The sequence below is a fragment of the Macaca mulatta genome, chromosome 13 (genome assembly GCF_049350105.2).
Source record: "Macaca mulatta isolate MMU2019108-1 chromosome 13, T2T-MMU8v2.0, whole genome shotgun sequence".
Classification (NCBI taxonomy): Eukaryota; Metazoa; Chordata; class Mammalia; order Primates; family Cercopithecidae; genus Macaca; species Macaca mulatta.
This window is the reverse complement of record NC_133418.1, coordinates 16,513,474-16,585,562: the sequence shown is the minus strand read 5'-3', so window position 1 is coordinate 16,585,562 and position 72,089 is coordinate 16,513,474. Positions and strand designations below refer to the sequence as shown.

The window sequence follows — 72,089 nt, the reverse complement described above, 5'->3', positions numbered from 1 at the left end:
TTGTGACAAATCTGTAATTTACTTGAAATTCATGGTAAATTTGTTTTATTTATGAAGGTTCAAGTGAAAATTTTATAATCAGTTATGTACAGGTGATTAACACATTACTGAAAAATATCTGGGCTATATTATGCCACATCTCATGCGATATTTCTTCATAGGAAAGTTTAATGGATTAAGAGTGGGTATGTCTCTGTGAGTGAATTTGAAAGGCAGATACCAGTTTAGTGTTGAGAATGAACTGGCTGGAACCTAAAACACTGAGTGTTCTGCATACCCAGATCCTACCTATGTCATCTCAGCCTTCCTCCTCTGGACATTAAAAGGGATTCTCTGTCTAAACTAAAATGTCTGATGTTTTAGAACAAAGTGACTTTTGAAGATGTAGCTATTGACTTCACCCAGGAAGAGTGGGCCATGACGGACACATCCAAGAGAAAGCTGTACAGAGATGTAATGCTGGAAAACGTGTGTCAACTGGTGTCCCTCGGTGAGTCCCTCAACATTCACATACGTATGTAGACACACATTGACTCATTCATTCAATAAGTGTTGGAACAGCTTCCCCATATCTCACTCTAATCTCTGATTCTCTCGCAGATCTTATCTGAAAAAAAATTTGAGCTCTCTAAATCTGTCTGAAAGAAATATCTTTATTTTATTTTATTTTATTTAGTTTGTCACTCAATTAGAATGTAATCTTGACAAGGATGTCATGGTTTCCTTGGTACTCAGTCTCTAATACTCAGAACAGACCTGAGAACATAATGAATATTTTCAATGTATTAAATTAAATATTTTCTAAATAACTCTTCTGCTTCAGTCGCTATGCTTAGGCTGAGACCAATTAGTGAAAACAATAGCAATATCTTTTTTGTGTAGAACACCAATTATTTCTGTAAATCGAATTGTTTTTCTGTTCTGTATGAGAATAATAATAAACATATTGTGCAGAGATTTAATTAATCTCTTTCTGAAAAGACTGTGTATTACGCATCGTGTCTTGGAACTTAGGCATGGACTCAGCATTCATAGGTCCTGACTGTTTTGAATTTCCTTTTCCTGATGGACCTTTTGTTTGAATTTATTTTCTAGTCTCACGTTGGGTCAGAAAAATCCTGGGGAGTTTTCTGTGTTCTAGGTCTTGTGGCCTGAGCTGACCTTCACTGTTTTTATTCTTCCTTGATAGCCTGCCTTACAGTTGGTGATAATGCACATTTATTGACAGTGAACTCAAAACACATGTACTGTTTCCACTAACAGGGTACCAGATAAGCAAATCCTATATAACTTTGCAGCTGGAGCAAGGAAAAAAGCTCTGGCGGGAAGGAAGAGAATTTCTCCAAGGCTAGAATCTGGTTAAGCAACAGGGTCCTGTGCTCTAATAGGAGGAGGTGCTTCGTCAGTGAATAATATCAGTCAAATATTAATTAGCGGTTTTATTAAATGAGTGGTAATTTCTAAAATGTAGGTTAAGTTACTGGAGCAGAATTCCTTAGATGTTATTATCATTTTGTTCATATGTCAGATGCTACTCTTGTGTCCTCTTGCCTTTTCTTTTACTTTCGGGAAAAGGATAATTCATGTACTTGTTGGGGTTAAACTGTCACATGCTGACTCTTTTCCCGATACCCCTGTGAAGACTATCCCTCTATTTACCTGCCTGATATCTCATTTCCATTTTAACTCTTTTCACGTTTTAATTTTAAAACTCTTTTCTAATTGCTGACGCTGTACAATCTGTTTCTTCTATTGAAGTATTTTCTTCAATTGAAGTATTTTCTTCATTTGACACATTTGCCACATCTAAGTGTCAATTTTTGAAAAAAGTAAACGGGCCTTGGGGTTTTTCAAACAATTTTATTACCATAATACCAAGGTAACAATTTATTTTTCAATTATTTGAGACAAGGAAAGTGCCCTTAAGAAAAAACACACGAAATTCATGCATCCTATCAGAAAAGATGCATCCACTGGTATGACAATGGTGAGTTTTATAGCTGTGTACACCAGCCATCTAAGTTAAAGACCTGGTAATGGGTTAAGTTAGTAATGACACACAGTCACCTGAGTGTAATTAGGCTGGCATTAAGTGCTTTCTAAGCAAAAAAAATTTGATAGTTTGAATTCAGTGAATAAAGTGACCTGTGTTCTAAACCATAACATGAGATCTTTAAAATAGAACAAGTGCGTGTACATTGCTCATGCTCAGACTTTGAAAGATATTGATATCATCACAATTAATAGAATAACTCTGTAGTTGGGATCTTATAAAAGAGAAAATATCTGTGTCTGCAGGAGACAATGTGTACGCAAGTGTCAATCGAGAAAAATGACGAGACAAGTCTCAATCATTGTAGGAGATTTATTTGCCAGAGTTAAGGACATGCACCTGGGGGACAGGTGTATGCCTTTCTCCAAAGATGATTTTCTCTAAATTTAAAGGGGGAAAGGGTGGGATATTGAGAAGTACACAATTTTCATGTAAAAGGTGGGTAGAAAAAAATAGTAATTCGTACATTTTTCTGGCTCAGTGAATCTGGATTGTTTTTACATGAGATGACATAAACAAATGAGGCAGAGGAATAATGCAGGAGAGCTGCATTTTATATAAGACAACATAGGCAAAATGGGGCAGGGAAACAATCGGATATGTATTTGTGTCTGGTGAACTGGGGATGACTGCGCCTGTAAAGACAAGCTATCAGTTTGCATTGCCATGGTGTAACTTTAACAGCTCATGAGGAATTTCCTTGTGGGCAAAATACTGGCGAGGCAAGTAGCTTTTCATCTTGTAGCCATATTATTTAGGAACCAGAAGGGGGAGGCAAGTTTGTGTGACCCTGTTCTCAGCTTGATTTTTCCCTTTGGTTAAATGAGTTTGGGGTGCCAACATTTAATTTCCTTTCACACAAGCAACATTGGAAAGATTTCAACTGGACTCTACTACTGAATGGTTGGTCTAGGATTCAAAGGTGGTGAAATGAACGTATAGATGTATGTCGGTAAATCAATAAGAGCTTTTAATCTTTGTCCCTAAAGGAGAACTCTCTCACTCTGGAGGATCCCTTTGAATGTAATGATTTGAGAGAAGATTGCACTCACAGTTCCACAATGACTCAGCGTTTGTTAACTCAGAGTGGAAAGAAACCCTACATCAGCAAACAGTGTGGAAAATCCCTTAGTAATCAGTTATTCCCTAAACCACATAAACAAATTCATACTAAAGGTAAATCATATCAATGTAATATATGTGAAAAGGCCTATACTAATTGCTTTCACCTTAGATGGCACAAGATGACTCACACTGGAGAGAGGCCATATGCATGTCATCTATGTGGAAAATCCTTCACTCTGTGTTCTCACCTTAGAAGACATGAGAAAACTCACACGGGAGAGAGACCGTATAAGTGTCATCAGTGTGGGAAGGTTTTATTCAATCCTTTAACCTTCGAAGACGTGAGAGAACTCACCTTGAATAAAAGCGTTATGAATGTGATAAAAGTGGGAAAGTCTTTAGTCAAAGCTCTGGCTTTAGAGGACACACAAGAATTCACACTGAAGAGAAACCACATACTTGTCTTCTATGTGGGAAAGACTTTAGTCTATCTTCTGACCTTAGATGATATGAGAGAACATGCACTGGAGAAAAGCTATATGAATGCCATTTATGTGGGAAAGCCTTCAGCCAGTGTACTAATCTTAAATAACATCAGAAAAGTCACCCTGGAGAGAAAATGATAAACGTCTTCAGAACATATTCTGACTTTAGATGACATGGTGTTAGGAATGACGAATGTAAGGAATATGGAAGAGACTTCAGCTGTAGTTGTAACATCTAAAAATGACAAAGGACTCACATTTTGAAGAATTACTATAATCAACATGGACGTTACTTCAGTTACCTTTATTCTTCAGTCCTCATCAATAAATTCATATGGAAGAGAAATTGTACGACATGTATGTACCAAAGACTTGTTAGTGATCTGATCATAAATGACACGAGAGAGCTGAAACTGTCAACATAATAAACTAAAAGTCTTCAGCAACAGTTTTAATAACTTAAAACATGTGGGACTTTCAGGTAGAGAATCTCTAGCTCTGCATTCAGTGTGAAAATGTTTTTATGTGCAATTTGTTGTCAACTAACATAAGAAAACTTTACTTGGATGAACCCTTTATTTGCATTTTCTGTGAATAAACATTCAGCCAAGCACTAGGCTTGATGTTCACAAGAAAACACAGTGATAAAATGCTGCTAAAATGGAAAATAAGAGAGGAAATCCTTTATAAGCTAAATAAGAAGGGAAAGTCTTTCCAAGGGCAATGAATTCTCTTGGAATACCAAACACTTCTTACTGGAGAAGTTATGTCTTGAAAAATCATGAGAAATCCTTTCTTCACAGAGTAACGCTTGTGGCACATGTGAGATTTCACACTGGACAAAACACGGTTAGCATCTTGAAAGGAGAAGATTCTTAAGTGGTAATTCATTTCTTAGTTGACATTAAGTTTCTCACATTGAGAAGCTATCAAACTTGAAAATCACTGTGGAGAAACCTGATAGATTTCTCATCAGAAAAGTGAGTCAAGAAGGTGGACCTCTAGAAAAAACTCTTAACACATAGTTTAGCAAAATAATTCAGAAATTTGAGAAAATGTCTATTCACAAAAATGCAGCACATAAATGTATAATAGCAAAGTGACCTGGGCATAAATTGAATGCAGAATTGTATAAGAAATCTCATTAAACATTTCCAAAAGATCAATACTTACAAATATTGAAAGAATACAATCGGATGTTGAAAAAATTTAGTGTGTTGGTGAAGTCCTTCTTTCATTTATGCAGCCCCAACAAATCGATTTGCATCTGCACTCCTCGGCTTATGGGTCGAGATTCTACCCCAACTTCTGAGTCTCCCCAGTCTTCAACGGCTCTTTCCTCACAGCTCACCTCCCTTTACTTCCATGTTCACTAAAACCACTTGTTTCCATCCAACCCTGGAACTGACACATCAGGGATCTTCAGCCCCACTTGCCAGATTTCTCAGTGTGTCATTGCATAGATTTAGCAAGGAAACGGAGGCTGGATCAAAGACACCTAGTATACGCATTTGGGTGTCCCCAGCCCTTGCCTCTGTCTCTGAGTAGTTACCTGGGATCAGAAAATAAGGCAGCCCTGCTCTTCTATCCCTCAGAAATCTCTTGAAATTTTGTCCCTGAAGCCTCTCTAAGTGGAGGTAGCAGTTCATCTCATGACACCCCAGAGTTTACTCAGGTAAGTCCTGAGTTATTACACAGAGACAGACACAGCTGTGTTCCTTTTACTTCTGTCCAGAAGATAAAACACCAGCATGATAAAACAGCCGAACCTGTCAGCCACCATGCAAGCCTTTCCTATATTTGATTCAATGTACTTTTCCAGAAGCAAAATGAAAGTTCTCACAGATGGGGCCTCCTCTGCCTTGTCCTCAGAATTGGAAGATGTATTGTCCATCAAGGAGCCTCAGTACTGAACCTAAAACTCAAGAGAAAACGTTTCCTGAATAATAAGTGGGATGACGACTTGAAATTTTGCAAAACAGGCACAATCTTAATACGATAGGCCTTACTAAGGCTAAATGGCCTTATCCATGGTTGAAATTGACACATCATTATATTAAAAAATCTCCACAAGTGATTGATTTTACTCAGCAGCCAGGGTTTATGTCAAGAGTGAGGATAATGAGCAAGAAATTCAAGCCCTTGGCAAACTGGTTGGAGAGGCAAGGATTGTGTCCAGGTAGAGCTCATAACATTATTTATTGTTTAATCTATTTAATTAAATATGTAATTTACCCTCAAACTGTGGCTGACATTATATGTAGTCCTGAGCCACATTAAGATGTACTATTTGTGCTGTGAAATTCTACGAGATTTGACAAATGCATGGTGGCAGATCTCCAGCATTAAAGCATAACACAGGATGCTTCTCTTATTCAAGCTCTTCTTCCCTTCACATAGAGGGAATCAATCGACTTTTGTATACTAACTTTCGAATTTGTTTCTTTATTCCCATCTTCTTTAATTAAAGCACAAGATATCGTACTCAATTTCCATTTGATCTTCCAAAAGAAAGGTACTGAATAATCCATACCTGAATTTCAGTGATTCAGATTCAGGTCCACCGCTAAGCAGTAAAGGCCAAACGTCCTGTGCTGCCACCTCATGGCCGGCAAAGGGCAATGAAATCCATCGTTCCGGCCATGCAGGGCGCATGCGCGGTCTGCTTCCCGCAGCGAGCCGGATCTCCAGGGAGGACCTGAGTTTTCTTTACCCAGGGTGAGGGAGGCGCCGCCGCCCTGGCTTTGGGGCTGGGGCCTCCGGGGAGGTTCCGGGTGGGGGCGTTGAAGAGGCAGCTCTTTTTGCAAGGCCCAAGATGGCGGGCCCTGCACAGGCCGCGCTGTTCCGCGCCCTCAGGGCGTCAGTATCCCATTGGGGCCGGATGCCCCCGCTGGGCCCGGAGCATCCTTGGCGCTGCCCTCGCAGAGCCGCACTGAGGCTGAGGTGGCGCGGGGGCCTGGGTTCCGCGAGGAGTGGCGGCAGCGAGGGCTGGAGGACCCGGGCTCCGGGGCTCCGGGGCGTCTGGCCTGGATGGGACTGAGCCCATCCAGGGACTGGGACTCCCGGGTTCTGGTGCGGGTGGATCCTGGGCAGGCTCAGGACCAAGTCCCTCTCCTTCCACCAAGGAGCGCCCAGAGGCCGGCGGGAGCTCCAGGTTCACCTCCTCCTCCTTCAGGTGTTTACTTTTCCTTTATTTCTGTAAGGCCAGAAATTGGCGCCATCCTTCACATCGGTGAATCGGGACCCTAACACCCGTTACCTCAGTTTTATTGTTATTGCCATTAACAGTGTTGGTGGCGTTATCACTAAGATCATCATTGTTGTTATTGTCATTCATGATTATTAGCAGGTGGGTTCATCATTTTGTCTCACTATGCATTTTTTTTTTTTTTTTTTTTGTGATTGGTTTTATATGATGTTGAATTGAACTTCTCTAATCTTGACTAGTGTTGTCAGATTCCTGAAGAGCATTCCGGAGGACAACCCCTGCCTTTAGTGCAGCCACAGAATTTCGTGGGCACAGGAGAGCACCTAGAATATTCCCCTTTCATTGCACAGCAGCTTTGGGAAATGGTGGCTGCCTGGCTCTGAGATGAGGTGGAAAAGACCGGACACTGGGGCAAGTGATAGCACCTCCACTGGTGTTTTTATGAAGCCAGTGCACTGTCTCCCACGTAGACTTAGAATAAAATCTGATGGCTCTAAAAGGCCATGTTTGCCCTTCCTGGACTTCCTGGGAGCCTTTAAACCTTGTGTGGTTCCTAGAGTGGCTAGGTTGCCATATCTGTGCCTCGTATGGCAGCATCAGTCTTTTCTGGGCCAACAAGGGCACTTAGAATGTTTCCAGAAGCTCAGGCATGCTGTCTCTGTTCCTCCCTTCTGTTCAATGGCAATTCACTGGGTCCCTGGCTGACATAGAACATCCTGCAGAGGGATGGGCTTGGGTGACTTCCTGGCCAGCCTTTCCAGGCAGTTATCTTTGAAAAACTTGAAGAGACTCACAGAGGCCATTCACTGGTATTTCATGACTGCAAGTGGGGTTTCTGGTTCCTTGAGTTTACTTAGAATATTTGAATGGCTGTGAATGGCCAAGAAACCCTCTCTGGTCTTGGAAGCTGCCAAAAGCTATTACTGGGCCTTGGAAGAGTCTTTAAAATTTTTCCAGGTACAGCTGAGAATAGGAAACTTTTCCAGGTCTAGCCCAACCAGCTCAGGTCGAGTCCTGAAAAACTGGTGGGTATTGGGGGAGCTCATCTTATGAAAGAGCAATTGGTGGCAAAGCTGGGTCTCCAGGACAGCTGTGTGTGTATATGTCCGCAGAGCATGCCTTGTAGTCATCTTTAGTAACTGAACACCATTTGTGAATGGATAAACTATATTCCTTGCTGTACAATAGTGAAAAATTCATATTAACAATGGTAATAATAAAAATATTGATGAATATTAACAGGAATGACGATCATCATGATACTAGTACCAATGGTTATAATACTGATAATAATACTAACCCTATGGACTTGGGACATACGAGTTTTCCCTAAGTGGATAATAGGCATAAATATTTGGTGGTGTAGGGTTATTTCAAGTCCCAGAAAGCAAGGATGAACATCTAGAACGAGAAGAAAAACAATCTGGAGGTTGGCAAGTGCACACCTGGGGACTCCTGTGTTAACTTCTGGTGTTTCAGCCTAAGAGGGAATGTTAATATAACCCTGGTCCTGTAACACCATGCTGACCAACACCTACCAGTTTTCAGGAGATAAGATAGCTGGCTGATGGAACAGGGATCCAGAGAAGTTACGTGTCCAGACCAGTACATGTTGCCCAGTGGCAGAGTTCATGACAAGCAATAAACCCCAGGATAATGTCATTCCCAGCCAGCTGACTGTCATCTGCTCTTTCATGGCCCCTCTCTACTGGTACCTCTAGGCACTGGCATGTCCTCCGGAGGCTGTAGGAGGGCATCATACTCAGTACTCACCCACCTGCAGGAGGCAAGAAAGATGGAAAGAGCTAAATACCATGGTTTCTGGATTCTTTTTGGTGGGCATGGCATATTTCGCATTTGCTTTACTAATGGTGGAACCCAGTCAATGGTTTGCAATACAGCTCTGGATGACTCTGGACACCTGTAGAGATTTTGACAATTTCCAGAAGGTCACAAGTTCTTGGAGGATTTTTTCATGAGTTCTTTGACTGAAAAGGTGGTTCAAAAAACTACTGTTCTGACTTAGAAAATGTTGCAGAGGCTGGGCGCGGTGGCTCATGCCTGTAATACCAGCACTTTGGGAGGCCGAGGCAGGCAGTTCTCGAGGTCAGGAGTTTGAGACCAGCCTGAAACCCCATCTCTACTAAAAATACAAAAATGAGGGGGGCGTGGTGGCATGCACCTGTAACCCAGCTACTCAGGAGGCTGAGGCGGGAGAATCGCTTGAACCTGGGAGTCGGAAGTTGCAGTGAGCCAAGATTGTGCCACTGGACTCCAGCCTGGGCGACAGTGCGAGACTCTATCACAAGAAAAAAAAAAAGAAGAAGAAGAAGAAAAAGAAAATGTTGCAGAGACTCTGGTGAACAGGTAGTCCCTCTCCTGCCACTCCAGGTAAAACTTTCTTGGCCACAAACCTGATTTAGCAGTATCCCTTCATCTTAGGTGGGTAACAGAAAGCCATTCATGACCTATCCAAGCATGGAGGGGGAATTTGACTTAGAAAACTTTTAGGTGGACTAGTTGGTGAAAGAAAGTGCATTCTAGGGCTCACAGGCCTACACATAGAGTTGCTAGCACATAAAGCATATGTATGAATTCTTTCTGAGCCCATGGCAAGACCAGGGTGCACTTCATCCATCTACTATGCTGGTATGAATAGGTACTTGCCCGAAAAAGAAAAGAATAACTCAGGAAGCCCATTCTTCTACAGGACACCAGGTGGTACAGTAGGAGTCTTGGGGTTGCTGTGGTATGTATGTTTTAAGGTTGTCTTTTAATCATCTTCAGCAAATTCAACAGTCTTCAGAACATAAAAAAAAATTATTCAACATTGCATAATAACTACCACAAATCTATCCATGATAAAGAACTGTACCCACATAATAATAACATTAATAGCAATCACAGTGGTGTGATATAAATGTCATTTTAAAGAAGAGAATAATAAAAGAGCAGATATTTAAGAGCATATTCCTGTAAGCCTGTGACATTGTTCCCATATGAGCCCTCGTGTTATTGATTACAGGGAGAGGCTTGGGGCTGCATCTTGAAATATCTTCTGTGATGGCAAAGAAGAGTGGCAGTAGGGAGAATAATTCTGAGCCACACGAGGGCTTGGGCAAAAGTGGAGATGCCTGTGCCACGTGGAAATACATTACAAATGGACTATGGAAAAGGGTCTGGCCAGAGTCCTGCCTGACACAGGTCATACAAAAGCTTTCAGTAGTTTGCCCCAAGAAATGGCTGGTCCAGGCTGTAGATGAGAAGCACTGGGCAGACAGATCCACACCTGCTTCCTGAGTCTCAGAAGTCTGGTGTGCATCGAACATTAAGCCCCCAAGCCTACTGAGACTTCACCTCCTGGCTGGTCTTCTACCATCTGATTCTTGAGCCCCATCACGTAAGTGCCATCTCCATCCTGGAATTGCTGACAATGTCTGATGGAGGGTTTCACCCTGGGTACTCAGTACCAGCAATGGATGAAATACCGGAAGGGAGGCTCCAGGGCTTCCATAGAAGACACATTCTAAAGTTGCTCGGGTGATCAAATGGTCATCTCATAGATTTTCAGCAGAACTGCAGCATTTTGTGAATACCTGAGTGAATGCAGAAAGTATCCAGACGCATGGGCATTCTAGGAAGCTCCCTGTGTAAATCAAATACAAGGAATATCTACTTCTGGGCTCAAAAGCTAACTTAGATTGCAGGGGCCTTTAAAAACAGTATGCTGAGAATAGATAGGGCTCAAGGACAGTATCTCCAATTGAACTTTTAATGAACTCCCGTAGGCGCCAAGAAGGCGGGCAGATAAGGAAGAGCATAGAAACAAGGAACTGAGTAGAAGGTTACATCTGGGAAAAGAAAGTTTGTTTTACATTGCATTCTTTCTGCTGACGTGGGGTTTATGGAGTATAAATAAAGTGAGGCGGAGGCTCTGAGCGCGGCCGCCATGTTCTCTGTGTGTCTTTGTCTTTTGTGTGTTCTTTCATTCTCCACCACCCCCGACACGGACCCCAACATTAGATAATAAAAAAAGTGAGATGCTGGCAGAAGGCAAATAACTCCACTTCAGTTCTTGAGAGAAAAATGGTTCTGTAACCTCTGAGTTTATTTAGAAAATGTTTGGAGCCTCAGGAAGACCAAGTATATCATTCCTGATGTTTCCAGGGCAGATTGGACTGCTTGGGCCTCTGGGACTATTCTAAGTCCTCTCAGATTTCCATGGGAAACCGTATCTCTACTCCTAGAGCTCACACCACCCCTGAGCAAGCTCATTGTTTTCTAAATATTCCAAGGAAGTCCATCCAGGGTATGCCTGTATTGGTGAGTTTCACCTTGGACTGGCAGGAGAACTCTGAGAATGATACATCCTGACTTCACTTGATAAAGGTAGGGGAGCCAAGAAGTCCAGATCTGGAGAGCACCTGAAACACCAGATGGCAGAAGGACAGTAAGGAGGTGAAGTCAGCTATGGAGGTGGAGCTTCATGTTTAATGCATGTAGGATTCTGAGTTCCAGGACTGATGGGCTGGTGGGGATGAGATACATGTCTTCTTTGCAGGGAGCCAGGCCAAACCAGCCATCTGGTTGCACTACTGAAAGCTTTTGTGTGCCCAGTGGTAGGTAAGACACAAGCCAAACTCTCTTCACCTCTGGCTGGTAGTCCTTGACTAGAGAGGTTTGCACACAAGTGGTCCTATTAGCCCATGCTCTCCTGTGGCTTGCTTTCCTTTCACCTGTTTCTCATGTTTGCCGTCATGGAACACATTTCATAGTGAAATTCTTTGACTCTGACTCCAAATTACACAAGGAGGACCCAATTTGTCAACTTTTCATATATTTAGGAGAATCTCCACATTGATTTTTGTATCCTTATGTTCATATTGTCACCAGTATTAAAATTCTTACTATTTAGGTCATTGCGTTCACTATCATAATTATTAAATATTTTTCATTTATCATTTATTTTTATTGGTTAATTTTTTGTGGCAGCTGTTATATAACAATCACTAGAGTTTCTCTATTCATGAAAGATGTCCACGTTAATGGAGGTAACTAGGAGTGTTACTTTACAGGTATGTAAACACAGATAATCTTGGCTGAACTGTGGCTATATTGTCTGGTGTCCCTTTGAAGGTGAAGCCTCTTGTCTTATTCTAAGTGACCTCTGGAGACAGAAACTGTCTCATAATTGCAGGGACGACTTGAGAAGGCATCCTGAGCCTATGCAGAAATGCAGAAGCACTTCCATGATCTAAGCAACCTATGTGAAGGCCTGAAAGCCAAAGCAAAGCTGTCCAACAAAAAGTTTTCCTAGTAACACTGGAGGTCCATCAGTCACTCCTCCTGGTCTGGAAATGCCAGAAATGTCCTCCGTGGTTCTTGTGAGGGTCCAGATCTTTTCAAAATCACCTCAGAAGCCATAGAACCACTCCATCCTACCTGAAATTGCAGAATGACTCTTCTTTTGACCAGAGTCTCAAAAATATATTCATTGATAGTTTTGGTTCCTGGGAGCCGCCATTGCTTGCAAAAGATGTGCCAGAGACTAGACATTTTCTGTTTCCTCACTTGTCCGGAAAAGACTGAAGTTTTTCTGGAACACAGAAATGGGAATCTGACCCTCTGAGCAGCCTCAGAATTTTCTAAGTCTTCCAAGCAGAGTGGAAGTTCTGGTGAGGACCATTTGTACCCCCGATGGTCTGGAATCACATAGGATGATGCGTTCAAACAACTCTAGGTGGAGATATATTTTCGGAGATATTCCAAGGAGGAGGGACACAACTGGACCAGATGTTAAAAGGGCAGCTGAGCATTAAGTGTCTATGTAGTGTTTGCAGCTTAATGTCCCATGCAGAAGGGGACTCTGGGCTCTTGTGTTAGAATTCAATGTAATTCTGGGGTCCTGCTTTTCTTCCAGGAAATCCCACTTCCATCTGGATGTCTGGATGAACTACTGAAAGCCACTGAGTGTCCTGCAGTAGGTGAACTGTGGCCAGAGCCCAAGGATGAAGGGGGCTCCTTCTGTCTGTGACTGTGAAGAGGAAGCCTGAGGTATAGCAGACTCAGGCCCCAGAAGGATGGAAAAAATGAGGTGGGGAGTGAGGGGACCTCAGAGGAAGACTGAGGTCTGCAGAATCCCAGGGTCAAGGAGACAGTGCGGTGTCCTGGTGGTGTCCTTGATGTTCCAAGAGGGGTGATAATCCATCTCCTGAGTAAAAGCTTCATATGGGGTGAGGAGGGGAGAAGTAAACAGAGAGGAAGCAGGGAAGGCCAAGACAGCGACCAGCCTCAGAGCGATTTTAACCAGAAATGGACACAGACCCTGGACCCCATCGCGGGGTTGCAGGCCAAGGACCGTCTCTAGGCGATGCATAGCTCCCTTGTGGGGTTAGTGGGAGTAGGCATTGTGACGTCTGCAGGGGTGTGGAAGGCTGGGCGACGGGAGCAGCTTACAGGGCTGGACCAGAAATACTGAACTTCTTTTCCATCAGTGAAATCCACTTCCGAGTCAGAAAAAACTGCAAGTTCTGGAGGGGCAGGGCCTAGGAGGAGGTCAGGGCCTGAGCCTTCCTGCTTTGACCCCCCCTACCCCCCGTGTTTCTGGGTCTGTCCTCACTTCCACCCAGCGGATCTTGAGTATCCTCCTTTGAGTCCCCACGAGTGTGTTGTGTGCAGTGGGGCCAGGCTGCTTCATCCACTGCACGTTAAATGTTTCCAATACTTTCTGGCCAAAGTTTAGAGTTGTCAGACCACTGACTTTGAATGTTGACCTGGTTCCTTTTGAACAGAGTAAAATCTATTGAAGTTTAAGGTCACCTCTTTTCATGGATGGTGAAGAGGCAGGCTGTTCAGGCGCAACTGCCCTCAGGTCTGGAGGGCGGCGGAGGTCACTGTGGGTGGTGGGTGAAGCCGGAACCTCTGTGGCTCTAGACTTTCAAATGTTTCATTTTTTCTTTTGTAGTTTGTGTTTGTTGCTTGCTTTTTTTTACAATGGGAACTGGAATGTAAGATGCCAAACTAGCCTGTGGGGGACATGGATTTTCACAACAGTAACCACAGAGTGTAGTTTCCATTTCTATTCCCTGTTCATGTGGGAGGCAGAAAAGGAAATCAGGTGCTCAGTTCTAGGGACATCACAGGACTAGGACATGTACAGTGAGGGTGGAAGGCAGAGGCATTGCTTTAGGAGAATAAAATTACTGCATGCACACACATATGTATGTATATGGATGTATGTACACTAATATGCATATTTGTAGATTCTGTTCTTCCTCTCTCTATATAATTTTCTTTATTTCACACTTGATATGATTTTTTTTATTATACTTTGTGTTCTAGGGTACATGTGCACAATGTATAGGTTTGTTACATATATATACATGTGCCATGTTGGTGTGCTGCACCCATTAACTCATCATTTACATTAGGTATATCTCCTAATGCTATCCCTCCCCCCTCCCCCCACCCTACATCAGGCCCCAGTGTGTGACGTTCCCCTTACTGTGTCCAAGTGATCTCATTGTTCAGTTACCACCTATGAGTGAGGACATGCGGTGTTTGGTTTTCTGTTCTTGCGATAGTTTGCTGAGAATGATGGTTTCCGGCTACATCCATGTCCCTACAAAGGATGCAAACTCATCCTTTTTTATGGCTGCATGGTATTCCATGGTGTATATGTGGCACATTTTCTTAATCCAGTCTGTCATTATAGACATTTGGGTTGGTTCCAAGTCTCTGCTATTGTGAATAGTGCTGCAGTAAACATACATGAGCATGTGTCTTTATAGCAGCATGATTTATAATCCTTTGGGGATATACCCAGTAATAGGATGGCTGGGTCAAATGGTATTTCAAGTTCTACATCCTTGAGGAATCGCCACACTGTCTTTCACAGTGGTTGAACTAGTTTACAGTCCCACCAACAGTGTAAAAGCGTTCCTATTTCTCCACATCCTCTCCAGCACCTGTTGTTTCCTGACTTTTTAATAATTGCCATTCTAACTGGTGTGAGATGGCATCTTATTGTGGTTTTGATTTGCATTTCTCTGATGGCTAGTGATGATGAGTATTTTTTCATGTGTCTGTTGGCTGCATAAATGTCTTCTTTTGAGAAGTGTCTGTTCTTATCCTTTGCCCACTTTTGGATGGGGTTGTTTGTTTTTTTCTTGTAAATTTGTTTGAGTTCTTTGTCGGTTCTGGATATTAGCCCTTTGTCAGATGAGTAGATTGCCACAATTTTCTCCCATTCTGTAGGTTGTCTGTTCACTCTGATGGTAGTTTCTTTTGCTGTGCAGAAGCTCTTTAGTTTAATTAGATCCCATTTGTCTATTTTGGCTTTTGTTGCCATTGCTTTTGGTGTTGTAGATATGAAGTCCTTGCCCATGCCTATGTCCTGAATGGTATTGCCTAGGTTTTCTTCTAGGGGTTTTATGGTTTTAGGTCTAATATTTAAGTCTCTAATCCCTCTTGAATTAATTTTTGTGTAAGGAGTAAGGAAGGGATCCAGTTTCAGCTTTTTATTTATGGCTAGCCAGTTTTCCCAGCAGCATTTATTAAATAGGGAATCCTTTCCCCATTTCTTATTTTTGTCAGGTTTGTCAAAGATCAGATGGTTGTAGAAGTGTGGTATTATTTCTGAGGGCTCTATTCTGTTCCATTGGTCTATAGCTCTGTTTTCATAGCAGTATCATGCTGTTTTGGTTACTGTAGCCTTGCTGTATAGTTTGAAGTCAGGTAGCGTGATGCCTCCAGCTTTGTTCTTTTGACTAGGATTGTCTTGACAATGCGGGCTCTTTTTTGGTTCCATATGAACTTTAAAGTAGTTTTTTTCCAATTCTGTAAAGGAAGTCATTGGTAGCTTAATGGGGATGGCATTGAATCTATAAATTACCTTGGACAGTATGACCATTTTCACGATATTGATTCTTCCTGTTCATGAGCATGGAATGTTCTTCCATTTGTTTGTGTCCTCCTTTATTTCATTGAGCAGTGGTTTGTAGTTCTCCTGAAGAGGTCCTTCACATCTGTTGTAAGTTGGATTCCTAGGTATTTTATTCTCTTTGAAGCAATTGTGAATGGGAGTTCATTCATGATTTGGCTCTCTGTTTGTCTGTTATTGGTGTATAAGAATGCTTGTGATTGTTGCACATTAATTTTGTATCCTGAGACTTTGCTAAAGTTGCTTATCAGTTTGAGGAGATTTTGGGCTGAGACGATGGGGTTTTCTAAATAGACAAGCATGTTATCTGCAAACAGGGACAATTTGACTTCTTCTTTTCCTAATGAAATACTCTTTATTTATTTCTCTTGCCTGATTGCCCTAGCCAGAACTTCCAACACTATGTTGAATAGGAGTGGTGTGAGAGGGCATCCCTGTCTTGTGCCAGTTTTTAAGGGGAATGCTTCCAGTTTTTGCCCATTTGGTATGATACTGGCTGTGGGTTTGTCATGAATAGCTCTTATTATTTTGAGATACGTTCCATCAATACTGAATTTATTGAGAGTTTTTAGCATGAAGGGTTGTTGAATTTTGTCAAAGGCCTTTTCTGCATCTATTGAGATAATCATGTGGTTTTTGTCTTTGGTTCTGTTTATATGTTGGATTACGTTTATTGATTTGAGTATGTTGAACCAGCCTTGCATCCCAGGGATGAAGCCCACTTGATCATGGTGGATAAGCTTTTTGATGTGCTTCTGGATTCGGTTAGCCAGTATTTTATTGAGGATTTTTCTGTCAATGTTCATCAGGGATATTGGTCTAAAATTCTCTTGTTTTGGTGTGTCTCTGCCAGGCTTTGGTATCAGGATGATACTGGCCTCATAAAATGAGTTAGAGAGGATTCCCTGTTTTTCTATTGATTGGAATCGTTTCAGAAGGAATAGTACCAGCTCCTCTTTGTACCTCTGGTAGAATTCAGCTGTGAATCTGTCTGGTCCTGGACTTTTTTTGGTTAGTAGGCTATTAATTATTACCTCAATTTCAGAGCCTGCTATTGGTCTCTTCAGGGATTCAACTTCTTCCTGGTTTAGTCTTGGGAGAGTGTATGTGTCCAGGAATGTATCCATTTCTTCTAAGTTTTCTATTTATTTGCGTAGAGGTTTTTATAGTATTCTCTGATGGTAGTTTGTATTTCTGTGGGGTCGGTGGTGATATCCCTTTATCATTTTTTATTGCATCTATTTGATTCTTCTCTCTTTTCTTCTTTATTGCTCTTGCTAGTGGTCTATCAATTTTGTTGATCTTTTCAAAAAACTAGCTTCTGGATTCAATGATTTTTTGAAGGGTTTTTTGTGTCTCTGTCTCCTTCAGTTCTGCTCTGATCTTAGTTATTTCTTGCCTTCTGCTAGCTTTTGAATGTGTTTGCTCTTGCTTCTCTAGTTCTTTTAATTGTGATGTTAGGGTGTCAATTTTAGATCTTTCCTGCTTTCTCTTGTGAGAATTTAGTGCTATAAATTTCCCTCTACACACTGCTTTAAATGTGTCCCAGAGATTCTGGTATGTTGTATCTTTGTTCTCATTGGTTTCAAAGAACATCTTTATTTCTGCCTTCATTTCGTTATGTACCCAGTAGTCATTCAAGAGCCAGTTGTTCAGTTTCCATGTAGTTGAGTGGTTTTGATTGAGTTTCTTAATCCTGAGTTCTTGTTTGATTGCACTGTGGTGTGAGAGACAGTTTGTTATAATTTCTGTTCTTTTACACTTACTGAGGGGTGCTTTACTTCAAACTATGTGGTCAATTTTGGAATAAGTACAATGTGGTGCTGAGAAGAATGTGTATTCTGTTGATTTGGGGTGGAGAGTTCTGTAGAAGTCTATTAGGTCCACTTGGTGCAGAGTTGAGTTCAATTCCTGGATATCCTTATTGACTTTCTGTCTCGTTGATCTGTCCAATGTTGACAGTGGGGGGTTAAATTCTCCCACTATTATTGTGTGGGAGTCTAACTCTCTTTGTAAGTCTCTAAGGCCTTGTTTTATGAATCTGGGTGCTCCTGTATTGGGTGCATATATATTTAGGGTAGTTAACTCTTCTTGTTGAATTGATCCCTTTATCATTATGTAATGACCTTGTTTGTCTCTTTTGATCTTTGTGGTTTAATGTCTGTGTTATCAGAGACTAGGATTGTAACCCCTGACATTTTTTTTGTTTTCCATTTGCTTGGTAGATCTTGTTCCATCCCTTTATTTTGAGCCTATGTGTGTCTCTGCACGTGAGATGAGTCTCCTGAATACAGCAAACTGATGGGTCTTGACTCTTTATTCAATTTGCCAGTCTGTGTCTTTTAATTGGAGCATTTAACCCATTTACATTTAAGGTTAATATTGTTATGTGTGAACTTGATCCTGTTGTTATGATGTTAGCTGGTTATTTTGCTCGTTAGTTGATGCAGTTTCTTCCTAGCATCGATGGTCTTTACATGTTGGCATGTTTTTGCAATGGTTAGTACTGTTTGTTCCTTTCCATGTTTAGTACTTCCTTCAGGAACTCTTGTAGGGCAGGCCTGGTGGTGACAGAATCTCTCAGCATTTGCTTGTCTATAGAAGATTTTATTTCTCCTTCACTTATGAAACTTAGTTGACTGGATATGAAATTCTGGTTTGAAAATTCTTTAAGAATGTTGACTATCGGCCCCCACTCTCTTCTGGCTTGTAGAGTTTCTGCCAAGATATCTGCTGTTAGTCTGATGGGCTTCCCTTTGTGGGTAATGTAACCTTTCTCTCTGACTGCCCGTAACATTTTTTCCTTCTTTTCAACTTTGGTGAATCTGACAATTATGTGTTTTGAAGTTGCTCTTCTTGAGGAGTATCTTTGTGGCGTCCTCTGTATTTCCCGAATTTGAATGTTGGCCTGCCTTGCTGGGTTAGGGAAGTTCTCCTGGATGATATCCTGCAGAGTATTTTCCAACTTGGTTCCATTCTCCCCATCACTTTCAGGTACACCAATCAGATGTAGATTTGGTCTTTTCACATAATCCCATATTTCTTGGAGGCTTTGTTCATTTCTTTTTACTCTTTCTTCTCTAAATTTCTCTTCTTGCTTCATTTGATTCATTTGATCTTCAATCTCTGATACTCTTTCTTCCAATTGATCAGGTCGGTTACTGAAGCTTGTGCATTTGTCATGTAGTTCTTGCGTCATGGTTTTCATCTCTATCAGGTCGTTTATGGACTTCTCTGCATTGGTTATTCTAGTTATCCATTCGTCAAATCTTTTTTCAAGGTTTTTAGTTTCTTTGTGCTGGGTTTGTAGTTCCTCCTTTAGCTCTGAGAAGTTTGATCAACTGAAGCCTTCCTCTCTCAACTTGTCAAAGTCATTCTCCATCCATCTTTGTTCTGTTGCTGGTGAGGAGCTGCGTTCCTTTGGAGGGGGAGAGGTGCTCTGATTTTTTGAATTTTGAGCTTTTCTGCACTGCTTTTTCCCCCTGTTTGTGGTTTTATCTACCTTTGGTCTTTGATGATGGTGATGTATGGGTGAGGTTTTGGTGTGGATGTCCTTTCTGCTTGTTAGTTTTCCTTCTAACAGTCGGGACCCTCAGCTTCAGGTCTGTTGGAGTTTGCTTGAGGTTCACTCCAGGTAGGCTCCTCCCAGTTAGGCTCTCCAGTTAGGCTACTCGGGGGTCAGGGACCCACTTGAGCAGGCAGTCTGTTAGTTCTCAGATCCCAACCTCCATGCTGGGAGAATCACTACTCTCTTCGAAGCTGTCACACAGGGACATTTACATCTGCAGAGGTTTCTGCTGCTTTTTGTTTAGCTATGCCCTGTCCCCAGAGGTGGAGTCTACAGAGGCAGGCAGGCCTCCTTGAGCTGCAGTGGGCTCCACCCAGTTCGAGCTTCCTGGCTGCTTTGTTTACCTACTTAAGCCTCAGCAATGGTGGGCACCCCTCCCCCAGCCTCACTGCCGCCTTGCAGTTAGATCTCAGACTGCTGTGCTAGCAATGAGAGAGGCTCTGTGGGCTTAGGACCCTCCGAGCCAGGTGTGGGATATAATCTCCTGGTATGCTGTTTGCTAAGACCCTTGGTAAAGCACAGTATTGGATGGGAGTGACCCAATTTTCCAGTGTTCTGTGTCACAGTTTCCCTTCGCTAAGAAAAGGAATTCCCTTCCCCCTTGCACTTCCTAGGTGAGGCGATGACTTGCCCTGCTTCGGCTCTCACTCGTTGGGCTGCGCCCACTGTCCTGCACCAACTGTCCAACATGCCCCAGTGAGATGAACCTGGTACCTCAATTGGAAATGCAGAAATCACCCATCTTCGGTGTTGCTCACGCTGGCAGCTGGAGGTTGGAGCTGTTCCTATTTGGCCATTGTGGCACCAACCTCACTTGATATGATTTCTAAATTTAAATGCCTTTGAGACAAACATGAATTGTGAAGGGATTTAAAAATGTCAGTGAAAAATGGAATTAAAAATAAAAATATAAGTATCAACTTTATTTCTCAATATAATCTCTACTGAGGTCAAGACACTGCATTAAGGGATGATCCCAACCATTCAGTCCATTGCTAAAGAACTGAGGGTCATGGGAATTTAACCATGTCAATGCAATCTTCTACTATTAACTGAAGAAAAATGGGTGCCCTTTACAGTTATTTTAAGATTAGGAAAAATAAGGTCAGAAGAAACCAAATCAGGACTGTAATGTTGATGCCTAATAATTTCCCATGAAAACTCTTTCAAAATTACCGGTGTTTGACGAGAGGAAGGAACAGAAGTGTTGTTGTGGTGCAGAGGGACTCTCTAGTGAAGCTTTACAGGGCACTTTTCTGCAAAAGTATTTGCTAATTTTCTCTAAGAACTCTCCTACTAAGCAAATATTATGGTGCTTTGATCCTACAGAATGTCAACAAGCAAAATGCCTTGAGCATCCCCAAAACCTCTATGGCTTTTGCTTTTGAGAAGTTTGCTTTTGCTTTGACTGGACCACTTCTACTTCTTGGTAGCCATTGTTTTAATTGTGCTTTGCCTTCAGGATCCTATTGATAAAGTCAGTTTCACTCCCTGTTATAATTCTTCAAAATAATGCTTCAGGATCTTGATTCTGCTTGTTCAAAATAGTCACTAATAGCTCTACTTTTGTCCATAGCTGATCTAGGCACAAGGGTATTTGGGACTCATCAAATGTAAAGTTTCTCAACTTTCACGTTATAGTCAGTATTGTGTAAGCTGAACCAATTGAGATGTCTGTGGTGTTGGCTATAATATCTCTCGTTAATTGTCAGTCCTCCTCAATTAGGGCATAGAAACAATTTTTTTTCTCTCAAAAATTGGAATGGATGCCCCTCCTCTGTGGGCTTCATCTTCAACATTGTCTTATCTCTTCTTAGAATCAGGTATCCCTTTGTAAACGACTGATCCTTCAGGTCATTTTTCCCATAGACTTTTCTTAAAGAATAATTTATTTCACCGTTTTTTGTACCCCAGCTTCACCATAAATTTGATGTTTGTTCTTGTTTCAGGTTTGGCAGAATTCAAGTTTGGCAGAATTCATGTGGTTCTTTTCAGACTGATGTTTTAAATCCTATTCACATATGTTAAAACACGGCCGGGCATGGTGGCTCACGCCTGTAATCCCTGCACTTTGGGAGGTTGGGCAACATGGCAAAACCCTGCCTCGACAGAAAATACAAAAATTAGCCTCTACAAAAAATACAAAAATTAACCAGACAAGGTCCCAGCTACTTGGAAGGCTGAGGCAGGAGAATCGCTTCAGCCTGGAAGCAGAGGTTACTTTGAGCCAAGATTGCTCCACTGCACTGCAACCTCGGTGAGAGGAGTGAAACCCTGTCTCAAAAATAAGAAAAAGTTAAAATAAACTAGTATATGTGTGTTTTGATGCAAAAGCTAAAAGTTCACGCATAGTTTTTTCATAATTGTTATTTTGCATGAACTTATTGAAGCCCCCTATTATTTGCCATAATTTTCTCATCTTATTAATTTCTATATACATACAGAATTTCCAATTTGTGTAAACCTTTCTTCCCAGTTACTGAACAATTATTTTAAATTGGAAAAATATGAGCTATTTTAATCTCTATTTTTGTTTTCTACTTCTGAATATTTTAGAGAAAAAATGGATAATGAGACTTGTAAGATGGAGATGTTTGCAAGTTTCTATTACCAATGACAAATTAATTTTTAAATAATTTCAGGAAAATTTAGGTGAATGTCTGTACTTTCATATGAACATTCATAGTAAAACAGATTTTTTAATTTCTACCCTTGATAAACTTTAGTATAAAATATGTGAGTAAATGTGTACTTTTCCGTTCCTCATGAACATTCTCAAGTTTATGCTATCTGGATTTTCTCAGGATGAATTACAAGCTGTATATGCTGCTGAAGTTTCTCAAAGATTATGTCCCAAAGAGAGTGCCCTACTGTTTTTCCAATATTAATTTCTAAGTTTTACCAAGTTACAAGTTTTTTTTTCATAAAATATAAAACATAACTTTCCTGTGGTAAGGGGTACAAAGGAAGCTTGGATTTGTTCTGAGAAAGGGAGAGGGTACTTCTGCCCATTGCCATGCACATCTGATTTTAGAGCTGAATGCCTTTCTGAGCTTGGCTCACTCCTCTCAAACTTGCTGGTAAATAGACACAAATTAAAGAGAAATAATTGTACACCATTTGGGATCAACGAATCCAGATATCTGAACCATTGTTTATTATTTGCCCCTCCCACCCTCTCACCCTCCCAGATCTCTAGTGTCTATCATTCCACTTCTATGTCCAAGTGTACAATTATTTAACTCACACTTACAAATGAGAACTTCATGTGTTCATTTGTACAGATTCTCTTCCACCTAGCTACCTCTGAGACTGCAAGAACAATCACGCCTCCCCCTCCTCCTTCTCAGCCTACTCAAACAGAAGACCAGGAGCATTATCTATCTATCTATCTATCTATCTATCTATCTATCTATCTATCTATGCACACACACACACGTACACATATATATACACACACAAATATATATACACACATATGTGTACATATACACACACACTCATAAAGAATTTGCATTTTAAAGAATGGCAGAACCATAGTTGTTCAAAAATCAACTATATAATTCTATATATGATAAATGTCTACTAGAAAATTCACGTTGAAAATTGCAAACACGACATAGAAAAAATAAAGTTTAAAAAAATTTTTTTTTATTTCATTTTAATTTCCAGGATACATGTGCAGGACGTGCAGGTTTGCTACATAGGTAAGTGTGTGCGATGGTGGTTTGCTGTACCTATCAACCCGTAACCTAGGTATTCAGCCCCACATGGATTAGCTATTTATTCTGACGCACTCCCTCCTCACTCACCCCCAGACAGGCTCCAGTGTATGTTGTTCCCCTCCCTGTGTCTATGTTTTCTCATTGTTCATCTGCCACTTATAAGTGAGAACATGTGTATTTGGTTTTCTGTTCCTGCATTAGTTTGCTGAGAATAATGGCTCCCAGCTTCATCCATGTCCTTGCAAAGGACATGATCTCATTCCTTTTTATGGCTGTATAGTATTCCATGGTGTATATGTATCACATTTTCTGTATCCAGTCTGTCACTGATGGGCATTTGGGTTGATTCCATGTCTTTGCTATTGTGAAGAGTGTGGCAACGAACATATGCATACAAGTATCTTTATAAAACAAGAATTTATATTCCTTTGGGTATATACCCAGTAATGGCATTGCTGGATCAAATGGTATTTCTGATTCTAGGTCTTTGAAAAATCACCACACTGTCTTCCACAGCGTTTGAATTTACATTCACTCCAACAGTGTAAAAGTGTTCCTGTTTCCCCACAGTCTCACCAGCATCTGTTGTTTCTTGACTTTTTAATAATCACCATTCTGACTGGCATGAGATGACATCTCACTGTGGTTTTGATTTGTATTTCTCTAATGATCAGTAACGTTGGGCTTTTTTTTTTTTTCATATGTTTGTTGGCTGCATAAGTGTCTGTTCATATCCTTTGCCCACTTTTAAAAATATTTTTATTTTCACTTTTTAAGACAGAGTCTTGCTGTGTCACCCAGGGTGGAGTTCAGTGGCACAATCTCGGGTCACTGCAACCTCTACCTCCCAGATTCAGGTGGTTCTTCTGTCTCAGCCTCCTGAGTAGTTGGGATTACAGGCACCTGCCACCACATCTGGCTAATTTATTGTATTTTGAGTAGAGACTGAGTTTCACCAGGTTGGCCAGGCTGATCTTGAACTCCTGGCCTCAAGTTATCTGCCCACCTCACCTTCCCAGACTTCTGGGATTACAGGTATGAGCTACTGCACCCAGTTTTTGCCCACTTTTATATGGGGTTGGATTTTTATAGTTTTGGGTTTTACATTTAAATCTTTAATCCATTTTCAGTTCACTTTTGTATAAGGTATAAGGAAGGGGTCCAGTTTCAGTTTTCTGCATATGTCTAGATAGTTTTTCCAGCACCATTTATTATTAAATAGGGAATCCTTTCCCCATTGTTTGTTTTCATCCAAAATAAAATGGTTGTAGATGTGCAGTCTTATTTCTGATATCTCTATTCCATTCCATTGGTCTATGTGTCTGTTTTGTACCACTACCATGCTGTTTGGGTTACTGTAGCCTTGTAATATGGTTTGAAGTCAGGTAACAGGATGCCTCCAGCTTTGTTATTTTTACTTAGGATTGTCCCGGGTATATGGACTCTTTTTTCGTTTCATATGAATTCTGAAGTAGTTTTTTCTAATTTTGTAAAGAATGTCCATGGTAGTTTATGGGAATAGCATTGAATCTATGAATTACTTTGGGAAGTATGGCCATTTTCATGATATTGATTCTTCTTACCCATGAGCATGGAATGTTTTTCCATCTGTTTGTGTCCTCTCTTATTTCCTTGAGTAGTGGTTTGTAGTTCTCCTTGAAGAGGTCCTTCACTTGCCTTGTTAGCTGTATTCCTAGGTAGGTATTTTATACTCTTTGTAGCAATTGTAAATGTGAATTAATTTGTGATTTGGCTCTCTTCTTGTCTATTGTTGGTGTATAAGAGTGCTTGAGACTTTTGCACACTGATTTTGTATCTTGAGACTTTGCTGAAGTTGCTTGTAGCTTAAGAATCTTTTGGGCTGAGGTGATGAGATCTTATAGATATAGGATCATGTCATCTGCAAGAAAAGAAAGTCCGACTTCCTCTTTTCCTGTTTGAATATGCTTTATTCTTTCTCTTGCCTGATTGCCTTGGCCAGAACTTCCAACACTATATTGAATAGGAGTGGTGAGAGGGCATCCTTGCCTTGTGCCAAATTTCAAATGGAATACTTCCAGCTTTTGCCTGTTCAATATGATAATGACTGTGGGTTTGTCATAAATGGCTCTTATTATTTTGAGGCAAGCTCCATCAATACCTAGTTTCATGAGAGTTTTTAGCATAAAGGAATGTTGAATTTTATCAAAGACCTTTTCTGAGTCAACTGAAATAATCATGGGGTTTTTGTCTTTAGTTCTGTTTATGTGGTGAATTACATTTATTGATTTGCATATGTTGAACCAGCCTTGCACCCAAGGGATGAGGCCGATTTGATCTTGGTGGATAAGCTTTTTGATGTGTTGCTGGATTTGGTTTGCCACTATTATATTGAGAATTTTGCAACAAAGTTTATCAGAAATATTAAGCTAAAGTGTAGTAAATACATTGAAAATAATAACAGACTGATTAAAAGACTAAATAATATGAATCCTAAGTGTTTTCACAACTGATTTATAGAGTAAAAGCATTGCCAAACTAAATGAGCTTGGCCAAAGACTGTACAGGGTCTGAGATGTTGTCTCAACTTCCATTACTCATTGTGAGGTGGACCTACAGTAACTATATTTGATGCAAAATTTCATGTTGATGGAAGCTGAGATGTCCTGCAGTCTCAGAGGGACAGTATTCTGGTGTGTCTCCCTTTGCCCTGTCAGGAATAAAGATCTAGACTCTACAGGTTTTGTCAAAATATACAATATGTAGGAAATGGGGCAGGGTTTAGGTTGTGAGGCAAAGCCTAGAGATATAAAGAAACAGCTTCTGACCCAGGGCTCATGAAGTGAGGTTAGTTTCAGAGATGATGGTGGAGTGAGCATAGTACAGTCTTTGGAACCATTCCTTCCCCTTATTTGTTCATAGGCCAGATGTGCTCAACTAGGGGGCATCTCAGGTCTGATGAACAGAGTCCTGGAGAGACAAAGGGGCAATCCTGAGGAAGAGGCTCAACAGGGAGGAAGGAGCCACCATTTTCTCTCCTGAGAAAAATCCTTCTCCCTAGGAAACCATAGGATTTTCTTTGGTCCCAGTGAGACTTTTTCTGAGTGAAGAGAGCAGAGAGAGCAAGGGACTGATGTGTTATCTGTTTCCACCTCCTGCAGTGATTCTGAAACCATGGGGGACAGAATTATCTTCAGAATCATGAGCAATCCAGATGCCATGGTTTCACACAAGACACTGGAAGTTCTTATCTCTGGGGGGTAGGCACTGGTCACTGATACTCTTTAAAGCTCATTCACTGATTACAAAGTGAGCCAAATTAATAATCTACTGCAAGTTTTACTAAACTCACTTTACTCGACACACAATTCACACACATTGTTAATATACACATTTTGATGCTTGGACAGGGTTGGACCCAAGATTCTGTACTTCTATGGAGCCCTGTGTTCTGCCCAGGTGTAATTTACTCTCAGGTAAGTAAACTGATCACATAACTAACAAGAGATTGATCTGTGATGATTAGAAATGAGAAGATCTGTTGGTTATGTTTTATTGGGATGGATTCTATTAACATTTAAATACAGTTTAAAAACACAGCTTTACAATGAAAAGTAAGAAGCAAATATAAAAAGTGAAGGGGCTATTCCCCAAAGTAGTTTCCACTGAAATACCACCAGAGAAAAACAACTCTCAGGACAGGGATACTGCTTCAAAGACACAGATTTCACAGCTGGATGGTTGATCTAGAATTTCCGAAAATTCCATCCTTTACTCATGAAATGCAGTTTATTTAAGAACTTTCTAATTTGACTGTAGTTTCATACTCACACACTTCAGTGTGTTGTGTATTATTCCATTGATGATAAGAATAACTTATTTGGAAATGAATTACATACTGGTGAGGAAATTTTCCCTTTAAATTAAACTTAAACTCACACCATAAAATTAGCAGCATCTGTTTGTCGGTTCCAAGAATTAAATAGGTTCTACCCAGGGCACCTGAGGTCAGTTGAAAACAAAAGCAAAAAAAGTTGGAATAAAAAGTAAGAACACCCTTCCAATGTTACAAATGCATCCCAGTCTCAATTATTCACATTCACGAGAATGATTCACCTATATCCCACTTTAGCAAAATTTCACCTACTCTCGACTACCAATTGACTAATCAAAACAAACCAAGACAGAATAATAAATTCAAATTCATCCAGTACACTGAGGGGAAAACCTACACCTCAAAATGTAGTATACAGATATTCACACAGGATGTCATCTACTGTGAAAACACGTGCACAGAGACAGTCCCTTCACATGATCAGAATACTCACAACTCCACAAGAATATATTAGATATAGGATCATCTTGAAATGCGGCCATCACTAACCAGTTGTCCCTTTTACATAGACAAAAACCTGAGGACCACATTATGTTATGTAGGAATGACTGTACACTTGTGTGCGTGTGTGTGTGTGTGTAGGGATCCGGGGAATCCAATAGACATTCCAGTGATAACCTTTTCATGTTCAGCCTCTTGATTCTATATCCGAGTGAAATGACTTGCCAGTGGGGAACAAGATAAGTCTTTGCAGGAAGTGCTCTGGTGGGAGCTAGATACCCAAATCATAAAGCATCGAGTGTTGGAAACATGCACTGAAGTTAGACGAAATACTCCACGCACAATTTAGACGGTGAAAGACTTTCGGGTAATCATGTAGTCACCGAGAGGCTGATTGATGACATTCCCCGAATTTATGATTGCAAGAAGAGACAAATACTCATGACATTCTATTTCCGGTGGTTGGGGACATACGATGGCAATTTAAGAAATCATGAAATCAAGAAACTTGAGTAATCGGAAGGTATGCCAACTAAAACCTTCGATTCCTTTAACAAAGGATGAAAACAAAAACCACATATCACACAGCATGGGAGATGACATTTTCATATGTATGTGATAATGGATCAACATTTGAGAGAGATGCAATAAAAAGTTGTAAATTTGACAAAAGCAAACAACCAGAATTAAACACTGGAAAAGCCTGGGTGACGGGAGTGGAGCGCCCTGTCTCAAGAAGAAAGAAACAGAGAGATTTAAAAGCAGGGAGTGAAACAGAGGTTTGTACACCATTGTTACTACTGGCCCGTGTTTCAGTAGGAAAAGGCGAAAAGAAGGCATTTATCTCATGGATTCTTGCATGGATTGCTCAGGATCTGGGATGTTGCCTCCGTTTCCAGTTAGGCATTGTGTGGTGGACTGGCAGTTCCCACATTTGGTGCAAAATTTAAAGCTGATGAACGTAGACATGCTCCCCAAACTAGGAGGGGCAGAATTTGGGTGTGTCTTCAGGTCCTTTGGCTTACCAGGAATGAAGATCCTGGCTCCAGGGATTTTGTCAAAATGTCTTAGAGAGTGAGAAACGGGGCAGAATTTAGGCCCGGCGCCAAGGCCTCGAGGTGTAAAGAAACATGCTGGCCTCAGGGCCCATGAAATCAGGATGATTTTAGGGAGGATGGTGGAATGAGAGGACTGTGACCTTTGGCCCCGTTTCTTTCCATTGTCTTTCATGGGGCAGGTGTGTTCAATCAGAAGGCTTCCCGTGCCCGATGAAAAGAGTCCTGGGGGAGGAGAGAAGCGCTGCTTAGAGAGTTGCTCCACAGGGAGAAAGGAGCCACCATTTTCAGGAGAATGATCCCCAGAAGCATGAGCAGTCCAGATGCCGTGGCTTCACACAAGACGCTGGAGGGTGTTACGTCTGAAGCCGGGACCTGGGCATCGGTGTTCTTTCATGCTCATAACTGATTTTCAGGTGAGCCCAATGGATCACCTGTCTGCCAGTCATGCTCATCACACTGTACTTTACACACACGTCACACAGAGACATTGTTAATACGCACATTTGTGTGCTTGAGCAGGGTTGCACCCAAGATTCTGTGGTTGTACGGAGCCCTGAGTTATGCCCTGGACATCTTTACTCTCGGGTTGGTCAACTTGGATCACTGTACCGAACGAGAAATGGAGCCTGAAATCCAATCGGCGAATACACAAAAGGAAGGGGCCATTTCCCACAATCATTTCCACTGCAACACCACCTCGGATGAACAAGTCTCATTGCAGGTCAGGGACTATGCTTCAGAGATGCACCTTTCGCAGCTGGACGATTGACCCGGAATCTCCCAAATGCCATTTTGATGCACACCAAATGAGTTTTATTTCAGTGCTTACTGCTTTTATTTTAGTTGAATACACACACGCTCCTGTGTTTGATTTCCTTGATTATCAATACGATTTACTTCCAAATGACTCACATACCAGTGGGATGATTTTCTGCTTCAATTCATTGGAAATGGGCAGCATTCAATAGGCAAGTGTGTCTGTCTGTCTGTCTCCAGCATTCTGTGGGTTCCACCAAGGGCACAAGTCCTAGGGCGCCTGAGGTCCATTGAACAAGCAATGTAAAAACGGCGAGGCAGGTTCAAAAGAAGAACATCCTTCCTCTCTTCAAATGCGTCCCAGTTTCCACTACTCAAGGTAGCAAGAAGGATCCACAGAAGTCCCACGTTCGCCAAATTTCAACTTCTGGTGCTCACCAACAACTGACGAATGAAACACACCCCAAGAGAAAATAGTCAACCCCGTCCCCTGCAATAACCTCACGCGCAACCCTACACTGCAATATGTCCTATTCAGAAATTCACACTGAATGTCATCTACCATGAACACAAACACACAGACACTGCCTCCACAGGTTCAGAAGACTGACGACTGCAAAACTCGATGTTTCCCATGTCTGGGCTCATCCTGAAACGCAGCCATCACTATCCAGTTGTCCCTCTTGTGTAGATAGAAACCTGGGCTCCTCATTACTTTATGTCGGATTGACTGTGTATGTGATGTGATGGTGTGTGTGTGTGCGCGCACGAACCCCCTCGTGGGTGTGTGTGTGTGTACGTGTATGTGTGTGTGTGTCAGTGTGTGTGCGCATGCACTCCTGCGTTTGGGTGGAGACTTTTCCTGAGATCACTGGCACACAAACAGAGCCCTCTTGCTGTGTTTGTTCCTCCCTTTGGATCTCCTGGTCCTCCCTTGCAGAGAAGTGAGTGTGTCAGTGTTCATGGACTCCTGAGATGTCAGGTTCCTTGAAGAGAGGTTCAGCAGGGAGCTTTGCTGTTCAGGATGACAGTTGTTCATCCCACTCTTGTATTTTGATGGATGAATCACAAGCACGTTGGGAGGCAGGGTACATTCGACTTTTCTGACGTTGAAGTCAGGCTTGGTTTTGTTTTGGTCTTGGAGGAACTTCCAGTGGTCTAAGGTGCTTTCCTGAGTGGCTCTTTCCACCAAGTGCTCCTCCAAGTCAGGTACCTGGAGGCAGGGTTCTCTCTGGAGCTCTCCGTGCGTTGCTCGCCTGTCTTTGTTCAGCGCCAAGGGCTCCTGGTTCCCTGCCTATTGACACACTCTCACTGCATCTTTCCAGTTCACTCTTCTGGATGTAAAAGAGGACATAGGCCTGTTGACTCAGGACAGAAGCGATGCTACAGGCAGTGACCTCGGCGTCATCCATTTTATTCCACTGGCTTCCTGGAGCTTTGACATAAGAGAGGTGATGTCCGTTGTGACAACACCACCCAGCGTGGACCAGCACAGCATAGAGGACATAGACAAGAGGTCCTGTGTTCTGCTGAGACATGTATGGCTGCATGTCAAGGCACTCAGGGTATTGCACATTCTTGGCAAGTTTGTTGCCTGTGACATTGGAGAATCTCTTCAATAAAAGGATGAGGACCTTGGCAGAAGTGTGTAAAGTGAATGTCTTGGAGGCAGGCGCCTTCTGGAGACAAAGACCACAATGATAGGCATTCTCTCCATTGAGTTCTTCGGGCTTCACCACCTGTTCCAAAGCTTGCTTCACACCCTGAACTGCCTGGATATCCAGGGCGATGTCCAGGTAAGGGTCAAAGGTGTCCGAAACGCCCTGGCAGTGGAGACACTTGATTTGAGATCTCCAGCAGCCTCCAAATATCTGGTGGATGAGGGTGGTGTCCTCAGAGTCATGATCTACTTGCTTGTGCCCGGGAAGACATGCCTTTTTCATGGCATCCACAATGAACATCAGAAATTCATGGGCATCTTCCTGCTTGCCTCGATGGAAGCCAGTAGCCAATGCCTATGAGGGCTGGATGATGTGGCCAGGACAGTGGAGGGTCCGTGTGATGTGAGCTTCCATCGTACACAGCATGCAGCACTTGTGACGATGACAAAGTTGAGAGTGCTCCCGGGACAGCATGTAGTTGGCAAGGGGTGGTGTGTATGTCAGGCACTGCAGGGAAGCATTCACGTAGCAAGTATTTCCCATATTCTGGAGCCCAGCCCCCACCGCAACAGGTCTCCTGCTACTGAGAGGAAGCTTCTTTCCGGGGGCAGGCTGTCTTGCCACAGGAGCCAAACCATCACAGAGGTTGACATGGGTCTCAGATGACAGTGGTGACTTCTCAGGTAGAGAAGTCCGCTGGATTTCAGCAAAAGCTGCATCTGGCCGAGAAGATGTGAGTTTTGAAAAGTGATTGAACTGCCACTCACCTCCCAAGTGGAGTGAATCGGTATCCATGTCGCCAGGAGCAAGGATCACAAGCTTTTTCTGCTGGGACCGCACGTTGCAGAAAGACGCTATCTCTTCCGAAAGAGTCTTCAAATGACGCGCCATTTGACTGCATCAGCCCCTATATAACTAACCCCCGCCTACCGCGAACACCCCACCCACCCATCAGGTACGCGGTCCACCAATCCAATATCAGCACTCAGTTAAAGAATGAGTCATAGGGTGTGTCCCCTTTTATTCCCCAGGGAGTTCACTTAAAACTCCTGGGGAATCCGTTAGTTTACTTAAAACAGTGCTAGGGAATAATTCTGTCCTCACGAAACAATGTGTGTGTTTGTGTGTATGTGTTTGCTTGCGTGAGCTTGTGGGCGTGCGGAATTATGCCCATGTGAGTGTTTCTTTGTGTTTGTTTATATGTCTGGGTGTGTGTGTGTTTAAGCTGCAATGTGCTTCTAACTATGTGCTTTTGGCCGATACGATCATCCTTTCAGGCATTGAAGGACAGGAAGTCAGACCTGTACTTTCTGACTTGAGAATCATCAATGAAGTACAGTTAATAACACAGTGTATTTGTTTCCTTAATATCAAAGAAGAGATCTGTGCAGTCTAATAAGTATTCTAGCGATAACCTTTCCATGTTCAGCCTATTGATTCTGTGTTCGAGTGAAATGACTTACCAGTGGGAACCAAGATATGTCTTTGCAGGAAATGTTCTTGTGGAAGCTATATACCCAAATCATAAAGCATCAAGTGTTGGAAACATGCACTGAACTTAGACGAAATACTCAGTACCCAAATTAGACTGTGAAAGACTTTCAGGAAATCATGCAATCACCGACATACCAATTGATGACATTCCCTGTATTTATGATTGCAAGTAAAGAGAAATACTCGTGACATTCTATTTCCAGTGATTGAGGTCGTATGACCACAATTTAAGAAATCATGAAATCAGAAAACTTAACTAATCACAATCTAATCCAACTAAAACCTTTGGTTCATTTAAGAAAGGATGAATATAAAAATAACCTATCACGCAGCATGGGAGATAATATTTTAATACGTATGTGATAATGGATCAACATTTGAGAGAGACGAAATAAATAGTTGTAAATTTGAGAATAGCATATAACCAGAATTAAACACTGTAAATGCCTGGGTGATGGGAGTGAGTCCCTGTCTCAGGAAGAAATATAGAGATTTAAAAGCAGGGCGTCTAAAAGAGATTTGCATACCATTGTTAATACTGGCAGTTGTTTTAGTAAGAAAGGGAAAAATAAACCATTTGTCTTAGGGATTCTTGCATGTATTTTTCATCGTCTGAGATGTTGCTTCCAATTCCAGTTAAGCATTGTGTGGTGGACTTGCAGTTACCACATTTGGTGGAAAATGTCATGCTGATGAAGGTAGACTTGTTTCCCAAACTAAGAGGGACAGAATTTGGGTGTTTCTTTGGGACTTTTGGCTTACTAGGAATAAAGATCCTGGCTCTAGGGATTTTCTTAAAATTTTTCAGATAATGAGAAAGAGAATAGAATTTGGGCCAGGCGCCAAGGCCTCGAGGTGTACAGAAGCATCCCCGGTCTCAGGGCCCATGAAATCAGGATGATTTTAGGGAGGATGGTGGAATGAGGAGAGTGTGACCTTTGGCCTCCTTTCTTTCCCTTTTCTTTTCATGGGTCAGGTGTGCTCTATCAGAAGGCTTCCCCTTTCTGTTGGACAGAGTCCTGGAAGAAGAAATGAGCGCTGCTGAGAAAGATGCTCCACAAGGAAGAAGGAGTCACTATTTTCAGGAGCATGATCCCCAGAAGCATCAGAAATCCAGATGCCGTGGCTTTACACAGAATGCTGGAGTTTCTTTCCTCTGGATCTGGGAACTTGGCATCGGTGTTCTGTAATGCCCATAGCTGATTTTGAGGTGAGTCCACTTGATAACCTGTCTGCGTGTCATGCTCATTACACCGCAATTCACACACACGTCACACCGAAACACTCTGAATGAGCATATTTATGTGCTTGAACAGTGTTGCGCCCAAGATTCTGTGATTCTACAGAGTCCTGAGTTCTGTCCTGGACATCTCTACTCTTGGGTAGGTCAACTTTGATCACTATACCTAATTATAAATGTACCATTAAATCTAATCAGCAAATACACTAAAGGAAGGGGCCATTCTCCACAATTGTTTCACTCTGGTTGATCAACTTTAATAACTGTACCTAAGAAGAAATGGATCTGTGATGATTCCACATCAAAGAACCTGTTGATTTTTTGCCATTTGAATGAATTGTGTTAACATTTAAATAGAGTTTAAAACCCCAGATTTCCCATGAAATCTAATCAGCCATGAAATCTAATCAGCAGATACACAAAAGGAAGGGGCCATTCCCCAAAATCGTTTCCACTGAAACACCACCACCAATAAACAAGTCTCATTGCAGGAAAGGGATCCTGCTTCCAAGATCCAGTTTGCACAGTTGGACGATTGACCCAGAATCTCCCCTAATGCCATTTTTTTACACCCCAAGTGAGATTTATTTCTGGGTTTTTAAATTTTATTTCAGCTGAATACACACACTCCTGTGTTTCAATTTCTTTCAAACACCTTTTAATAATGAAGTACCTTGCTGCTTCACCCCTTATATAACTAATGCCCACCCACCGGTTCCACTACATTTACCCATCAATTACCCAATTTACCAATGAAATGTCAGCAGTCAATTAAGTTTTGTGTCTTAGGTTGTATCCTTTTGCATTCCTCAGGGAATTTAATGGACACAGCTTAAATTGTGATTATAGAACAGCTGAATCAGATTTACTAATCAGTGTTATGGGCAAATATGATAGGAGTGGAACTGGGTTAAGACAGTGGCTACACATTTGCCTTACTTCATGTAAAACAATGCCAGTTAACAATTGTGTACATATTAAACAGTTTGTGTCTGTGTGTGTATTTGTATCTTTGTGTCTGGATGTGAGTGTGTGTGTGTGTGTGTTGAGAAGTACTTCCAAGCGTGTGCATCTGGGAGATAAGATCATTCTTTCCGTGATAGAACAACAAGAAGTTGGGACTACACTTTCTGATTTGAGAATGTGCAGTGATGTTATGTAATTAACACAGCATATTCTGTCTTAATTAAAATGGAGAGATCAATGGAGTCAAATTGACATTCCAGAGATAACCTTCCCATTTTTGACCGATTGATTCTATATCATGTTGCAATGATCTGGCTGTGGGGACAAGACAAGTCTTTGCATGAAATGGTCTTGTGGAAGCAATATATGCAAATAATAAAACATCAAAAGGGACTATGCCTTCAATTTGTAGAAATATTCACTTAAGTTTGATGAAATTCTCAATGCCCAAAATAGACTGCAGAACACTTTCAAGAAAACATGCTATAACCCAGAGATTAATTGATGACATCCACCGAAGTTATGAGTGCAAGAAAAGAGAAATATTCATGGAATTTTATATCCAAGGGTTTCTTGTATATGACAGCATATTTTGAAAAGTCAAAATCAGAAAAACTTGACAAACAGGAAGATATCTAAGCTAAAACCTTTTGTTCATTAAAGGAGCGATGAGAGGCAGTTCCAAGATGGCCGAATAGGAACCGATCCAGCCTCCAGCTCCCAGCGTGAGCAACACAGGAGACAGGTGATTTCTGCATTTCCAACTGAGGTACCGGGTTCATCTCACTGGGGCTTGTTGGACAGTGTGGGCAGGACAGTGAATGCAGCACACAGAGCAACAACCGAAGCAGGGCGAGCCATCACCCCACCCAGGAAGTGCAAGGGGGAAGGGAATTCTCTTTCCTAGCCAAGGGAAACCGTGATACATAGCACCTGGAAAATTGGGTTACTCTCACCCTAACACTGTCCTTTATCAAGGGTCTCAGCTAACGTCACACTAGGAGATTATATCCCACATCTGGCTTGGAGAGTCCCACACCCACAGAGCCTCCCTCATTGCTAGCACAGTAGTCCAAGATCTAACTGCAAGGAGGCTGCAAGGCTGGGGGAGGGGCGCTCGCCATTGCTGAGGCTTGAGTAGGTAAACAAAGTGGTGGGGAAGCTCGAACTGGGTGGAGCCCACCACAGCTCAAAGAGGCCTGCCTGCCTCTGTAGACTCCACCTGTGGGGAGAGGGCATAGCCAAACAAAAGGCAGCAGAAACCTCTGCAGATTTAAATGTCCCTGTCTGACAGCTTTGAAGAGAGTAGTGGTTCTCCCAGCATGGAGTTTGAGATCTGAGAACAGACAGACTGCCTGCTCAAGTGGGTCCCTGACCCTGGAGTAGCCTAACTGGGAGACACCCCCACTAGGGTCAGATTGACACCTCACACCTCACACAACCGGGTACCCATCTGAGACGAAGCTTCCAGAGGATTAATCAGGCAGAAACATTTGCTGTTCAGCAATATTCACTCTTCTGCAGCCTCCGCTGCTGCCACCCAGGCAAACAGGGTCTGAAGTGGACCTTGAGCAAACTCCAACAGACCTGCAGTTGAGGGTCATGACTATTAGAAAGAAAGCTAACAAACAAACAGAAAGGACATCCACACCAAAACCCCATCTGTACATCAACATCATCAAAGACCAAAGGTAGATAAAACCACAAAGATGGGGAAAAAGAAGTGCAGAAAAACTGAAAATTCTAAAAATCTGAGCACCACTCCCCCTCCAAAGGAATGCAGCTCCTCTCCAGCAATGGAACAAAGCTGAACAGACAATGACTTTGACGAGTTGAGAGAAGGCTTCAGACGATCAAACTTCTCCGAGCTAAAGGAGGAAGTTCGAACCCATAGCAAAGAAGCTAAAAACCTTGAAAAAAGATTTCCTGAATGGCTAACTAGAATAACCAATGTAAAGAAGTCCTTAAATGACCTGAGAGAGCTGAAAACCATGACATGCGAACTACATGACAAATGTGCAAGCTTCAGTAACCGACTCGGTCAACTGGAAGAAAGGGCGTCAGTGATTGAAGACCAAATGAATAAAATGAAGTGAGAAGAGAAGTTTAGAGAAAAAAGAGTAAAAAGAAATGAACAAAGCCTCCAAGAAATATGGGAATATGGGAAAAGACAAAATCTACGTCTGATTTGTGAACCTGAAAGTGAGGGGGAGAATGGAACCAAGTTGGAAAACATTCTGCAGGATATCATCCAGGAGAACTCTCCCAATTTAGCAAGGCAGGCTGACATTCAAATTCAGGAAATACAGAGAACGCCACAAATATACTCCTCTAGAAGAGCAACTCCAAGACACATAATTGTCAGATTCACCAAAGTTGAAATGAAGGAAAAAATGTTAAGGGCAGCCAGAAAGAAAGGTCGGGTTACCCACAAAGGGAAGCCCATTAGACTAACAGTGGATCTCTCGGCAGAAACTCTACAAGCCAGAAGGGAGGGGTGGGGCAATATTCAACATTCTTAAAGAAAAGAATTTTCAACCCAGAATTTCACATCCAACCAAATTAAGTTTCATAAGTGAGGGAGAAGTAAAATCCTTACAGACAAGCAAAGGCGGAGAGATTTTGTCACCACCAGGCCTGCCCTACAAGAGCTCCTGAGGGAAGCACTAAACATGGAAATGAACAACCGGTACCAGCCACTGCAAAAACATGCCAAAATGTAAAGACCATCGATGCTAGGAAGAAACTGCATCATCTAATGAGCAAAATAACCAGCCAACATCATAATGACAGGATCATGTTCACGTGTAACAATATTAACCTAAATGTAAATGGGCTAAATGTTCCAATTAAAAGACACAGACTGGCAAGTTGGATAAAGAGTCAGGAGCTCTTGTAGGGCAGGCCTGGTGGTGACAAGACCCATCAGTTTGCTGTATTCAGGAGACCCATCTCACGTGCAGAGACACACATACGCTCAAAATAAAGGGATGGAGGAAGATCTACCAAGCAAATGGAAAACAAAAAATGGCAGGGGGTGCAATCCTAGTCGCTGATAAAACAGAGTTTAAACCAAGAAAGATCAAAAGAGACAAAGAAGGCCATTACACAATCGTAAAGGGATCAATTCAACAAGAAGAGCTAACTATTCTAAATATATATGCACCCAATTCAGGAGCACCCAGATTCATAAAGCAAGTCCTTAGAGACTTACAAAGAGACTTAGACTCCCACACAATGATAATGGGAGACTTTAATACCCCACTGTCAACATTAGACAGATCAACGAGACAGAAAGTTAAGGATATACAGAAATTGAACCCAACTCTGCACCAAGCAGACCTAATAGACATCTACAGAACTCTCCACTCCAAACCAACAGAATATACATTCTTCTCAACACCACATCGCACTTATTCCAAAATTGACCACATAGTTGGAAGTAAAGCACTCCTCAGGAAATATAAAAGAACAGAAACTGTAACAAACTGTCTCTCAGACCACAGTGCAATCAAACAAGAACTCAGGATTAAGAAACTCAATCAAAACTGCTCAACTAAATGGAAACTAAACAACCTGCTCCTGAATGACTACTGGTTACATAACGAAATGAAGGCAGAAATAAAGATGTTCTTTGAAACCAATGAGAACAAAGATACATCATACCAGAATCTCTGGACACATTTAAAGCAGTGTGTAGAGCAAAATTTATACCAATAAATGCCCACAAGAGAAAGCAGGAAAGATCTAAAATTGACATCCTAATATCACAACTAAAAGAACTAGAGAAGCAAGAGCAAACACATTCAAAAGCTAGCAGAAGGTAAGAAATAACTAAGATCAGAGCAGAACTGAAGGAGACAGAGACACAAAAAACCCTCCAAAAAGTCAATGAATCCAGAAGCTGGTTTTTTGAAAAGATTAACAAAATTGATAGACAGCTAGCAAGACTAATAAAGAAGAAAAGAGAGAAGAATCAAATAGATGCAATAAAAAATGATAAAGGGGATATCACCACTGACCCCACAGAAATACAAAGTACCATCAGAGAATACTAAAAACACCTCTACATAAATAAGCTAGAAAACCTAGAGTAAATGGATAAATTCCTGGACACATACATTCTCCCAAGACTAAACCAGGAAGAAGTTGAATCCCTGAAGAGACCAATAACAGGCTCTGAAATTGAGGCAATAATTAATAGCCTACCAACCAAAGAAGTCCAGGACCAGAAAGATTCATAGCCGAATTCTACCAGAGGTACAAGGAGGAGCTGGTACCATTTCTTCTGAAAGTATTCTAATCAATAGAAAAAGAGGGAATCCTCCCTAACTCATTTTATAAGACCAACATCATCCTGATACCAAAGCCTGGCAGAGACACAACAAAAAAAGAGAGAATTTTAGACCAATATCCCTGATGAACATCCATGCAAAAATCCTCAATAAAATACTGGTAAACCAAATCCACAGCACTTCAAAAAGCTTATCCACCATAATCAAGTGGGCTTCATCCCTGGGATGCAAGACTGGTTGAACATACACAAATCAATAAACGTAATCCAGCATATAAACAGAACCAAAGACAAAAACCACATGATTATCTCAATAGATGCAGAAAAGGCCTTTGACAAAATTCAACAGCTCTTCATGCTAAAAACTTAATAAATCCAGAATTGATGGAACCTATCTCAAAATAATAAGAGCTATTTATGACAAACCCACAGCCTATATCATATTGAATAGGCAAAAACTGGAAGCATTCCCCTTGAAAGCTAGCACAAGACAGGGATGCCCTCTTTCACCACTCCTATTCAACATAGTGTTGAACTTCTGGCCAGGGCAACCAGGCAAGAGAAAGAAATAAAGGGTATTCAATTAGGAAAAGAGGAAGTCAAATTGTCCCTGTTTGCAGATGACATGATTGTATATTTAGAAAACCTCATCCTCTCAGCCCAAAATCTCCTTAAGCTGATAAGCAACTTCAGCAAAGTCTCAGGATACAAAATCAATTTGCAAAAATCACAAGCATTCTTATACACCAATGACAGACAAACAGAGAACCAAATCATAAGTGAACTCCCATTCACAATTGCTTCAAAGAGAATAAAATATCTAGGAATCCAACTTACAAGGGATGTGAAGGACCTCTTCAAGGAGAACTACAAACCACTGCTCAATGAAATAAAAGAGGACAGAAACAAATGGGAGAACATTCCATACATGCCATGCTCATGGATAGGAAGAATCAATATAGTGAAAGTGGCCATACTGTGCAAGGTAATTTATAGATTCAATGCCATCCCCATTAAGCTACCAGTGACTTTCTTCACAGAATTGGAAAAAACTACTTTAAAGTTCATATGGAACCAAAAAAGAGCCCGCATTGCCAAGACAATCCTAAGTCAAAAGAACAAAGCTGGAGTCATCACACTACCTGACTTCAAACTATACTACAAGGCTATGGTAACCAAAACAGCATGGTACTGGTACCAAAACAGAGCTATAGACCAACGGAACAGAACAGAGCCCTCAGAAATAATACCACACTTCTACAACTATCTGATCTTTGACAAACCTGACAAAAACAAGAAATGGAGAAAGGATTCCCTATTTAATAAATACTGCTGGGAAAACTGGCTAGCCATAAGTAGAAAGCTGAAACTGGATCCTTTCCTTACACCTTATACAAAAATTAATTCAAGATGGATTAGAGACTTAAATGTTAGACCTAAAACCATAAAAACCCTAGAAGAAAACCTAGGCGATACCATTCAGGACACAAGCGTGGGCAAGGACTTCATGTCTAAAATAACAAAAACAATGGCAACAAAAGCCAAAATTGACAAATGGGATCTAATTAAACTAAAGAGCTTCTGCACAGCAGAAGAAACTACCATCAGAATAAACAGGCAACCTACAGAATGGGAGAAAAATTTTGCAATCTACTCATCTGACAAAGGGCTAATATCCGGAACCTACAAAGAACTCAAAGAAATTTACAAGAAAAAAACAAAAACAAAAACAATCCCATCAAAAAGTGGGCAAAGGATATGAACAGACACTTCTCAAAAGAAGACATTTATGCAGTCAACAGACACACGAAAAAATGCTCATCATCACTAGCCATCAAAGAAATGCAAATCAAGACCACAATGAGATACCGTCTCACACCCTTTAGAATGGTGATCATTAAAAAGTCAGGAAACAACAGGTGCTGGAGAGGATGTGGAGAAATAGGAACACTTTTACACTGTTGGTGGAACTGTCAACTAGTTCAACCATTGTGGAAAACAGCATGGCAATTCCTTAAGGATCTAGAACTAGAAATACCATTTGACCCAGACATCCCATTACTGGCTATATCCCCAAAGGATTATAAATCATGCTGCTATAAAGACACATGCACACATATGTTTATTGCGTCACTATTCACAACAGTAAAGACTTGGAACCAACCCAAATGTTCATCAATGATAGACTGGATTAAGAAAATGTGGGCACATATACACCATGGAATACTATGCAGCCATAAAAGAGGATGAGTTCATGTCCTTTGTAGGGACATGGATGCAGCTGAAAACCATCATTCTCAGCAAACTACTGCAAGAACAGAAAACCAAACACCACATGTTCTCACTCATGGATGGGAATTGAACAATGAGAACACCTGGACACAGGAAGGGGAATATCACACACCAGGGCCTGTTGTGGGGTGGGGGGAGGAGGGAAGGATAGCATTAGGAGATACACCTAATGTATATGACGAGTTAACGGGTGCAGCACACCAACATGGCACATGTATACATATGTAACAAACCTGCACTTTGTGCATATATTCCCTAGAATATAAACTATAATAAAATAAAATAATAAAATAAAAAAGGGACGATGAAAATAAATGAAATGTAACACACAGCATGTGAGATAATGTTTTAATACATATCTAAAAATGCCTTAAAATTCAATAGAAATTAAATAAAATCTTCTAAAACTTGACAAAAGGAAACAACAAAAATTACAGACTGGAAAAGCCTGGCTGACTGGAGTGATGTCCTGTCTCAAGAAAGAACAAACAGACACACAAACAAGCAAAGGATTCTGAAAGCAGAGAATCAAACAGATATTTGTACACCGTTCTTCCTTCTTCCTACTAGCACTCTTCATAGTAGGAAAAGGCAAAAACAACCCAAATGTGTCACGAATTGCTTCATCAGTTTTTTAGGATCTGAAATACTGCCTCAATTTTCAGTTACTCATTGTGGGGTGGACCTGCAGTTACCACATTTGGTCCAAAATTTTATGCTGATGAAGGTAGACCTGTCCTGCATTTTCAGAGGGACAGAATTCTGGTGTTTCTCCAGGTTCCTTGGCTTACCAGGAATGAAGATCTGGGAAGAATGTGTGTGTGTATGTATGTATGTCCATAAGTATTTCCTGTTTTTAAATTTAAAAAATGCGGGATACATGTGCAGAACGTACAGGTTTGTTATGTAGGTATCCTTTGCCATGATGGTTTGTTGCACCTATTGACTCATCCTCTAAGTTCTCTTCCCTCATCCCCAGTCCTCAGCGGGCCGTGTTGTGTGTTGTTCCCCTCACTGTGTCCTTGTTTTCTCAATGTTCAACTTTCACTTATTAGTGAGAACATGCGGTGTTTGATTTTTTTGTTACTGTGTTAGTTTGCTCAGTATGATGGCTTCATCCATGTGCCTGCAAAAGACATGATCTCATTCCTTTTTATGACTGCATAGTATTTTATGGTGTATAGGTACCACGTTTTCTTTATCCAGTCTAGCACTGAAGCGCATTTGGGTTGGTTTCATGTCTTTGGTATTGTATATAGTGCTGCAATAAACTTACATGTGCATGTGTCTTTAGAGTGGAATGATTTATATTCCTTTGGGTATATAGCCACTAATGGGATTACTGGGTCAAATGGTGTTTCTGGTTCTAGATCCTTGAGGAATCACCATACTGTCTTCCACAATGGTTGAACTAATTTACAGTTTCCCCAACAGTGTAAAAGCGTTCCTCTTTCTTCTCAGCCTCACCAGCATCTATTGTTTCTTAACTTTTTAATAATCACCATTCTGATGGGTGTGAGATGGTATCTCATTGTAGTTTTGATTTTCACTTCTCTGATGATCAGTATTGTTGAGCTTTTAAAAATATATTTGTTGGTTAGATAAATGTCTTCTTTTGATAAGTTTCTGTTCATATCCTTTGCTCACTTTTGATGGGGTTGTTTGTTTTTTTTTGCTTGTAAATATGTTTAAGTTCCTTGTCAATTTTTGTTATTAGACCTTTGTCAGATGGGTAGATTGCAATAACTTTCTCCCATCCTGTAGGTTGATTGCTCATGCTGATGATAGTTTCTTTGCTGTGCAGAAGGTCTTTAGTTTAATTAGATCCGATTTGTCAATTTTGGCTTTTGTTGCAATTGCTTTTGACATTTTTGTCATGAAATCTTTGTCCTTGCCTGTGTCCTGAATGATATTGCCTAGGTTTTCTTCTAGGGTTTTTATGGTTTTGGATTTTACATTTAAATCTTTAATCCAGCTTGAGTTAATTATTGTATAAGGTGTAAGGAAGGGGTCAAGTTTTGGTTTTCTGTATATGGCAAGCTAGTTTTCCCAACATCATTTACTGAATAGGAGATCCTTTCTCCCTTGCTTGTTTTTGTCAGGTTTGTCAAAGATCAGGTGGTCATAGATGTGTGGTGTTATTTCTGAGGTCTTTGCTCTGCTCCATTGGTCTATATGTCTGTTTTGGCAGCAGTAGCCTGCTGTTTTGGTACCATAGCCTTCTAGTACAGTTTGAAGTTAGCGTAATGCCTCCAGCTTTGTTATTTTTGTTTATGATTGTCTTGGCTATATGGGGTATTCTTTGATTCCATATGACATTTCAAATAGTTCTTTCTAATTCTGTGAAAAATGTCAACGGTATTTTGATGGGTATAGCATTGAATCTATAATGTTTGGGCAGTATGGCCATTTTCACAATATTGATTCTTCCTATTCATGAGGATGGAATGTTTTTCCATTCGTCTGTATCCTCTCTTATTACCTTGAGCAGTGGTTTGCCGTTGTCCTTGAAGAGGTCCTTCACATCCGTTGTACTCCTAGTTGTATTCCTAGGTATTTTACTCTCTTTATAGCAATTGTGAATGGGAGTTCATTCTTGATTTGGCTCTCTGCTTGACTATTGTTGGTGTAATGGAATGCGTGTGATTTTTGCACAATGATTTTGTATCTTGAGACCTTGGTGAAGTTGCTTATCAGTTCAAGAAGTTTTTCAGTTGAGATGATGGGGTTTTCTAAATAGGAAGTCATGTCATCTGCAAACAGAGACAAGTTGACTTTCTCTCTTCCTATTGGAATACCCTTTATTTCTTTCTATTGCCTGATTGCCCTGGCGAGAACTTCCAATACTATGTTGAATAGAAGTGGTTACAAAGGGCTTCCTTGTCTTGTACCGGTTTTCAAATGGAATGCTTCCAGCTTTTGCCTATTCTTTATGATATTGGCTGTATGAAATAGCTCTTATTATTTTAAGGTATGTTCCATCAATACGTAGTTTATTGAGAGTTTTTAACAGGAAGGGATGTTGAATTTTATCAGAGGCATTTTTGCGTGTATCAAAATAATTGTCTGGTGTTTGCCTTTGGTTCTGTTTATGTGATCAATTACATTTATTGATTTGTGTATGTTGAATCAGCCTTTCACCCCAAAGATGCAGCCCACTTGATCGTGGTGGATAAGGTTTTTGATGTGCTGCTGGATTCGGTTTGCCAGTATTTTATTGAGAATTTTTGCATTGATGTTCATCAGGGATAATGGCCTGAATTGAGCAGGTGTGTGTGTGTGTGTGCTTTTACCTCGGTTTGCCACTAGGTTGATGTGTGTGTGAGATGTGTGTGTGTGTGTGTGTGAGAGAGAGAGAGAATGTGTGATAGAGAGCCAAATTAGGGCAGAGGAGGCTCCCCGGCCTGTCATGACATTGAATGTTCTGAATTCAAGATGCTCTAATGGACTGTGTCAGTTGGCCTTCAGCCAGGAGGTGGTGCTTGCAAAAGACCGCCAGCTGTGGTGGTAGTGGTGAGATTTGGACTTGCCTTATGTTACCCATGGGAGGTACTCTGGTGTCTCAGGGAACGGGTAGAGCCAAAGGGCTTCTAAAAGTTTCTTCTGTTATTTGTGTTAATCTACCAGGGTAGGTGGTTGAGCAAAACCAAGTGGGAACTAGGTCAGGTAAAGTGATGCTCTGGCTCTCTATGTGTGGGACAAGCAGTGGCTCCAGTGGGAATTGGAAGGCAGTTCTTAGGCCACTGGGGTAATTTTCCAGAGAGAAGTGAAGCTGCCTCTGCCTCTGTACAAGGAGAGTCCATATGAAGAATGGGGAGTAGCAGCTTGGCAGTAAGCCCCATCCAGCTCCCACACCCTTGGCGAGGCAGGTCTCACACCCACAGTGTTCCACTGGGAGTAGTTAGCTAAGTTTCAAGAAGTCTAAACTCAGAGCTCAAAACTGACCCATACCATAAGCCTCTCCTATTGAGACAGTAACTGCAACCTTCAGGCCAAACCCCCCCTGATCCACCTGCAGAGCAGGGGCATCCAGCTCCCGTGCTTGCTGCTGCATCACACGTCCCACTCGCCTCTCAGTTCTGGCCTGGGGAGTTTGTCCCCACAGAAAATTATATCAAACATTTCAGTTGGGAGGTTCTCTCAACCTGTGACCACCATTTGAGTTAGCTGGCAGACTTCTGGGAGGTCCTCTCTGAGGTAGAATCAGAAATGGCTTCCCTCCATCCTGCCAGAAACTGGGAACGTGCTGGAGACTCAAAGCACATCCCAATGCCACTCCTCATATACTCATCACTCTTCACTGAATCAACTCCAGCCCTGAGTACGATTAAGGCCTTCCCCCATGGCCTAGATTGATAGGTTTCCCAATGGAAGTGTATATCTTACAGTCAGTTTATCCCCATCTCACACCCTGGAAACTCAAAATTTTCTGCCTAGCTTATGGTGTAAGCTGCATCCTGCTGCTTCTTTCAAATGGTCTGTGGCTTATTTCAATTTTCCTGTTAAGTTCCTGTGTTGCTTCTTGAAAGAAAGTTCAGTGTGAATCTCTACACACCATTTTGTCTTTCCAAGTGCAAGAGGCAGGCTAACAATGCCTTCAATCCACCATCTTGGAAAACAAAAGTAACAGTTTTCTCATTTTTAAAGGTTTTGTTAAGATCTGTTAATGACTCACAAAGAAATAGTATTGGGTATATTTGAAATTAGTATTTATTCATTTATGTTGATAAGTGAAAACACAAGATGGTTATCAAGATGGAAGTACTTAATATGTATATTTCAATATTCTTAGATGCAAATAACTTCACTTTTGATGTATTTTTATTTTACATCAGTTTCATTTCAACTTAGGTTTAAGGGGTTCTTGATAATCTGACATGATAAGTGGTGTTGGAATTGGCATTAAAATCCACCATGCTCTACAGCACTTCATCCTTCTTCGGCAGGCACCAATTTGATCTTCTACTACTTTGCAGACATCTCTTCTGCAAACACCAGACCAATTGAGACAATGACCTTCAGCAGCACCCAAACCACCTCTTACTGCAGGAAAGAAGATCCAGTGAGATAGTCCACAAATGGAATGTAAATCCATAAACACTCTTCAGTAACAGAATACATTTAGTATGAGCATTTCTATGTGGGAGCTTTTGAAATGGTTGCTGCTCATATGTCAGAGACACATGCAGATTAAGAAAGGTAGTAGTTCCGATCCTGGTTTGGCACAACAGTCACGGTATATTTGGTGGGGGAAAAGGGATGTGGGAGGGGATGGTACATCTTCATCTTTTCCTCTGGGTTTTCTCTCAGAAATGGCTGTTGCTTACTGCGGGGCAAAAATGCCAGTGTCTTCTGCCAGAGAGGGTTACTGAGGGCCATAGTGGTTCCACCTTGTGGCTGATACTGATAGTCCCTTTCTGCTTTTTTCGTTCCTAGCCAGAAAAGATGTTTCTGCTGTCTCAGGTATGCCGATTTCAGGAGTTGTTTTTTCTATATGGCTATTCGTTTTTGTTTTTGTTTTTTTCTTTCACTCTCTCTCTCTCTTTTTTTTTTTTTTTTTTTTTTTTTTGGCTTCACTGTGTTGCTGTAGTTTCTTAAGTGGTCCCTTGAACCCTCCCAGCGCTATTTTGGTTTGTACATAGCTATCTATAAATTTTTTCTTGGGGGAAGTGTAGAGTTAAAGGCTGGTATGTCCTGCTTTTGCTCCCCCGAGTGATTTTATTCCCCCAAGCTAATATTTCAGGCTTTCAATTTATTCGTGCTTTCATCTGTTCAAACAAGTGGAAATTACTTTTTCTCTCCACATTTAGATTTGCTCTCTCTACTTTAATTGCTAATAGTGTCTTAGTCATAGGATAGATTAGTTAGAAAAAAGTATATTTTTGACATTATAAATGATCCTTTCAATTTGTGTCTAAAACTGGAAAATATTAGAAAACTTGACATTTATTATTGTGTCCAGACCAGTATTTCCTCCAGATAACGTTTATTAAAACAAAGATAATTTAATGAAGATCTCTCTAATGGTAAAGCTGGTGGCTTTGTGCTATTATAATATCCTTAAAGTGACAGTCTGGTGGAAAGACCAACTAAAGCAAGGGTTAGGAGAAAAACAGTTATTACTTTCATTTTGGTCTCACTCTGCATTAAGAGTTCTCATTGTGTCAAAGATTTATTATTCATTAAGTAGCCTAATGTTCATTTAATAATAAATGGATCCTATTAAATATGATTTTTAAAATTATAATCACATTACTTTTATTCACATCTGTCTACTGATGCCATTCACAGATGAGAATGGTATAACGTTATTTTATTTTTTTCATTTTGCCACATCTTTATTTACTTAGGTTTATGCTGTATCGAACAATGTATGTGTGGGAGTAATGGGTGATTCAGGAATGCATGAGGGGGAGGTTTAAGCTCTTTAACTTTGAACAATTAAAATTAGCAATATAATGTTGAAATACATGCATAACACTCAAGTGATACTTTCAAAATAGTGTATATTTCCTCTGTTTATTTGTAGCTTTTAAACCCAGCTAGAAGTATTCTATTTCTTTTAGGCACCATAAGTCTGAAAGTCTGTAGTGAAAGCTACGAGTAGTAAATGATGCTAATTCATGTACTCCCACCTGTGGAAGAATTGAATGTCTTAGATAAAAAAAGATGGTGCAATTGGTGTACCAAGTATCTTAGAATATAATTTGGTGGTGGTTTTTCTGTTTCTGTAGCAGAGTAACATATATACTATATCCAAGTCATCAAGTTATTTAAATATGCCTTTAAACAGGGAGAACTGAAAATAATACTGTGAATCCTGGTAAGCATTTAAAAATAATGAGGAGAATATTGCCTTTATGAAGTCAAAATTTATCTGAATACAACCCATATAGCAATTTCATAGCAAAACACTTCCTTTAATCCTATTTAAGTCAGAAGGAAAAGAATTCCCACTGTCAATGCTGTATTGATATAGTTCTAAAAGTTTTGAACAATGAAACATATTGTAAGAAGAGAAGTCAGAGGGGATTTGAGCCCATTGTTTTTCCTCTCCTTCTATACCTCCCAACATACCATTGGAATGTTGTAACATTTTGAAGAATCTATAGTAGTGTCGCAAATCATAGAATACTATGAATGCATCTGAATCTGAGATATCCCCAAAAGATACAAAATAGGTGTGACTAGAATGAAAGAAAGATTTAGGCTTTTGGCCATGACTGCAAGTGAGCTGCTCTCAAGTGACTGCTGCTATAGAACATATATATAGTAGAGGATCTCTTTGAAACATTTCTATCCCTGAAAATGGTTAGGCAAGTTCTTAAAATATCTCCTCTTTCAAACACAAAAATAGTCTGTGAACTGGAGCTTGAGCAGTGGGCACTTTGTATTGGATAACTGATGGAGGGGGATGAGGGTTTCCCAGATCTTCTGGGAAGATCTGCTATGATCAGTAATGCTAATGATGGTACTACTGACTCTGGGGCCATCAGAAGTTCCAGTTTGTTAATGCTGAAACTTCTATATTGAGTTAAAGCATTGGGTCGGCTTCACAGAGGAAGTCTGGATAATAGCATTCTCATTTCAGACCATAAAATGATGTCAGGTTAAGGATGAACAATGAGTTCAGTATTAAAAATGATCAGGTAAGCAAGACACCATGAATAAAAGTTAATGAAATGAATAGCATATCTAGACCCTTTAAAACTAGATGTATTGAAATCGTCAATGTGGAGAAATAATTAAGCAGGTATGTATCAATTGTTTAAAGAAACAATCTACTATTACAAAGATGTAAAAACAATAGTAAGACAATATAGATGATAGAAAAAACGGGCAGGTCTGGCTGGGCGTGGTGGCTCATGCCTGTAATCCCAGCATTTTGGGAGGCCAAGATGGGTGGATCACGAGGTCAGGAGTTCAAGATCAGCATGCCCAAGATGGTGAAACCTTGTCTCTACTAAAAAATAAATATATAAAAATTAGCCGAGCATGGTGGCGGGTGCCTGTAGTCCCAGCTACTCAGGAGGCTGAGATAGAAGAATCGCTTGAACCCGGGAGTTGGAGGTTGCAGTGAGCCAAGATCGCACCACTGCACTCCAGCCTGGGCAACAGAGCGAGACTCCACCTCCAAAAAAAAAAAAAAAAAAAAAGGCAAGTCTGAAACAAAAAATAATTTAAAAATAAATGCAAGTTATTAATGACATATTAGACACAGGTAAGAGGATAACTAGTGAAGAAAAAAATGTTTAAATGATATACCCAGAATGTAGCATGGAAACACAAGGTCTAACATTTATTTAATTCAAATATGGGGGGAGAGAAGTGTAAAAGGATTCACCATTTCAAGAGATTCTCAAAAAGAAATTAAGAAAAGGTATAAATCCATTGATTCAAAGAATATATTTCTAACAGATGATATAAAAATAAACTCACTTTAGTTAAATTATAAAACATTAAAACCAAACACCAGACCATACAAACATTGAAAAAAGGATAATTTATAATGAAATAATATTTATCTGATTATTATAGTAAAGCAAAAACTAAAAATGAGTAAACTAGTATCAACAAATGTCGAGAGCAAATAACTGTTAATATAGAATTGGGTACTCAGTAATGCCGTCTTTCCAGATCAAAAATCACAATATGAAATTGACAGAGAAAAATGAAAATTGTTCACTACCAAGAGATCCGCAGCAAATAAAATTTCAAAGGCTACATATCAGAAAGAAAGAATTTAACCCAAAAGCTGATATTAGAGTCAACTTGGAATTCCATAAATATCACTGAACTGATGATAATAGTAACACTTTCTGACACGTGGGGATTCTGAAAAGAAGTGAACTTTTACTTTTGTTTAGAATTTAGAAAGTTATAGAAAAATGCTCTTGCCCTGACAAAGAGAATAAGCTGGATAAACTATAGATCATAGATTTCATTTTAAAACACAGAACTGAGGTCTCAAAAAAAGCTAATTAACTTAAATTCAGAGTGATGAAGCCCTGCTGAAAAAAGAACGGATCCACAGATGCTTTGTGCCTAGCTGAGTTGCAGCAGCAGAAGCAGGAGGAAGCTGCCCTTGGTGGAGATAACAAGGAAACAAGTGAATCTCCAGCAAATGTTGAAAGGCTGAGTGTGGGCTTGTGATAGTTTAGCATCATCAGTAGGGGCCCAAACACACTCACTCTCACTCACTCTCCCTCACTAATGCTTTCTTTCTTTCTTTCTTTCTTTTTTCTTTCTTTCTTCTTTCTTTCTTTCTTTCTTTCTTTCTTTCTTTCTTTCTTTCTTTCTTTCTTTCTTTCTTTCTTTCTTTCTTCTTTCTTTCTTTTCTTTCTTTCTCTTTCTTTCTTTCTTTCTCTCTCCTTCCTTCCTTCCTTCCTTCCTTCCTTCCTTCCTTCCTTCCTTCCTTCCTTCCTTCCTTCCTCCCTCCCTCCCTTCCTTCCTGTCTGTCTCTCTCTCTCTCTCTTTCTTTCTTTGGAGTCTCACTCTGTCGCCTAGGCTGGAGTGCAATGGCGCGATCTTGTCTCACTGCAACCTCTGCAAATATAATAATAAATGCTGCTGAAATTCAATCCTGTCAGATCTAACTGCCTGCATATAAATTTCCAGGTCCCACAAAGACATCTCATTGAGGTCACATTCTGTTGTATTCTTACTTTGTATCTTGAGATGCCTTGGTGGGACATGGAAATTTATATGTAGGCAGTTTGATCTGACAGGATTGAATTTCAGCAGCATCCATTATTATATACACTCACTAGATCAAAAAACATGGATGGAATCTTATCAACAGGAGCTACTGCTAAATGAGTCTCTTTTCTATTTTTCCCTATTATTATCCTAGTGAAGCTGTAAATATTAGGTTCTTGAACTCACGGGACTGATTCTAGGATCTTGTCTGGCCAGGGATATAGCCTTCTAATCTGCAGAACCTTGTAGTAATCAGCTACCAACTTACCTGAGGATAAAAGAATTGAAAAAAGAAGGAGAATAAGAAGAAGCAAATGGAGTCTCATGGCTGAAGGGCCAGCATCAATGTAGGTTGAGCCTGGAGTCTCTGGACATCGTGGGTCTGGGCCTTTTTATGATGCTGTCTGAGTCTGTGATTTGTTCTTGGTTAGTAGAGCCTAACGAAAAGAGAATAACTAAATCTCCCACAAGAAACTTCCAGGGACACACAAGTACATAAATGTGGTGATATCTCAATGGATGAGAAAGCAGGTGAATGCTGTTTATTTCCAAAAGACTCAGGATGTCTTATTGTCACCTGCTTTCTTTATTATTTTCAACATACACATGCAATAGTCATTGCTCTTACTTTAAGTATAAAGTATTGTTTGCCAGGCAATATAGTAGGAACTGAAGTAAAATTGTTATACAAAAACTGTACGTAATTAATGGATATAGTTTGGCAAATTTGCACATAGATATTACTCTTGTTACCACAACCAATATCCAGGTAATAATATATCCATCACCTCCAAGTGTTTCCTACGTCCCTTTATTGTTGTTGTTGTTGTCAGAACCCCTAAGATCGACCCTTTTAACAAATTGTTAAATACAAAATACCTCAGTAATAACTATAGGTACTATGTTTTAGAGCCTATCTTTGTAATTGACTCATTTTGCATAGCTTTAACCCTTGAACAATAACTCCCCATATTGCTCTTTCCCACTCAATAAAATACCAAACTTTTTAAAAGCACATTCTATGTAATCCACTTTATGAAGCTTTTTCTAACATTCTTTTGTCTGCTCCCCCTCAGTAAAGGGAACAACTAATATAACAATTACCTATTTTGGATTTTTGTGTCTCTTACATATATTCCTGCATGAACCCATGTAACACTTTATCTCCCATTATCTTAATATGAAGTAAAATAAAACTTGAAATGATTTTAAAAATGAAATCACAGAAGGGCTTTGTAAAAGTATGATGTACCATTGCTTAGTTGTAAGAATTCAAGTGACATTAGGGGTTTTAAAACATCTTTTGTTTTGATTTGTTCTTTGCTTGTAAACCTTGTGTCTTGCATATTGTGGGCACAGTGTCTTTCCCAGCTATTTGCTTGGGGAAGATCAGTTAGAGTTACAATGAACATCAAAGGCTATCTTGTCTAGTGACTTACCTTCCAGATGAGGAAATGAGCTGAGGGAAAGGAAGAAACTTGCCCAAGATCACCCAGTGATCAAGTGAGGAAGGTGATAGGGACAGCACTAACGCTTGGTATTCTGAGCCTCATTCTAGTTTCCACTCTTGCCCCTTCTCTGTTTCCTCCTCTCTTCCCCAGCCTTCTAAAGAAAACTTTGCAGTTCTGCTGCAATGTCTACCTAAGGACATCCTGAGGAGACCCCACTTTTCATTAGACTGCTTTTTTAAGCACTGTCCTGCATTTTCTTCTTCAGTCTTGTTGTATCCCATTTTTGGCGATAAGTAATGCTTCTGCTGTGCTGTTCTATCCAATTAGTTTTTTACTATTTTCATTGAGTGAAAATTAAAACAACAAAAAACATGAGTTTATCTAAATTTGAAAGTTTTAAAACTTGATTAAAATTTCCTGGAGATATGGATGTAAGACATATATTTTAAAATATTTTTCATTTTCAAAATTAAAAATCAAACCTATATATTTAGCCAGGGTGACTACTTGATAACTACTAATCAGATAGGTCTTCAGTAATGCCACAAGGTTAATACACTTATAAATCAATTCCCTGGTGTTTTGTGCTACTGAGTTAATACAATTTGATACGGTATCACCTTTAACCAGGCTTTGAGGAGTCACACAAAGGAACAGCACAACAGAACCATAGGGTAGGATGTGTGGGAAAACCGAGATGTAAAACACAGCCTTGACTCTGACATTTACTCCACTGTTGGGAAAAGTACTTCAATTCCCAGGGCCTTAATATTTTCCTGTATAAAACAGGAAAAATAGAGCCATCTTTAACGTTTTGTCAAATCTTGTTGCTGAGTGATTTTATAGTGTCTGCAGCTATCCTCTCTGCTAATCACAACAAGGTTAACTAACTGTTCTTTTGTTTAGGTAAAGATATTTCTGCATTTGTTTACAAATACTTATTCTTCCCTTCCCAAGAAAGGAAACATTTTAAAGATAATTTATAAGATGTTCAGAGTCTCTTACATATCAACCCTTCACAATGTGGTAGAGTAGCTTAACCCCGTCCCTAAGAGTATAGATTCAGATCAGCCTGTTTGTAATTAACCCCCAAACCTATGTGGAGTGTGGTATAGATAATATATTTCAAATACATGAAAAGGCGCATGTGCACACACACACACACACGCACGCACGCACACACACAGACAGTATTACTAAGGCAGAGGTGCAGATGAAAATATTGGATAGACAGCTCAAAACTCTTAGTACTAAAATAATCCTAATAATAACTTTCCTTCCAAAGTCATCACCGACAATCAGATCTCTTAAAGGTTGGTGCCTTAGGTTTTTGAACTTTGTGTAACTTTTGGCTTTCTTATTTGGTTGTATGCTATTTATCTCATAGAAAGAATCTTCTTCTTCATCCTATGCCAGTGCTGTATTGTAGGGGCTTGTGAACGTTTTTCTGGTCTATAGCCATCCAGGTTACTGGCCTCTGGCTTCTTAGGAGCAAGGCCATCACATGCTTTTGTTCTTTGCTTGCTTCCTTGTAAGGGCCCGACATACTTAACAAATATTTGATCAACTGAACTCATTTTCCACCTCCGTTCTCTCCCACTTCAATCTCTCCCTTTTACTTCTTCCAGATTAGTTTTCCTACAGCAAAATGAGAATTGTCCAAAAACTTCCCTTCATCTTTACAACTTGAAGGATTCATTACCCTAAGCAGTCTTTCGAAACTGACTATCACAGACTAGATAAAAAGTCTGGGTTCACCAAGAATAGGCATGTGTGCCATTATATTTTCTGTTGAAAGCTTTGGAAAGTGTCTTTTAGCAAACAACATAAAGCATAGAATTTAACCGTTCCTGACAATGTAAAAGGATCATCCACATTCTCACATGTCCATGGCTACTTTCCCACTCCTTCCCCAACCTTGAAATCCTGAATTCAAAAGAAAACATAAGAAAATAGTATGCCTCATGTAAGGCAACAGGTTGCTTAATCTTTCTTGCCTATACACATTCAAGAGCTCCAGAAAAATTTCTGAGCTACTTAGGATGTCTGATCCTCTTCTTGGGTAAAAGCAGTAAGTCCTACATGTAGTCACCAAAATCATGTCTGTTCAAGGGGTCTTATACCTGTGATTCATGATTGCATGCTAAATGTAGAAGGATATGCTCTGTTGCAGGGCCATGTCTGGTCATTGTTTAAGTTCTACTTTGGAGGACTAGTTGCTGAGAAAGAAGAGGGAATGATAATATTAGAAATTGGAATAAAACTTAAGGGGAAAAATCAAGTACAAGGGACCAACAGTACTGAGGGGCAATAGGTTGAAGATTTCTTCGATTATTGTAATATTTTCAAGGAGACCCCCATGAATCCTTCCTGGCTGACCCCAACATAGCTTTGGCATAGCCCTTATGCCAAGTGTCTTAGGCTAACTAGCTTTTCCTAAAGAAAATAGAGGAGTTATGGAGAACAATATTTAGTAGAATAATGCCTGATTCTCTTGCTTTTGAGGTCTAGTAACTGCTAGTAAACTTGCCTAATTAATTCACATTAAGAGGTAGAGTAATGAGGGTTTCAAGTACTTGAACCACCACTGACTTCATTTCACGTGAGAGTTCTTATGGAGAGCTAATGAACTATGAGGCTACAGGTCTCTCGGCCAATAAGTCTTCTAGATTTCCTGCGACTCCGTTTTCTGGTCATAGGTGATTTTGCTTTTGCTTTGAGTATTATAGCACCATAAGGTGTCAGACACTCTGCTCTTACCAAGGCTTACACAAAGTTTATCTTGTTATTTGGTAGAGTTTTGCCCATTCAAAAAAAAAGAGAGAGAGAGAATGATAAAGAGGAGGACAGCAATCCTCACTGCTGAAGGAAGAAGAAAGCTTGCCTTTATTTCCAGTAGGCAGAAAAAACTTCCGTCTGTAGCTCTCTAGCACCAGTGGAATGTCTTTGTTTGGATAATAAATGTCCTTCCATACCTCATTAGGCATATTCACAGACAGAGATGTATTATGCACGCAAAATCACCTTCATGGGATGACTGAAAGTCCATGTTTTATTGGACACTAAGTTCATTAGAAAGATGTGGGTGCACAGTTTTGACCAGAAAACCTTGTTAAATGGGAACATAAGCTACAAATATTTTGGCAAAAGGTTAAGGTTTATGAACAACCAACCATTTATATTAAGTTACAATTAATTAGGCCATGTTGAGAAACCATTTGGTTTAGTTAATGATTAGACATTTTGTTAGTGAACACTTCCCAGACTTTACTAGCCCTGCTAATCCCTGCTTTGCTCCTGGTCTGAACCCCCACAGTGCCTTGTTTATGGTACAGTGCCTACTGCTTGTATGCTAGATTAGTGAATGTCTATTTGCCTCCTCTACTACTGTGTGAGCTTCTTGTTTGCCAGGACAGGGCTATATTCCTCAGAGCTGAGGAGAGAGTTGAATCATGTGGTCATTTATTCTCAAATCCTCTTCAACAAGTGAAGCGAAACAGGACAGTGAAAGGCCACTGCACATGGAAGCAGGAGGTCTGGATTTGAGTTCTGAATCTCTAGATCTGTTACTAACTGGAGGTGTGGATAGAGTCAGGAAAATTTTCTTCCTTAAGTCTTGATAGCACCTATGTAGGTCCAGATCTGTTGGGATTCTCAATAATTACTGTGCATAAAATCAACTGAAAGTTATTTTGCAGTGCAGATTCTTAGCCCCATTCTATGAAATGTTTACTGTTTTATAAATTGATAAATAATTTTTATTAGACAATGTAAATTTCCTTACTTGCACCAGCATACAAAAATATTGAATAATATTAGCAGCAGAATCTTTCAACAAAACAACTATGTATAGCTATTAAACCACTTTGTTTCACTGCTTTTTATTTTCTTTTATTTATCACCATTGTTTTATTTATAAACATTGTTTCTGCTCATAAGGAGTATGTATTCTCTACATGTTTATAAAATTAATGCCTGAATGAAGTTGCTTAAACAAGACAGAAGTTGATTTCTTTGTCACTTAAAATTAACCTGTAGTTACACCATTCAGGGCTAGTACAGATACTTTCTAATATCATTAGGGATGCAGGTCCCTTCCAGGTATCTGCTCTGCTATACTTTAGAAAATACCCCAGATTGGCTGCTAAATTCCCACCTATTATTTCTGAATTCTAGACAGCAGGAAGAAAAAAGGTGTGGGAGAAGGGCAAAGGAACATCTACCCTTCCTTTTTAAATTTTTTAACCAACCTCCCTTAAAAACACTTTGTTGAGATATGATTACATTCAAAAAGCTGTACCTATTTAATGTGTATATCTCAGTGAGTTTGAGGATAAGGATACATTGTGAAAGCATCACTACTATCAAGATTATAAACATAATCATCACCTCCTGAAGTTCTCCCTCCCATTCTAATTATTATTTCTATTAGTAAGAACAATTAACGTAAAATTCACCCTCCTATTATATTTTAAGTATGCAATACAGCATTCATAACTATAAGCACTATGCTGTAGATTAGACCTCCTGAACTTATTTATGTTTGTATATCTAAAACTTTGTACTATAATCACACCTACTCATTTGCCTGCACCAGAGCTCCTGGCAACCTCCAGTCAACTCTCTGCTTCTGAGTTTATTTGAGATTTCAAATACAAGTGAAATCATACAATATTTGTCATTCTGTGTTTGGTTTATTTCACATGACTTCATGCCCTTCAGATCCACCGATGCTGTCACAAATGACAGGGTTTCATTATTATATAATACTGAATAATATTCCATTGTGCGTACATATATATATAAAACGTTAATTCATCCGTCCGTGAATGAATGATAACATGTGTGTCTTCTTCATATATCTTGATTATTGTGAACAGAGCTGAAAGGAAAATATGAGTGCAGATATCTCTTTCACATAATGATTTCAATGACTTCATATATATATTATATGTTATATATATATATATAAAAATAAATGGGATTGCTGGAACAAAATGGTATTTTTATTGTTAATTTTTTGAGAAACCTCCATACTATTTTCCAAGATGGCCATACTAATTTACATTCCCACCACCAGTATACAAAGGCTCCCTTTTCTCCACATCCTTACCAACACTTGTTATCATCCATCTTTTTGATAATAGTTATTCTAACAGGTGTGAGGTGATATTTCATGGTAGTTTTCATTTGCATTCCCGTGATGACTAGAGAGGGTAAGAATTGTTTATATATATATCGTCCATTTGTATCTCTTCTTTTGAGAAATTCCTACTCATATCTGTTAGTTCATTTTAGTTTTTTAATTTTAATTTTATACACAGAGGATACATGTGCAGGTTTGTTCCATGGATGTCTTGTGTGACGCTGAGGTTTAGAGTATGAATGATCTCATCACACACATAGTGAACATAATACCCAATAGACAGTTTTTAAGGCCTTGTACCCAACCCTCCCTCCTCCCTCTAAGAATCTCCGGTGTCTATTGTTTCCATATAAGTGAGAGCTAAGCAATGTATAACCCAATGTTTAGCTCTCACTTATAACGGTGAATATGTAGTATTTGGTTTTCTGTTCCTGCACACAATACCACACTGGGCTAATTTTTGTATTTTTGGTAAAGACGGAGTAGCTTCAGCATGTTGGCCAGTCTGGTCTCAAAATCCTGAGCTCATGTGATCCACCCACCTCACAAAGTGCTGGCGTAACAGGCATGAGCCACTGTACCTGGCTTTTCTGAATTTTTTTTAGCTTATATTAGGTTTGTCTGTTCTAGAATTTTGTGCACATTTATTTATATTATAGGACACTTTTTATCTTAGCTTTCCCCACTCAGGGTGAGAAAGATTATATTGATCCAAGATGTTGATTAATAGAGTTGATCATCCCCCTTTATTGCCCAATATTACTCTATAATATGCGTATAATTTGTTTATCGATTTCCTCTCGGTAGACATTTGAGTTGTTCCCAGATTTTAGCTATTGTTAATAGAACTCAAGGACATTTTTTAAAATAAAAAAATTCAATCCAAAATGTCCTTTCCTTTTGACTCTCCAATATTGTGTCAGGGTTACATTTTTGTTGTCATGAAAATCCAATTACATTGAACAAGATGTGTTTCCAGAATCAAGATTCAGTATATGTGTGGTCTAGCTGTGTCCCAAGAATGTAGCCCTTATTAGTTTTATTAAGCATTTTCCTATATAAATTGAAATCAAGTAGAAGATGCGTTTTTCCACAGTAGGACACATAGAACAGTTTAGGACTTTGGAGAGATAGCAACTTGCTGCTTGCCTGTGCAACCCACCTCAAAAGATACAACTCCTCCAACTTTTGGTTTCTGGTGACTTGTCCAAACAATTAGATGTGAACTGACCTTATTCCTTACAATACTACAAGTCGGTCTTCTGCACCTGGCCAAATACAGTATAAAATTGATGGGCATACGTTTCTTTTGTTTTCATGCTTTCTATTTAAAGCTATTCTCTTTGGCTGGGCACTATGGCTCATGCTTATAATCCCAGCACTTTGGAAGGTCGAGGTGCAGGGATCACTTGAGACCAGGGGTTTGAGACCAGCCTGGCCAACATAATGAAAGCCGTCTTTCTGAAAAATACAAAAGTTTTCTGGGCATGGTGGCACATGCCTGTAATCCCAGCTACTCAGGAGGCTGAGGCAGGAGAATCGCTTGAACCCAGGAGGCAGAGGTTGCAGTGAGCTGAGATTGCGCCTCTGCATTCCATCCTGGGTGATAGAATTAACCTTCATCTCAAAAAAACAAAAAGCTAATCTGTACTTTTCTTTTGGTGCATAACTATTGTGGGTATGTGAATGTGTATCTGTAGCACCTAGAATAGTGCCTAGCCCATCACTTGTGTTGAAAATTGAGAAAACCTTCTTAATATAACTTTTCCACACTCTAGTTCTGAATTTAAAGACAGAAAAAGATAGGTTAGCAAATATACGTATCAGTTATTTCTATTGACAGATCATTTGGAGAACACGTTTTTGGATGTGGGAGAATAAAGGTCCCTAACTCTCCACCCCAGAAATAATTTTGCTGATACAAAAATCAGTCAGACATGGTGGCACATGCTTATAATCCTAGCTACTTAGGAGGATGAGGTGGGAAAATCACTTGAACCCAGGAGGCAGAGATTGCAGTGAGCCAAGAGTGCCCCATTCCACTCCAGCATAGGCAACAGAAAAAGACTCTGTCTGAAAGAAAAAAAAAAGTTGTTACTATATAGGAGACAATTTTATTGTCATCTCATTTAAAATTGAAGAGTACATTTGGGTCGAATTCTTATGCCTGCAGAGACATTTGCCTCTGGCTTAAAATCACTGGCTCCAGGAGGAAACTCCACCAGAGGGCATCGTAAGGATTTCATAGCGTCTAAGTCATCTTGGTAATTCTTCAAATAATTCCTGGCAATTCTGTTAGGTCTTGAACTTCACTTACTTCTTATATGTTTAATAAAAAGAAGTTCAAAACGTTGCCATGGCTGTTGAATTCCCACAGGCTTGTCTTCCCCTTAAAATTCATTACATGGTTTGTACTCTTTTGCGAATATAATACATAAGTTTGGAGGTGGATGCTTTCAGCCATTAAGTTCAAAAGTACTGCTACATGGGCCGGGCATAGTGGCTCATACCTCTAATCCTAACCCTTTGGGAGGCCAAGGGGTGCAGATCACAAGATCAGGAGATCGAGACCATCCTAGCCAACATGGTGAAACCACATCTCTACTAAAAATACAAAAATTAGCTGAGTGTGGTGGTGCGCAAGTAGTCCCAGCTACTTGGGAGGCTGAGGCAGGATGATTTCTTGAACCAAGGAGGCGGAGGTTGCAGTGAGCTGAGATCACACTATTGCACCCCAGCCTGGTTATAGATCAAGATTATGTCTAAAAAAAAAAAAATACTGCTACATGGACATCCATCATTCCGGCATCTCTGCCATAACAGCTGAGTATCGACAGTGTCTCTTAGTTTCTTTAACTCCAAATTTGTGTTGTGTCCCTTGGTCTCCTGTCGTACCATGAAGTGTATTATTTACAAAAAGGACAATTTATCTATTGTTATTTCCTCTCAGTATGCTACATCCTTTTAGAATTTAAACATAGTGTCTCCCAACCTGAAATTTGATTTTTAAAAAACCAGAAAAATGTTTTTGGACATCTTTTATTTCCAGCTGTTTTCATCTTCATCTCCTCTCCTGAAGTCAACTGAGGGTAAAGTTCATTCGTCAAAATTTCTCCTCAACTCACAACAACCTCATCCCACTCCAATATGATTTTTGTCCCCATGAATTGATGCACATAATTTTTGCTGGCAGTGGTAATGTCCTAATAAAAAAAATCATGAGATGGCATCAGACTTTACCTTATGTTCTAGCTCAGCAGAATTTGATCCCTGTCTGATAAGGAAACCATATTTTCCCTAGAAACTTTTCACTTTTGTCACAGGTTTGGTTCCCAGGGAGCTGGATATAGATGAAGTTTAGTGTGCAGGATGTTTATTAGGAAGTAATGTCAGGATCCACATCTGTAGAAAGGATTAGAGGGAAGCCTTCTGTGCAAAGGGACAAGTCTAATGGCAACGCAGCCTGACTTTGTCAACTGGCCGCACAGACAGAGCTGTTCAGCTAAGAAGGCCTCCCCTATTTGTCCCAATTGAATCAAATGGCAAAGTCTATGCATCCCTTGCCTCCATTAATAATTGTGTGCTTGCCACTTGTGGAGGGTGAGACTTTGAAGCAGGTGGCTTTCTGTGGCTGAAGAAAACCTTAAATGTGCTGGCAAAGTTTTCCAAAGAGACAGAGAATGGCATCTGCCATGTATGTTGCCCCTTTCCAAAGAGGAAGCAACAAGGATAAAGTCCTCCAATGGCGCTGTATGCAGATGGGTGGACAGTAATATCTGTCCCTCCTGTGACCTAAGAAGAACAAGTGGCAGACATGCAGCCAGGTAGTTAGAGGTGCCACAGTGTTAGGAGATAAACATCTGTCATAAGCAGTGCTTCTTTGAATCAGGTGTGACACAAGTCTTGCATCCCTTGCATGGACTCCTTCCCCGTTATCCTGCTGTCCTACCTCATGAAGGTGAGTGGGGGCTAGGTGGTGGGCAGTCCCAGGACGAGGTACACTTTGCCTGCAGTGTTCCCACATGAGTTCCAAGGTAGCCCAGGTGATCATCCATGAACTTTGTATTTTCCTTATGCTTCTTGTCTTTGCCTTTGAGGAACACGTTTCATTGGACTCTGAGTCCAAACAACTCATGTATCCCTATATTTTCACATTGTCCTTCACCTAAGGGAATCTCTAATCTCTAATGCCTTTGTTTTATTATTACTATCAATATTATAATAATTAACATTGTCGTTATTAACTCCATTGTTGGTTTTCAGTTATTTTTATTCATGGAGTTAATATGAATTATTCTTTTGTGGCTACTTACACCAAGATGAAGATAATTTATTAGTTCAGGAAGAATCTGCATTCTGAAGGTGAATAGAAGTTCACACTACAGATGGGCAGACACATGCCCTCCCAATTCCTGATGGACCTCCTAGTGCCTCCTAGACCTAAGGGGTCTCCTGCAATGCTCCAAGATGCCACCAAGGCAGGGATCTGCTTGTGCATGCCTGAGAGCATTCAGGATGAAGTGAGGCTCTGGAAAAATGCACGAGTTTCCACATAATCCCCAAAAACCTTACAGGTGAACTGGATGCCACAGAAACAGGAGTGGTCATTGACACAACAAAGTCACCAAAATTGTTTTGAAGTCAATTAGGAAACCCAGGAATCACTCTTGCTGCCATTAAGTGGAAGAACAGGAGCCTGTGAATGGCATCCTTGTCCTGCCTGAAACTCCACAGATATTTCTATGTGGCCTCAGGTACCAGGAATCTCCGTGATTTTCAGAAAGGCAGGGACAGCTTATGCCAGCCCATCCCTCTGCAGAATGTGCCCCAGCGGATCAGAGGATGGAACCATCATGGACTGCACAAAGGCTCAAGGCCAGCTTCCCAGACCTGCCTGTGACTCTAGGTAAGTTCTGAGTCCACGTGGGTGCCAAGGAAAGGTTAATGATGACCTGGAAAGATGGGACAAGCAGACACCACCCCTAAACAATCTACAGGATTCTAACTTCAGCAGGAAGCCAAAGACCAGCTCATACCACACTAGTGCACCTTGAAAACCCCTGAATGCAATGCCGCTCTGCAGAGAATTCAACAAAGAAGTTTTTGCATTCTAGGCTGCATTTTACAGTGCTTCTGGACACGTGATCAGAAATTGAACATTGGTATATCTAACTCTGACATTTTTCACAAAATAGTTTTTTAAAATGAGGTAATATAGACAAAATATAATATAACCATATGTATTATATGCCAAAATATGCTTCACTGGCATCAAGTAGACTCACTTTGAAATACAATCTAGGACAACCTCCATTTTCAGAGTATTTTCTTTTCGAAAGTGAAACTCTCCCACCAAAAACCAACAACATCACAGGCTTTTGCCTCCAACAAACCGACAAAAAACCAATACATTTATTCTACCACTGTGAAATGGACTGCGGTGCAACACATACGTGTGAAACCCCACATGTGGCATCGCCGTGAGCCAAATGGGGACTCGTGGTGTAAGCAACACTCCTCACGTGTTAGTGTGCGTGAGATTCACTTGGCGGAATTTGACTAGGTGCGTGTTGGTAGAGTGGGGCTGAGGTTCTCTTGCCCCTGTGGATGCTTCAGAAGTCACAGGTCCTGCGAAGACCTGCGGTCCCCTCAATCAACTCTGTTTCGGAGACAAAATGACTTGGATTGCTGACAAGTCAAGAAATTTTCAAGCCCTTGGAAAATCAGTTACACACAAACACGGAATGAAAGTCAAAAGAGAGTACGTCATCTTTTTGAGAATTTTATTCACTTCAAAACAAATTAAACACACCTATTTCCAATGGCATTCCAGAGCCCAATTTTCGAGGCTGAGGAAACACCCCAAGAACGCTTTGTGCAGAACGCTTCACAGCGTCCAAAACACTGCTGTCAGGGCGGGGCACAGCTGAAGGCCTGCATCTCTCAGGGTTCCCTAACTGTTCCCTGATTCAGTCATCTAGAGAGCAAATGCACAGTCATTCCCCAGTTTCCTACTGACATCACAGCGGAAGTCTGACTCCCACGCGTCACCGTCACCCAGTTTCTGAGGCAACGAATCATTGGCACAGATGCTTCTGGTGGCGGGTTTCCGGAGCGCCCTGCGAACTACAATGTCCCTCACCAGAATTCGATGAGGCAGAGTCTCTGCATGTGGTCCCTGCCTGGCCTGGGCTCCAACATCCCCAGAAGCACCACAGCTGGGGAGTTTGGGAGTCACCACACACAGTCTGCTCTCTGCTCTGTGCTCCTTAGTCCCACAGACCCCTCCAAATCACGGGAGCTGGATGCAATGGAGCCCTGGCCACCTGTAGTCTCACTCCAGGTCAGAATCGCTGTCCTCTGAGGAGGAGGAAACCTGAAGGTCCTCATAGAGGACACTCAGGGGGACAGGAACACAGGGAGCCTCAGACTTCTCTGAGACATGACGGCTGTGAGCGAGGAAGGCTCCCGGCTTCTCAGGAGAGGGAAACAAGGGAGCTGTCAGGAGGCTGGAGCTCCACCATCCGTTTTCCAGTCTCCGGAAGAGCATTCTGAGAGGCTGGGCCCCATCGTGGCTGGCCGCTGGGTGATGGGACATGGTGCAGGCCTGGGCAGTAGGCAGGCAAGGTCTGCTGTGCGGAGGCTGCCGGTCGCTGCTGGGCACCTGGGCGGGTGTCCTCCTGCTCATCTGGGGCGACGGACTTGGTCTGAGTTCAGTTGCAGCTGGCGGAGGTTGGAGAGTCTCCGGGGCCCCCAGCTCACCTCCCTGGATGGCATTTTCGGGCATCTGGAAGGGACCCATTCTCGGTTTCTTGGGGAAGTTCAGGCAAGCCTGAGTCGGAGCCTGGGCAGGTCTCTTGGCTCCTGGCCTGAAACTGAGATTGGAGCCGAGGCCCAAGCTGTGTGTGTCGGCTGGTGGGCAGGGCTGTGAGGTCACCGCAGGACGTTTGTCTTGTGCCTGGGGGCTGATGACCCGGATCAGGCCGTGGGGCTTGGAGGCAGCCTGGGGAACTTCTCGACGGCCACCCTGAGGCCTGCTGTGTGTCGGCTTCCTCACGACGAGAGGCTCCGGGCCCTGCTGCCTGACTCCAGGCTGAGGGATGTCGGCCACAGCCCCTGTCTGTCGTTCCTTTGGTCGGAGACTTGACGAGGAGCTCAGACTGGCTTTTCTGAGGGGAGACAGTGAAGCCAAGATGGATACCGTGTCAGACATTTTCGTAGCTGAGCCATCAGTGAGGGCACGGTCCACGCGTGGCCTCTTATTAGTTGCTTGGACCGGCATTGGCCTGCTTGCAACCTGAAAGAAAGGAGACCACACACGTTAGAAGTTCCTCGGCATCGAGCCAACATGGAAATCAACCACATCCAAAGACAAGGTGTACACAGCAGGAAATTCTTAATACGGTAAGGACAGGCGGTCCTTGGAAGTAGGGACAGATCCTCAAGGTGAGTGCTGATCGGGGCAAGACCCATGAAAAATGCACTCTCGAGCTATGATCTGAGAATGCCATTTTTCTAAAGACTGTGTCTTGGGCATTCACTGGATCAAAGCGCCTCCACTCAGCCTTCCATGAAGTGGGACGGACTAATGCCCTTCTGAAGGCAGGTCGGTGGCTCAAGGGTTCCCAGGACGTCTTTTCTGAAAACATGCATGTTCCTGGGGTGAGCCGCCTCCATGTTTGGGGCCCCTGAGGGACTAATTTCCTCACGCCGCTAGGAAGACGTTGTTGGCAGGCTTGCCATCATTGCACAGAGAGAAAGCAACAGGAAATACGGCATCTTCAGATGCCTTCATCTGGAATCAAATGGACCTGGAAGGATCATGGAGTCCCTGACCCCAAGAAGGCAGGAAGAAGGGTTCCCCGATCCCCTCACACACACGGGAACCTGAAAGGAAATCAACCAGGGTGACCTAGAGGAGAAAAAGACCAGGGGCCCAGGGTGACACTCACCCTCAGATAATCACAAGATTCCATGGATTCTTTTCGATTTGGCGGCAGCTTCTCCGGAGGTGTCCCGGAAAAGATCTGGAGGAGAGCCTTCCTCTGCAGGTCTTGTTGCCTGCAGAAGAGAAAAAGTTCAGGCCCTGCCCCCTGGTTCTCCCCAGGAGACAGGGAGAACCCTGTCTGGGGCCCAGTCCCGTTCTGTGTTTTGTGATACATAAATGGAACTTTTGCGCCCTTTCCGCCTCTGCACCTTCCCTCATGTGCCAACCTTCCCATCCTGCTGGTGGCCCTCTAGGCTTCCCAAGTAAGTACTGTCATTTGGATTCCGTTGCTTTTCCCCCTGTCATGGGGAACCCACACGAAGCGCCCCCGCCTCTCCACCGTCCCTGAATCTCCCAGAGCCAAAGGAGCTCCCGGATGGGGAACCCGGGAGGACACGGAGCTCTGGTCTGTTTCTCTGCAGCGTTCCTTCCCTGTCCCAGAGACGGAAAGGCACACGGTGTGCGGGTGCAGAGACACTGTGTCCTTAGGTGGCAGTACCCTAAGGGTGGTGAAAACCCCTCCCACTCCTCACCTTGGTCTCGCTTCCTTCTCTCCCTTTTCCTTGTTCAAGGGCCCAGGGTTCCTTCGAACCTGGGGCTTCCATGGTTTCCGGTTTTCCTTCCCTTCCTTTCTCCCAAAGGTCTGGGGAACCAGGGCTCCGTTCCAGCACTTCATGGGGCACCTGGTACTTCTGGCCGTGTGGCCAAAGGCCCCGCAGTTTTTGCACTTGACCTGTGGGTGGAAAGGAAGTGATGCCAGTGAATGAGCTGAAGCCACAGGCAGTGATCCAATGTCAACATTGAGACGGATTGTGAATTCAGAACTGAGTGAGGATTCCAAAGCGGGGACACCGGCATGGGGGCCCTTAAGTGGCGGGAGGGTTCGGTTACGATGTTCCCTCCCAAAGCCCATGTGACGGAGGAACTCTCAAAGGAAGGACTCAGGGTTCTAGCGGGGACGATCATGAACCCGATGTCCACAACACAGCCCAACCTGGCTACACAGGATTCTGAGTGGAAAGGGAGGTTGCTCCCAAGAGTCTCTCCAGGGACCTGTCGGGCCGGGGAGGAGGTCCCAAGCCAGGCCCACCTTGGATGGGAAAAGCAACCCGGGTGGTGCTGGCAGAACTCTTTGGAATCCAACCCAGTCTCTGAGGACCGTGTGACACTCGCCCCCTCCTCCCCCCTCGATACCCAAAAGATTCCAAGGCTAGACATACCCTGGGATCTTCTTCATCGGGTGGGGGAGCCCTTGGCCCAACTGGGGCCCTCTGCTGCTTCTGGAGGGTCTGGGCTCTCACGAGTCTGTTTGCCCCACTTTTGGGGTCACGACGTGCCATCTTCTTCGTCTCCTGGGCGTTTTATGGCCGCCTTTTTCAGGGGTTGATGGTTGGGTCACCTGAATCACACACAAACACACACAAAGCGATGGTTAGGCACATTGGATATTCACACACCCACAAGAAACCCTCAGCTAATTCCATGACGGTGTGGTCATGAGGAGACCTCACCACCCGTCGGTCAAATCTGTGGATCACAATGTGGTGTGTGCATCCTCAGATATTGTGTGTTCCTCTGCCGTGACTACCTGGTCCAAGAGTAAACTTTGCCTGCCACATGGCCCATGGCCTAGGTATGTGGAGTTGGAGTTGAGATTTCAATCCCAACCAAACAACTGATTCTGGAGACTGGACTTAGGTCTACCACCATTCACTCCAGTAGAAGACACAATGATTCTCTCTCCCCTGAGGGACAAAAGAATAGAAGCTACAGGGCATGGCCGATGTCACCCCTTGGCAGGTCTGCTTGAAGGCAGGGATAAGGGATGCTTCCTATCAGAACTCAAATCACTACTCTTGCCGTTTCATTAGGCAACTTCCAAACACAAATTCATCGAGAGAAGTTATCTCCCTCTCTACCACACTAGCAGGTGATGGTCTTTCCTGCTCTGTCTTTTTGGCTTTAGCTCCAGCCCCTCTTTATTTATTTTTCTGGTATTTTACACACGCCATACGAATTCATCTAAACAAACGCTGAACAAGTGGCATATGAATTTCTTACATGGCTAAAGGGCAAACCACCCCTTTTCCAAAGTTCTTTTTCCATTTACCCACCAATTCAGCATGCTGGAATAAATTTCTTTTTGCATTTCCATCTGGCTCTTATCCCAGGCACGGAGATGGAAATGTTTTCTCGCTTTCTGTTCCAAGAATTACGGGTAAGGAGAACACATCCTACCGCATCAGCGAGCCCCATTGTGATCTGTTTCTTTCACTCTCCTTTGTCTCTTTTCCCCCAACCCCTCAGGGATTGCGTGAAACAACCAGTCGTTCAGGGAAACTAACCTGAAATTACAGGTCTACTTTCTTTCCTCGGCTGGCGCTCAGATGGACAGGTGAGCTGGCGCTCAGATGGGCAGGTGCTGGAGCAGCCCTGCTGGAAGCGGTGCAGCCTTCAGGAAGCCGGAGGAACGGGCAGAGAGGGACCTTTGCTTTCCAGGTTGCCTTTTATACTGCCTCTGGACCCCTGACGCGAAACGGACCCTAACCTAATCAACTTAATCCAATTACATGACCTGGAAAGGTCTATTTGCCCAGCCCACTCTAAGATGATGTTCACTATGGACAGACATTCTAATACCTACCTGTACAGCTGCAAGCTTTGAAGAATAGATGTTTCCCGTCAGGTATGTAGCACTGGTGCAAGTACCCCTGTCTGGTTTTACATCTTTTTTTTTTTTTTTTTTTTAAACAAGGTGCTAAAATAGACACAGTGTAATTGGACCATATTTACTCTATTTCAACGTAGGCCACAGTGTCATCAAGAAGGTACACCTTGACATGCAATCTCGGTCGTTATCCATCTTCAGAGCTTCTCCTTCTTCCCCACAGTAAGTGCGTCAGCAGAAAACCCTGACCACACCCTCACGTGTTTTCTCCTCCAGGAGGCCCTTGGAAACCACCGTGAATTGGACTGTACTGGGAAACCCAGATGAAGAAAGTCAACACCGCTTTGTCCTTCGGTGCCTGGCTCCTTTTTCAGCTCGTCCTGCGGCTCCAGGCATTATGCCTGAAGAGTCTCCAGGACACCGGTGCGGCTCTATTTCCTTGGGTCCCGTTGCCATTTCTCTGGATTTGCGAAGATCCAGCGGACTTTCTGTGGAACTCTCTTGTCGGGGAACGTGGGTGCCACGTCCCCTCATTCTGCCCGTCGTCATCTGCACCTGCACGAGTTAGGGTCCAAGTTCCCTGGACGGGAAGAGACAGGCAGGAGTCGGAATGGTGAACCAGCACACTGGGGGCATTTTCTCACTTGGTCCAAGTGACCCCATGGTCTTCTAGAGCTTTGGAACCAGTCGCGTCCCACTTGACACTACACCCGACTCTCAGTTGCTGAATGTTGTTGGCCCTCTGGCGATCTCCTGTTGGATGAGTTGCACCTGCTGAAACTCGATTTCTCCTGGATTTGCGCTTCATTAATTATTCATGATTCAGGTGGGAACGCCTGCTTACATCCCCCTGTGGCTGTTCTCTGAGCTTTCCGGTCACATCGTTTCCTGCCATGCTCTTTGGTTCATTTTGGTCATGTTCCTTCTGCTGTCAGAGGAGCAGAGAGTTGATCCTGTTGATTCTGGATACTGATAGTTTCTAGGTGATCTGGATAACCAGGGTACGACCCTCAATGGCGGCGGAAAGGGAGCAGCCATTTGGCGTTGCTCAGAAAATCCCACTCAGTTCCCAGGCCTCCTAGATGTGGAATCCTGGTCAGAGTTGTTCCCAGGTCAGAGAACGGAGATAGCCTGTGCATGGTGGGATATCTTTACCTAGAGCTTTCAGTGAGTCTCGACCTCAGCTACTCTTAGGATCGGGGGAGAAGCATGGAAAGGCCCTGTGCTCAGGCATCTGGAAAGAAGACGGGATGAATATTCTACCTCTGAAGTACGTCCCAAATCTGGGAGTTTACTTCCCAGATTAATAGTGTCATCGATAATTATTAAAATTGGTCATTAGTGTTTAATAATTAATCATATTATTACTCCTAATACCACAGGGTGTGTACACCTACCTGTGATGTCATTCCTAATATCCAGGGAGGGAGAGCATGGTTTTAGTTTTAATATTGCAATAAGCGCACACTCACCCTGTGACACAAATCCTAATATCCAGTGTGGTAGAGTATGACATGACTCCCAACATAGCAATGAATAGACAGCCACCCGGTGATATGGCTCCTTATATTCACGGAAGATGAGTATGATATTAGTCCCAATATCGCAGGGAGGGTACAGGTCTTCTGTGTTATGATTTCTAATATCCAGAGGAGGAGAGGATGATAATAATCCCAGTGTCGTAGGCTGTGTTCACCGGCCCTGTGACATTGTTATTAATATCTTCGAAGGGAGAGGATATTACTCCCAATGTGGCAGGGGGTGTACATCCACCCTGTGATATTCTTTATATTCCAAGGCCGAGAGGTTGATATTACTCCTAGTATCACAGACACTGTACACCCCCGTGTTTTTAATCCCTGCAATATTCGGAGTAGTATCATCCTCTCTTGGGTGGAAATTGGGAACAGTATCACCGGGGGCGTGTACACACCCTGCGATATTGAAAGTAATATCACCCTCTTCCCTCCTGGATCATGGAAACAACATCACTGTGGGGGTGTACACTTTCTGCGATATTGGGAGTAACATTATCTTCTGTGCCTTGGATTATTAAGGATAATATCACGGGGGCATGTGTACATCTTCTGCAATATTGGGAATAATATTATCCTCTCTCCCCCTGCATATTAGGAAAGATATCACAGAGTGGGTGTTCACCTCCTTCGATATGGGGATTAAAACCATCTTCTCCTGTTCCGGATATCAGGAGGAATATCACACGGGGATGTACAGTGTCTGTGATACTGGGAGTAATATCAACCTCTCGGCCTAGGAATATTAAGAAGAGTATCACAGGGTGGATGTATACCCCCTGTCATATTGGAAGTAACATTAGCCTCTCCCCCCCATGGATATTAGGAACAATATCCCAGACTGGGTGTATGCCTCCTGCTCTACGGGGAGTAATATCATCCTCTCCCTTCTATGATATAAATAACAATATCACAGGGCAGGTGAACACAGCCTGCGATACTGGAATTATTATCATCCTCTCCCCCTCTGGATACTAGGAACCATATCACAGATGAGTTGTACCCTCCCTGCGATATTGGGAGAGATATTATACGCTTCTTCCGTGAATATTAGGAGCAATATCACTGGGCGACTGTCCATTCATTGCTATGTTGGAAGTCATGTCATACTCTACCCCCTAGATATTAGCATCACTGCACAGGGTGAGTGCACACCTAATGCGATATTAAAACTAAAATCATGCTCTCCGTCCCTGGATATTAGGAACAACATCACAGGTAGGTGTACACCCCCTGTGGTATTAGGAGTAATAATATGATTAATTATTAAACATCTTTGGTCGATTTTAATAATTATCAATGACACAATTAATAGGATACCATTATTAGCTATGGATAATTATTTTAAATATATGATTATGTACTCTTGAAAATAATTAGTAATATTAATGTCATTTAACAATATTATTAGTTCTTAATATTAATAATTATTTTATTACCAACATCACTTAGTATTGATTTAAGTAACATTAATTGCTGATATCATTATTTTATTAATAGTGATATTATGATTGTTATACTAATCATTAACATTTTTTACCAGTATTAATTTATACTATCTTTATTGTGATTATTAATATTGATGATTGCTATCAATTTTTATTGTATTTATTAATATTAATAATTAACAGACTTGTTCCTGATATCCGACGGGGAGAGGATGATATTACTCCCAATATCGAAGAAAGTGTACATCCCTCTGTGATATTATTTCTAATAGTCAGGGGGTAGAGGATGACATTATTGAAACTATCGCAGTGGGTGTCCATCCCTTCGGTCATTTTGTTCCTTATATCCTGAGTGGGAGAGGTTGATATGACTCCCAATATCACAAGAAGTGTACTACCGCCTGTAATATAGTTCCTAACATCTAGGTGGGAAGAGGATGATATTACTGCCCATATCGCACGAGTTGTAAAACCCCTTCGATATTTTGCCTACGATCCTGAGGGGAGAGGATGATATTACTCCCAATATCGAAGAAGATGTATAACCCCCAGTGACGCTATGTTCAATATCCACTTTGGGAGACGATGACATTACACCCAATATCGCAGGGGATGTACATCCACCTTGGGATATTGTTCCTTATATCGAGAGGGGGAGAAGATGTTATTACTCCCAATAACGCAGGGGCTGTGGCTGTACACCCCTCCTGTGTAATTGTTTTTAATATCCTAGGCAAGAGAGGATGACACTACACCCAATATCGCAGGGGGTGTACATTCACCCAGTGATATTGTTCTTAATGTACTCCACCTCTGTCCGCCAGGGATATCGTTTCTAATATCCAGGGGAAGAGAGGATAACATTATGCCCAATATCGCAGGGGAGTGTACACACCCTCTTAGATGTTGTTCCTAATATCCAAAGATAGAGACGATGATGTTACTGGCCATATCGCAGCGGGTGTACAACCTTCTGTGATACTGTTTTTGACGTTCAGTGGGGGAGAGGATAACATTAATCCCAATATCACAGA

At 41.5% G+C, this 72,089-nt stretch overlaps 2 protein-coding genes and 2 pseudogenes across 2 annotated transcripts; 1 reads left to right on the top strand and 3 right to left on the bottom strand.

Moving 5' to 3' along the window:
* LOC144333937 (zinc finger protein 705A-like) overlaps window positions 1–3,626 on the top strand; it is a 4,968-nt pseudogene extending 1,342 nt beyond the window's left edge.
* A 26,416-nt stretch (window positions 3,627–30,042) lies between these two features.
* On the bottom strand, window positions 30,043–31,630 carry LOC106996565 (ubiquitin carboxyl-terminal hydrolase 17-like protein 6; annotated as a pseudogene).
* Window positions 31,631–45,932: 14,302 nt separating this feature from the next.
* On the bottom strand, window positions 45,933–51,146 carry LOC144333936 (beta-defensin 109-like). The gene is made up of 2 exons (XM_077960198.1): window positions 51,089–51,146; window positions 45,933–46,164 (listed from the first exon to the last, which is right to left on the bottom strand). The coding sequence occupies exons 1-2, from the start codon at window positions 51,144–51,146 to the stop codon at window positions 45,959–45,961; spliced, it is 264 nt and encodes an 87-aa protein (XP_077816324.1). The 3' UTR covers window positions 45,933–45,958.
* A 12,605-nt stretch (window positions 51,147–63,751) lies between these two features.
* Window positions 63,752–66,802, bottom strand: LOC144333686 (protein FAM90A5-like). Its single transcript, XM_077958959.1, has 4 exons — window positions 66,625–66,802; window positions 65,938–66,137; window positions 65,370–65,478; window positions 63,752–64,714 (listed from the first exon to the last, which is right to left on the bottom strand). Exons 1-4 carry the CDS (start codon window positions 66,742–66,744, stop codon window positions 63,752–63,754), a joined length of 1,392 nt encoding a protein of 463 aa, XP_077815085.1. The 5' UTR covers window positions 66,745–66,802.
* Window positions 66,803–72,089: the final 5,287 nt, after the last annotated feature.

Bases quoted from the DNA above. Each gene is read 5' to 3' on its own strand.
- LOC144333936 (XM_077960198.1), bottom strand. From the start codon at position 51,146: ATGAGACTCCATTTGCTTCTTCTTATTCTCCTTCTTTTTTCAATTCTT. The intron at 46,165-51,088 runs GTAAGTTGGTAG...TCTTTCCTGCAG, and splicing joins TTCAATTCTTTTATCCTCAG to TAAGAGGTGGTTTGGGTGCT.
- LOC144333686 (XM_077958959.1), bottom strand. From the start codon at position 66,744: ATGGCACGTCGTGACCCCAAAAGTGGGGCAAACAGACTCGTGAGAGCC. The intron at 66,138-66,624 runs GTATGTCTAGCC...TTCCACCCACAG, and splicing joins CCGATGAAGAAGATCCCAGG to GTCAAGTGCAAAAACTGCGG. The intron at 64,715-65,369 runs GTGAGTGTCACC...CCTTTCTTTCAG, and splicing joins AATCTTGTGATTATCTGAGG to GTTGCAAGCAGGCCAATGCC.